The 72,089-nt window shown below is 37.4% G+C and overlaps 2 protein-coding genes across 4 annotated transcripts; both read right to left on the reverse strand.

Moving 5' to 3' along the window:
* Window positions 1-768: 768 nt before the first annotated feature.
* slc26a4.2 (solute carrier family 26 member 4 gene 2) lies at window positions 769-12,010 on the reverse strand. The gene is made up of 12 exons (XM_031899015.1): window positions 11,878-12,010; window positions 10,974-11,051; window positions 10,777-10,872; window positions 9,345-9,451; window positions 7,933-8,002; window positions 7,562-7,654; window positions 6,997-7,092; window positions 6,024-6,263; window positions 3,751-3,805; window positions 3,457-3,596; window positions 1,660-1,743; window positions 769-1,359 (listed from the first exon to the last, which is right to left on the reverse strand). The coding sequence occupies exons 1-12, from the start codon at window positions 11,962-11,964 to the stop codon at window positions 1,336-1,338; spliced, it is 1,170 nt and encodes a 389-aa protein (XP_031754875.1). The 5' UTR covers window positions 11,965-12,010; the 3' UTR covers window positions 769-1,335.
* Window positions 12,011-43,629: 31,619 nt separating this feature from the next.
* bcap29 (B cell receptor-associated protein 29) lies at window positions 43,630-60,237 on the reverse strand. 3 transcript variants are annotated; one of them, XM_012958718.3, is made up of 8 exons: window positions 59,974-60,152; window positions 59,711-59,819; window positions 55,591-55,691; window positions 53,478-53,628; window positions 51,673-51,808; window positions 49,530-49,641; window positions 47,880-47,980; window positions 43,630-46,799 (listed from the first exon to the last, which is right to left on the reverse strand). In XM_012958718.3, the coding sequence occupies exons 2-8, from the start codon at window positions 59,800-59,802 to the stop codon at window positions 46,761-46,763; spliced, it is 732 nt and encodes a 243-aa protein (XP_012814172.1). In that variant the 5' UTR covers window positions 59,803-59,819; window positions 59,974-60,152; the 3' UTR covers window positions 43,630-46,760.
* Between the last annotated feature and the right edge of the window lie 11,852 nt (window positions 60,238-72,089).

Below are 72,089 nucleotides of genomic sequence, written 5' to 3' on the forward strand. Positions count from 1 at the left end.
TCTCAGCAAGCCAAAAAATGCTTGCCAAGAATACGCCACACTACTGTAAATTTGGTCTCAAAAAGAAAGATTGCCAGCACTTAGTTTGCCTTTAAAAATAATTTTTACAAAAAATTAGGTGTTAGTACCACAATTTGGCCAAAATATGTAAGCTCACATGCCACGTCAAGGCCCCTCATTGTACGTGAGTCCTACACTGCCCATTAACATTGAGTCTGTGATGTAAATTTGGTCTACCTTGTGTCTGCACCCGAATGAATGGAATACACTCGAATACAGGCACATGTAGCCGATATCCACCAAAAAACATGAGACTTCGCATTTTCGACAGATATCGGCTACATGTGCCTGCACACGAGCATGTTCAAATCATTTGGGTGCAGGCACAGGTAAGGGCATTTTTAAGCGTATGGAGCGTATTTTCGGCTTGCTGAGAATACGCTCCATGTGGCATTAGCCTTGAGGTATGGTGATCCAAATTACAGAAAGACCCTGTATCCAGAAAGCTCAAGGTCCCAAGCATTCTGGATAATAGGTCACAGGACATCACATATTTATGGGAATGCTATGTACATAATATTTGAGATTATAAGAAACTATAAAAGAAGAAATATAGCTTTAAGGTAGAACAGCAATAGTTAGGAGCAGATTTATCAAATTGTGGAGTTTGCCATAAAAAAAATTCTTAGAAGCATAAAAGAGTTCACCATTTGGTAAATACACTTCTAAAAATCCCATAGGAATAAATGGGAAGTGGGTGATTTTTTCTATGTTGAGCTCTAATCACACATTTTGCCCCTAGATGTTAAGTATATAAACAATATTGTGAGACTTTTGCGGTACTTGCATATTGATTACAATTAATACTAATTAATGCTAATTAATTCATAATATAAGATGAAACCAAGAAGACCTCTGAGTTGCAGAAGCGAGGTCCAGTCTGCCACATTTTGTCTGTTGTTCATAAATGTCAAAAAATACTTTGGGTTTCCTGTGACAAAATTGGTTTCAAGCCATATTTTCATAAAAATAACAGTAATAAAATAATAATTTTTCTACATGATGAAAAATGTTGGCCATCTGTTTCATATCTTGAAGAATGTCTTTAGTGTCTTAGTGATGTAAAACAAGAGAAAAACAAATGCTGCTTGCTGTCACTTGTCCATACTCACAGGGCTGTCACACGTAGCATGGAAGCTCCCAGAAACATGGAAGTGGAGACTGCACAATCAATCAGATTAAGAAATGAATAGATAGAAAGGAGAATTCTGTGTTGCTGCTTTGAAAGAAGACAATCTTTGCTATTAAATATTGTCCATTCCATTCAGGTGTTCGTTATGATGCTAGTGACCTGAAAGCCTGTTTGGGAGAAATAATAAAGATATGTAACAATATATCACCAAATCTTTTCAGAAGAAAATGGTGGAGCACATTTGGCTATTTGCTTGCAAGAATTAAAATATATATATTTTTTGCTGCCGTCATGATGCTCATAATTAATATTAACAAATATTTTATCAAACTCTGCTCTGGAAGATAAAAATATTAGTGTATATTTTTTAATTCAGATTTTGTTGCAGACTGAAATGTCATATTCTCTTCATTCTACAGTTTGTTTGTGGATCAGGGAACAGATTTTTAAGAAAATGTATTTCTCACCTGATCTTGGGTATCCAATTCTTCATATCCTTGATCATCTTCTGTGACATCAGTAGATTCTTTTGCTTCTTGCAGAAGTGAAATCTAATTTAAATGATTATATTTTGATAAGAAAAATTGTTTTTCTTATTTACATAGCAGAAAAAAACAAGAACAAAAGCTTTGCTGAATATAGGTGGAGTGAATATTGGTGCAGAGACCTATACATTCTGTTGACCTTTGCCAATGTGGCAGGAATTTGCAAAAGAAAAACTTTTCCAGTTTGAATGGTTTAAAAAACTATTTTTTTTCAGGCAAAAGTTTCCCATGGTGCTAATAGTGCGAAATATTAAAAACGCTGCGTATTTCGGCAAGGTCTGGCAGCTGCCTTTGTGTATACATAGGAATAGGTTGCTGTGCAAATAACGGCGTATTTCGGCAAACGCATGAAAAGTCCGTAGTAACGCATTTTCTAGCGTATTTACGCATAGTGTGTTTTCCATCGAGACTGTTTAAGTTATTTCTACGGATGATTATATTGTGCGTTTTTCAGCCGCCGAGAGAATTAGAAAATACGCAGCGTAAAAACGCCTCGTCTGGCATTAGCCTTAAACACAGGAAAAATAAGGCTGATGGAACTGATTTTAAAAAGTAGTCCATTGGCCTTATTTAGCAATAGATCTATTGCAAGAGACTTTTTTAATATATCTTCTTTTTCTGTTTGTATATGATTTCTGTTCTACCTCTACTTGCATGTAACTATGACTGACCCCAACAACCAAAAAAGCAGATCAACTTTGGGATTTCACTCTAATTAATTATTGTTATTTAAAAAAAAATAACTAGTTATATGCTGCACTCCTAGCACTGCAATTCTATGTTCAGTTGGACAATACTCACATGAAGAACACAAAACATGCCTGTGTTGTACTGTAATGTACTTACAGTGAAATCTCATTTTTTAATGATCCCACCATTATATAACACACAATACATTCCCCTGATTTTACCTTTTCACGGTTTTTCACCATTTTTTCTGGTCTTCTGAAAAGCGTAAAATGGAGGCTCTACTGTATTAGTTTAAAGGCATGGCAAGATGCACATCAGTCTGCTTAGTAAAGCTGAGAGGTAATCTGCTTTGCCAGCAGCAGTGATATTTTTCAGCCTCCTTGTCATCACTTTTTTCTTAAATTTACCTTTAACCCCAAACAGCTTGTGCCTCAATTTTTAATATATGACAGTAATACTGTAACTTGGAAATTCCCAATAGAATTCCTTTTTTCAGGTAAGTCGTTACATTTTTATTGGTGACTGCTGCAGAAGACTATAGGGGTAATTTACAATTCTCCTGGTGGCAGTGGCTAACAGCATTCCTAACCCCCTTAGGAGTTACTTCCACTAGCAAGTAGCCCTTTTGCAAAATGGAGTTTGGCAGTACAAATGTAACTCTGTAAACACAAAAATTGTTTGCTAAAGAAGTAAATTCTATTAGACAAACTGTAATACCTGTATGTAACTAAAAAATTATTTTAGTTCCCACAACATTAGGTTATGTGATGACAAAATTATCCTTGTATTCATAGGGTTTTATTTCGTACTGGCAGTATATTTTTTGTGACTATGAAATTATTTTTGTGCTCAGTAATGTCTATTTCCTGCTTTGGAATGCATGTTGTTCTTAAAAAGGAAATGTTGTCATCAGAAAATAATTCCATGAGCACAAAAAAAAGACATGCATGAAAAAGACTGAAATATAATTTTTATGAAATCATAAGGGTAAACAGATCAAACTGTGCCTATTCCACATTGGCTTATTACCTTTTCCAACAAAGGATCATGTCCATCACTGAATTTGCTCTGAATATACAGCACAGCATCATGAACAGTCATGAAACAGATTTCTGGTTTGATTGTGTCATCAAAGAAATTACCTCTTTCCATCTGTGCAAGCACATTGTCTGAGAAAGATCAACACAAATAATAATTGCTTTAATCTTAAAATACTGCTATCACAATGGTAATTATTCTAATTCTTAATTATCTACTTAAAACAATAACACTCTTCTGCATGCAAAAAGTATTTTATATAATATGCAATTATACACAATTTACCATCACATGCTGCAATGTAAGGGAGTACATCAATTCTTCTGAATTCATTAATGATCTGCAAAATCAAAAGGTAAACTGAGAACAATTTAAACCAAATCCTTCCCTAGAAAAGTATTACTGTATTGTGGCATTTAGCCTGGAGCCACATGCATTTTTGAGTTTTGTAAATATAGTTAAAAAGTCTCACTGGACCCCTAGGGGCACATTTACTAATCCACGAATCCGAATAGGAAAAATACGGATTGGAAACGAACATTTTGCGACTTTTTCGTATTTTTTGCGATTTTTTTCGTCGCTGTTACGACTTTTTAGTAAATTGTCACGACTTTTTCATAGCCGTTACAACTTGCGCGAATTGTCGAGACTTTTTCGTAGTCGTTACGATTTGCTCGTATATTGTCGCAACTTTTTCGTATTGAGTGCTCGTAAACGGCGGGCAAAACTTTCAGACTTTGCATGATTTTGGAAGCCTCCCATAGGACTCAATGGCATTCTGCAGCTCCAACCTGGCCCAAGGAAAGTCACGATACTGAAGCTTGAATGAATCCGAAACTTTCGTACTTGGCGCAACGGCTACGAAAAAGTCGCGACAATTCGCGCAAGTCGTAACGCTACGAAAAAGTTGCGTCAATTTCCGAAAAAGTCTTTACGGCTACGAAAAAGTCGCGACAATTTACAAAAAAATCGCAAAATAACGATCATTACGAAAAAAACGCATTCGGACACTTTACGGACGTTCGTGGATTAGTAAATGTGCCCCATAGTGTTGCAGACAATTAGCACAGTGTCAGATGAATGCTGGGAAATATGTTGAGTGTTTAATCTCTGTTGTCAGTCTTTGGTTAGTACCAGTGAGTGGATAGAGTGTGCCACCTAGTTTAGATGCCACCTATTACAATGAATCTAGCCATAATTCAGGATGTGATATTACAGAAATTTTTCTGACAGATCCTGGTCCACCACAGGGAGAGTATTGAGCTCTCCCTGTTATGAAGTTTGCTTTTCATCACTCTAAGCTACAGTATACGAGACATGACCACATGATCAGGGAATAAAACTGATAGTAAAAATCCATAAAAGGATAGCAATATTTAAAATAGGTTATAAAACAGGCACTCACGTATTACAGGGTAAAGCATATGCAACTATCATGCCACTGATGTACATACTACAATAATACGTATCATTATTTTTAAAAACTTTATATACAATATTTTTAATGAAATAGGGAAAAAAACATACTAGGAAGCAGACCCTCAAGCTGGAGGTCGTTCTATTTGCTAAGTGGGCTAAGTTGTATAAAATTGCATTGTGCTTATTTACTAAGCCAGACGGTAAGTTTAAAGTGCAAAAAATGGGTGCTCTGTTTATTGCACTTTGAACATGTACCACTTCTTATGCCTAAGGGAAAGCACTTTGCAGAGCACATCTCTGTGGATGTGGCACTGTCTGCTTTTGGGCATAGAGGATGGGTCCATGATTCAGACACAGAAATTGTGGAGTGCCAGGAGATTCCAGGCACAGGACAGCACTATACTTATTACCTATGGCACATGTTCAGTATAAGACCCTAAACCCCAAAAAAGTGTGCTTTGTACCTTGCAAGGAGGTGAATGCAGCTAGCATGGCCAATCCCAAGTTTTTCATGTGCCAACTTACAGGGCACCTATCACCTTCACCATCATTGTTTCCCTACTAAAGGTGTGGGCTAATAGAGTCTGCACTTTAGTTGGAGGAAGCAATTGTGTTTTCTAAGAAAAGGCCTTTATCGAGTGTTTTAGCCCCTGCACAGGGGGGGGCTCCCGGTGCAAATGGACACTTACATGCGCATAATGAGCAAGTACCCCAGCTTGCTTATTGTATGCATGCATGTGGTGTAGATCCCCTTCTGATCCTACATCACACACATGCACATAACTAGCTGGGGTAACATGGCCCTAACTTAGCCCCCAACATCAGGAGCTTCTGGTGCAGGGGCCAGAGCACTCAACAGGGGGATTTTATCATCTGGAGTGTGGGCTCTGTTAGCCTGCATCTCTGGTGGGTAATTTTTAGGTGATGGATACCCTTTAATCAAATGCAATTCATTCCTTATAAAAATAACTGTGAGTTTTTAACCCTGATATCCTATGTAATCATAACATACACATATTTTTGGATGTGCTATTTTAGATCTATCAAGTTATTGCATGGAAGTTCCTCAGTATTAAGTACCTCTCTTTATTAGTAAAACAAAATATATAATGGTGGCTCTTGCTACTCGCTATACCTACCGATTTCAGTGATTTCATTGCAACAGAATCAAGAAAAAGTATTTGCCCAAAATCAAAAATGATGCTGTGAATGGAGACTTTTGGAACAGACACTTTTACAGGTAGTTCTGAATTCCAGTCTACTTGGATTTCTACTTCTTTTGTTTGAACCTCTGGACTATCTACTTTTTCTTGGTCCTCGGGATCATCATCACGCTCAAAAGCTTCATTATCAGTACCTGTGTTGTTAATGGTGCCATTCTGTAAAGGTACAAACTTTAAATTAGACCTTTTGATATCTTATAAAAAACAGGACAAATGCATTAGGTTCAACATGGTGCAGCAGGACACATTGAAAGGTATTTGCAAAGTGAGACCCAAATCAGCTTTTTTCTCCCCCACAATGCCGCGTTTTTTCGTGAGCTCTCTGTTTCACTATGGGGTTACATTAACTGCACCTAATCTGATATTCTCCAATTAGCATTTCCAAGGGATTTTTTTTAGCAAATCAGCTTCCTTTTTTCATTCATATTAAAAAACCTAATATCAGAGGTGTTCCTAGGGTTGCCTAAGTTCTGCTTAACATATGTCCAATCTTTTTATTATGAAACTCTTGTTAATACTGTAATTCCATTCTCTTGTCCAAGATTAACTATGCCCACTTACAACATCAGAATAGTCGAGCGTCAAAATTTCAACCCTGGCTAAACTCACAAATATGATTCCTATGCTCCTGTGAACAATGTGGCAGAAGCCCAGTGCACAAGCCAACATTTTTACTATACATTTTTTCTGTCATGACATCATTCTGCTCTTTCACAGGCAAAGCAAGACAATAATAATTCCAATCCACATCTAATGTCAGTCTATATCCCTCACCAACAATATCACTCAGCCATCACTGTCACCCATGACAGTGATGCATATTAAAAGCAACCATTAAATACAGAGCTTTGCATTCTGAAGATGGTACAGCTTTTAGAATATAATTCACCTGCAATGATGAAATTTCTCCTTTCTTAATAAGCTTCTTAATCTTCCGTAGTGCTTTGTTTCTCTTGTTAAATACCCTGACCGCATCAAATCCTACCTGTGGCAATTCAGAATACGTTAAAGTGTTTAATGTTAAACAGCCAAAATACAATGTATAGTGATGAGCGAATCTGTCCCGTTTTGCGTCGCCGAAAAATTTGCAAATCTTTCAAAAGAAAAATGTTGTGCGTCAAAAAAATCGTCACGCATGACAATACGTTTGATGCACGACAATTCTTTTGATGAGAGACAATTTTTTTTGACGCAAGAGACAATTCTTTTGATGAGAGAGACATTTCTTTTTGGCGGAAGACATTTGTTTTGATGCGCAACAATTCTTTTGATGAGCGAGACAATTCTTTTTTGACACTCGTGACAACAATTCTTTGCCGCTGGCGACAATTTTTGGACTCACGTTGAATTTTGCCACCGTTTTGTGGAAATGCGGAAATTCACAGCAAATTTTTTTGCTTGCCAAATTTTTTCTCCCATCACTAACAATGTAACCATATTAAAAAAAAACTTACAATTGATTTAATGCCATTTTTTAGTCCTTCAACATTCCCATAGAAAATAGCACTTGAAAAGCGAACAATTTTCATTCCAGCAGGCTCAGAAATCTGAAAAGAAAATAAAAGTGATAGGTGATTGCTGTGGTATTTGCCATCTTTAGTCAACAGAAACTCCAAAATATGTGATTGGACTGGTAAAGCTGCACCCCACAGAAGAAAATATTTTTTAGGAGATACTATAACTTCGATTTTATTTTTCCTTTGTATTTTTCTTAAATGGATGTTAAGAACCGAATGTATAATAATTTCTCTCCTGCACTGTTTCTCCCAGAGGTGTTACATATTACATAAATACATATTGAAACATTCTTAGAATGAATACTTACATGTTTGTATATCTTGACATTCTTGTAAATATCTGTGCCTTGGACATTTCCAAGAGAACTGCATGAGGGGCTGAAGGAGAGTTAAATATTCAGAATATTTCATTTGTGGAAATGATACTAAGGGGCAGATTTATGAAAATGTGAGTTTAGAGCATAATACATAAAAACTCACCTGCTTTCTATTCATTCCTGTGGGATTTTTTGAAGTGTATTTATAAATGGGTGAAGTTTAAACTCACCATTTGATAAATACACTTCTAAAAATCCCATGTATTATGCTCTAAACTCACATTTTAATAAATCTGCCCCTAAATGTCTATATAGATCAGTCAATGGTGAGAGGATTTAGTAGTAATAATATGTAATGTTTTTGAAAAATGATAACTAATTATAAATTATTTGCCTGTCCTTTATATTCAGCCTTTGTCTGGTGTGTGTCAACATTAATACCCATGTAAGTCAGAAACATAGGGAAGAAGAGATCCCTAAACACAAAGACTTCACCAGACAATTCACCTTTAGGGTGAAGACACACAGAGCTACTACTGTAGTAGCAGCTACTCGTCGTGGCTACTAAAATAGAAAATGCTGATCATTTACTGATAACAGACTCTATTCTCAGTATTGTCTATGGCAGGGTATTTTCTAGAGTTTAGTAGCCATGGAAAAGTAGCTGCTACTAGTAGCTCTGTGTGTCTTTACCCTAAAGGAAAACTATACCACCAGAATGAAAATTTAACCAACAGATGCATAATAGGCCACTTAACATAATAAAAAAGAATTTCGCCAAACTGGAATATATATATATATATATCAGTAAATATTGCCCTTCTACATCCTTTGCCTTCATCAACCATTTAGTGATGGGCTCCCTCAGAGATCACCTGACAGGAAATAATGCAGCTCTAACTGTAACAGGAAGTAGTGGGAAAAAAAGAAAAAAAGCAGAAATCTGCACATTAATTGGCTGATGGTGCCTAGCATGTATGTGTGCCTTGGCAAGTTTGTGTGCACTGTGAATCCTATGATCCAAGGGGGCGGCCACTAATTCTTAAAATGGTAATTTTCTATTTAGGTGTACCCTATAGCACATACTAATAAAAAAATATATTTTTTATGAAAATGGTTTATTTAGATGAAGCAGGGTTTAACATATGAGCTTGTTTGGGAGTATAGTTTTCCTTTAATAGTGTACACAAAACACCTTTATTCAATCTATCAGTATCAAAATGTTAAAACCCACAGGCTTGTATCACCAAGGCACCTAAATAAGTACAATTTATGCAAAAATGTGTGATAAACTGTAATGCAGCACAAAGAAAATTCATATACATATAATACTATACACCATGCCTTGCCTGGTCACATACATGTATTACAGGTCCATTGTATGTTGAAATAAATGTACTTACAACTGAACACGAATCATGACAGTCAATAATCCAAAGAGTAAACCAACCAATAATCCAATATCAAGTCCCAGGATAATAGCTGCAATACATGAAACAACCCAGGAAACCTGCAACCAAAATTCACTGACATTAAGTAGTTATATTTTTGGCCATGTGGATTATGTAGGTAATTTTCATATAATTATTTAAAAGTTTTATTGCATTACTACTGGGAAATTCTAAAATGTATAAAAGCATAATACAGGCTTGGGACATGTTATCCAGAATGCTTGGGACCTGGGGGTTTCTGGATAAGAGGTCTTTCCATAAGTTGGCTCTTCATACCTTAAGTCTACCAAGAGATCACGTAAACATTAAATAAACCCAATAGGATTGTTTTTACTCCAAAAAGGATTAATCATATCTCAGGTACAAGGTACTGTTTTATTTTTACAGAGAAAAAGAAAATCATTTTTTTTAAATTTGAACAATTTGATTATAATGGAATCTATGGGAGATGACCATTAAACACTATCTGCCGTGGGCCCCAAAAACGGGAGCAGACTTGACTTTGCATGTGCTAGTGCAATACTTGCTTTGTTGTGCTGATTTTAGAATTTTACAATTTTGAACTATTCATGTTTAAATGTAGAGACCCAAACAAACTCCTGCTATTCCTTATTATTAGGGGCACATTTACTAACCCACGAACGGGCCGAATGCGTCCGATTGCGTTTGTTTTGTAATGATCGGTAATTTTGCGATTTTTTTCGGCGTCTTTACGATTTTTGCGTAAAAACGCGAGTTTTTCGGCGTCTTTACGATTTTTGCATAAAAACGCGAGTTTTTCGGCGCCTTTACGATTTTTGCGTAAAAACGTGAGTTTTTCGTAGCCATTACAAAAGTTGTGCAAAGTCGCGATTTTTTCGTAGCGTTAAAACTTGCGCGAAACGTCGCGCCTTTTAAGTTTTAACGCTACGAAAAAGGCGCGACTTTGCGCGCAAGTGTTAACGCTACGAAAAAATCGCGACTTTGCGCAACTTTCGTAATGGCTACGAAAAACTCGCGTTTTTACGCAAAAATCGTAAAGACGCCGAAAAACTCGCGTTTTTACGCAAAAATCGTAAAGACGCCGAAAAAATCGCAAAAAATACGAAAAAGTCGCAAAATGTTCGTTTCCAATCGGAATTTTTCCAATTCGGATTCGAAATCGTGTCTTAGTAAATCAGCCCCTTAGTGTGTAAAAATTACCTCTTTGTTGGCTGGAAAATATTTTAAAAGTGTAAACCCACTTGCAGTCACTCGTAGGACTGGCATAAACTATACACTGTTTGGAGCCATTGAAGTGGAACATTTTGACATCAGCTTTATACAAGAGTTTCTCTCACTTTTTTAGATTCTTTATTCATTTCTTATCCTTAGAATCATACGGTAAGTATCAAAACCAACTTACCGAGTCCCATCTGCTTTCTTTCCATAACCGAGGTACATCTTTTATCAGCCAGAACATCCCTTTTAAATTGACTATGACAATGGCAGACAGCACAGACTGGAATCCAAATGCACACAGAGTTATTAGAAACCATAGTTGTGAATGTATTTCATCCACCATGATAGCAAGTACAATCACAAAGAAATATTGATACATACTTTTTGCAGGGGTTCGAGGAGCTTGCCAAGTGCCAAAATTGCAATTAACAAAATACCAGCTGAGACAGCACTAGCAATCTGCAAGTATATGAAACTTTGGAGTTTATTTTTCAATGTCAGATAATACAGACCCTACTTAGTTACAATAATTAGCAATTGTGATATCATATACGCAACAGATGGCATTAAAAGACAATGAAGCAGCTAACAATACTAATGGGTTATAAAATGGGCAAAATTGCTATAGGTCTAGTCACCATTAGCAGGAAGCATTTACTGGTTACCTGTTTAAAAGCAATGATCTTATTTTTAGCTATGGGTTACTGCATCAGGGCAAACGTTGTGCCTTTAATTACATTTGGGGACTTATGGTCTAAGGGGCACAATAATCTCATAGTGTTGCTCATGTAGCGACACAGCAACCTTGGACATTTTCCATCTCTAGGCTAATGATCATTTTCACTAAGGAGTTGGTGAATGTGCACAAACAAATATATCATTTATAAACACCCAGATTTTACTGTTGTTTTATTTTTTATTATCCACACTGCCCAGCCTCCAGCGGGGCAGCTCTGAAACAGATAATTTCCCTTCTGGGCCCTGTATGGGTTCTATTATGCAAACACTCATTATCCTGATTACTAGAAAATATAAAGTAGTAATGCAGTTTTTTGTTCTAAAAACAAGATAATATTTTGGGGCTGTTTTTCTCTTTTTCCCTGTAAAAATACAGGCCTCTTACCTAGAAATCCTAGACCCGAATAATTCCGTCTTATAAACCCCATGCCTTTTACTACACTTTAAAAAAAATGTACCTCAACATGTATTCATTAAGGCAAACAAACTAAATTAACTGAAAAACATTCTGTAGAACAAAATCCAAGCAACAGGTGCTAGTACTCACCTGAGTCTTCCCTCCTATGCTTTCCTGGATAGCAGTACGGGACAGTGCAGTTGAAGCACAAAAACATGAAAAGGCGCCACCAAACATATTGCTAACTCCAAATGCAATAAATTCCTAAGTGGGAGTAAAAAAATGTATCCTAAATAAACATCACAAAGGCCTTTGCCAACTCAAAAATGCAATGCAAAAATGTAAATTTTTAATCTACCTATCTTAAGGAAAATGGCCTTTATGTTTTAACAGGTGATAGCATTGTAATCATAGTCAGCATGCTCATTTTTATTAGATGTTGTGAAATGTTTTTCACATTTTCCACTCATTTGTAGCCTAATTAATACCCAATTTCAAAAGAGTTTGATCACCTAATATTGCTTGTGTTTTCTTGCTGTTTTTTTTATTTTAAACCTCAATTTAAAAAAAAAAGAAAAAAAAAGCTCCCCAGGGTTTTAGATGATCAACTTTCAATTTTGAAAATACCCAATTGTGGATTGAAAAAAAATTGCACAAATAAAAGCAATGTATGCAGGATCTCTCTTGCATTTTCTTACCTAATACATGGGGCAAATTTTAGACCTTGCCACCTTGCAATGCCTGAAACATTCAGCACTTTTGTTTGATTTTTGACAATTATCAGTAAATGATCAGCATTGTCTATTTTAGTAGCCACAACAAGTAGCTGCTACTAGTAGATTGGTGTGTCATCAAGTACTGTTTTCAGGTGTTACCCATTAACTTAAATAGGAAAAGAAGGGGGGAAATTTGGCCTTTTTAGACATCCAAGAAGTGCACTATGCTCCATCAGCCTTAGAAACCAACAACTTTAAATTAGGACCATCTGAGAGGCATTTGGGAACACTATCAATGGTGATAGCAAGAAACATATTGTTTACAGCTTGCTAACTGGGATCCTTATAATTGGATTGTGCATTTTATTAGGTTTATTGTAATGTATTTTTATGATCAAGCATATACATTGCGCACACCGCACATTTTCTGATGTTAAATAAGATAACTAGTACTTACTTGATTACCAATAATTGGGTAGCTGTGCTTTGCGCCATAAACTTTTCCCACAGACACAGCTACAGCATAAGCTACTATACCGATGGAAAATGCTGAGCCAATGAGATCCGTAAAAATACTCACTTTCGGAGTCATGGGAGGTAAAAATCTGCCATTAAAAATACATGTGAGAAAATGTAAAGTATATGATCTATATAGATGGAATATTAGAAATACATTAGATTTGTACATGTGGAATCCTTACTTACTATGCTGTTAAAGTGTAGCTATGATATATTTTTGGCAAGTTTCTTAACATTCTGTAAAGAATATATCTTAACTGTAAGAGGATCACAGACAGTAATGAAAACTCTATTATGTCATTGCTTTAAACTGATACATAGCCTTAAACACAAAAGCTATTGTGTTGCAGTGACATTATTATAATAAATTTTTCATTTTGATTTTGCTATATAACCCGCTTTGGAAACTCTGGTATTACCACCACATTTAGGCTTTCAATAATTCCAGGGTTCCCTAGGATCCAAGTGTATATTTGCATGCTATTTATCAGAACAGGCTGGATGGTCAAATTGCCACCCCACCCCCACAGTAGCAACAAGTTGTCCACTCACTTTTGCATCCAAATTCGCACTTTGCTGTTGTGTTTATAAATGAGGCGTTATATGTTTTAGAAATAAAACATACAAATATAAGTTAGGCAAATATGGTAATTTATAGTACTTTAAAAGCATAAACTTTTTTGTGGTTAAAACTACTGCATTCATATTTTATATAATACAAATGATAAGCAGATACATATCTGTTAACTTTTGATAATGATACCTGTACCAAGAGTATTTTTTATTTAGCAACAAAGGAATATAGAGTTCAACCTTTTTGTCTGAATGAGACCTGCCTAGTTGCTAGTGGATCCAGAGGATCAGCTATGAATGTTTTACCTTGATTTAAAAAGTAGTAATGATTAGCTTAATGTCTGAAAATTTTTAGTTAATAATGGACCCATAAACAATGACAGTTATCTTCTTTTTCGGGCCAAGAATTTTAAACAGACATCCCCATTTTTTCCACAATTTAGTAGAAAGATACCACCTTGCAATATTTTTAAAAACATCTTAGGAAATTAATAAATTCAGTTAAGGAGTGATAGTAATTTAAGATGTAGAATGTGAAAACTCTTGTGAAGATCTGAATAAGTTTTTCCATTGTAAGTTCCAGAATTCAGATAATGGAGTTTTTAGTGTTATATAAAGAAGGGAAGTAGAAAGTCATGTTGTAGCCAAACAGAATAAACAATTAATTGGATTATCAATATCTTGTGGTACCCAAACAAGGAAAGGCTTAGTACTTATTCAAAAATTGTGGGTTGTCCAAGAAGGATGAAATGGGTAAAAATGAAACCAAGACAGATATTGATGCTTGCCACACGGCAGGTTCTAATTGTAGTTCATAAATAAAGCTGTATTTAACTACTAATGGAAGTTGTCTCTCGTTAGAATGTAAAAGAAAATCAAATGAAAAATGTAATTTAAGAGCCTAATAGAGGTAACACATAAAATTCCCTGTTGTTAACCCAGTCTGCTGCATAACTAAGATTTGAGCCAACCAAAGGTGTCGCTGTGGGAATGGCTTTAAGCGGATTGATCATAATTAGCAATATATCATCTGTGAGAGCATGTCATTTGAAATTATGGGTGTCAATTTGTATTCCTTGTAAACATGGAAAAGTTAATAATTTACATAAAAATGAATCAAGTGCTAAATTAAATAAGGGGAATGTAGGCTTCTATCTAATGCTTTTTGGAATTGAAAATGGAGGGGAAAAAAGTCCACTAACATATAGTTTGGCTAAAGCCCTGTTTTTGAAAATATGTGCACTTATAGTTAATACAATTACTAATGAAACAGGGGAACAGGAAATGTGCATTGATCAAACCCCTCTCTTTTATATTTTGTAGCAAATATGCACTTCCATAGTACTTGTATAGTCTACTTAACCCTGCAGTACTCCCAAAACCCCCCTTTTTGTGTATTTCTGCACTTTAGCAGAATAACTTTGCAGGGAGAATAGCCAAACTTCCATGTGGTTTTATGCTTTTAAAAGATTGATTTTGGTCTGCGCAATCTCTCTCTTATAAAAGCCTTATAACAATGTTTTAGTCTTGCCAATCTCTCTTCTATAAGATGTAATGGAGTGGGGAGTATCAAGCCAATCAGTGAAACCAATGCCCAGGTCAGGAGACATTTATCCCAATAATGCTACCATGCAGGGAGGAGTCAGCCTATTTATATCACATTTATATGATTGAAGCATCTTTTAAAGCCCCAACTAATTTAAAAAAAAAACATTGGAAATTGGACAAAACATAGAAGTAAATAAAATGGTATATATAATTATATACAGTATATATAGGATATGTTCTTACCCCCTCGGAATATTCTTTATGATTCCAGCATTATATACTTTCTCCAGATTTGCTCCATATGAAATCCCTGTAGCTACAATTGTCTATGGTTAAAAGAAACAGCATTAACTGCACACTAAAGAATAATAAACATATTATTAATATCCAAGTTAGCAATAATAACTTACCACAATAATTTCTATAGGAATTGGTATTCGAAGGATATGTTTGTATCGCTCATTGACTTCTTTCACAACAGCACACACAATAAAAGCTAAAATTCCAGCAATCAGATCAGCTATATTGGTTTTGCCAATGTTAGAAAAGATATCTCTAATTGTCTAAAAAAATAAAATAAGAAAAAGTAAGTGTCGGATGAAGCTGACCTGTGCTTTTTACTTCACATAAAGGTTAACATTCATAGGTACATGAATGATTTGAGATTTATATTCATGTGGCTTTTTTCAGTCCATACTAACCAATGCCAATATGCTACATGTATAAACATTATTCTAAAAACTCCAGTACTACAAGAGATGCTGCTTGTTTGAAGATGCTGCCTTATATTTCATAAAAATTCAGTGACTGCTAACAGGTCCCTTCTGTCCCTTGCCCCATGATAATATTTAAAACTCTTGGAATAGAAGAGCCAATAAAGCCATTTCTGTCAAAGTCTTTCTGTTCCAGATCTTACAAGTCTACTAATCTTACCAATAATGTCCTCCTCTAAAAATTCTGTTTTAGACTGGTATGGAATGGGGCACAATAGCCAGAAAGCTCTGAACTACAGGAAGGCCATATCCCATATACTTCATTTTAAAGAAGATGTAAAGTCATTTTTTTCTAACTGCTTTTCCTGCTGTCCGGTTCTTAAGTGATTTATGGGCTGCCCCTCTGATGCTTAACTGCTGATAACTACTAACAGCAGAAGAAAAAATATTTCACATTCCCTTTAAGTAAATAATTCTATTATTTTATTTATACCATTTATCTCTCTAATATAATAAAACAGTACCATGTACTTGACGCTTATCAAGCTGCATAAATTCATAGTGGTGGCAAAAAAAATTATTGGGTTTATTTCATGTTTAAATGATTTTAAGCAGACTTAAGGTATGGAGATCAAAATTATGGAAAGATCCTTCATCCAGATGCATGCTGGATAATAGATTCCATACCGATACTTATTCTGGTATTCTACACAGTCATATTACATGCTATTTATAACAGAATGTCTTATATATTTTATATGGGTTAAAAGGTACTTACATATATTATTGAGAATACACCAATGTAGTTCTTTGCAGGTACGTTCAGCCATTGTTTTACCTGTGTAACTAGTACTTGGAAGGCAGCTGCCCAGGTAAACCCACCGACTATTGGAGATCCCAAAAACCTAACAATGAAGCCAATCTGAAACACCCCTAATAGAAGCTGCAAATTAGAAAACAGATTATTTTTGAAAGGCACAACTCCATTTTATATAACTCAAACTTGCTAGAAAAAGAAGAGGTTTTACTGAAACGTTACTGTTATCCAGAAATCCATTATGCAGAAAGATCAGAATTATGGGAAGGCCATAGACTCCATTTTAATCAAATGATTCACATTTTTAAAAATGATTTCCTTTTTCTCTGTAATAATAAAACATTAACCTGTACTTGATCCTAAGATATAATTAATCCTTATTGGAGGCAAAACAATCATATTGGGGTTATTTAATCATTTTTAGTAGCCTTAAGGTGAAGATCCCTTATCTGGGATAAAGCTCAGGTCCCAAGCATTCTACATAACAGGTCCCATACCTGTATTCTAATTTTAAATTAGCTACTTTTTTCACTGCTTTTCAGTTTTGAAAATGGCAAGTTGGGATTAATTACATATTATCGCAAGATATCATATAATGCTAAAAGATGACCCCAGTTAAGTGCCCCTGTTGCCTCCCACTCATCTGAATAGGTACTATGCCTGACACCATGACTACTGGTGTTCTTGGCCTCAAAATGCTGAAGTGACTATGACACCAGCCTAAAATTGAACTCCCATTTACAGTCAAGGACATAATGGAAAACAATGTTGTTAATTTCATACTCATATTGTATATTAAATTTCCTAAGCTATGCAGCAGTTTCATCACCAGGACCAGATGCCATGGAGAGCTACAACACCACTCTAATACATTCTGATCAGTTAAAGAATAATGGCAAACAACCTGACTTCAGGGCTGTATGTTCAGACTGCCATAGTTCTAAAAATACAGTGATTTTGATACAACAATTGGCTAGCTTCAGGCCGTAAGGTGAGATGACAATGTTGCTCAGTGGTTAACACTGCTGCATTGGAGTCCTGAGTCCAAGTCAGACCTGAAATGTATTTGCATGGAGTTTGCATGTTCTTGAGTCTGTGCATTATTCCTTTCACACATTCTTTAAAACATACAGGCAGGTTACTTGGCTCCTGAAGAAATTGACCCTAGTGTAAAGTTTTTTTTTATTTTATAGATGTGTAGATAAACAAGAATGATATTTGACCCCTATTCATCATCACTAAATTACTAAAACCTGCCTTTTAATTACATAACTGACTTAAACTGTAAGTTCTGATGTGTTTCTCACCACATGAAACTTAAGGGTTGATTCACTAAAGGTCGATAAGCGTTATCGCATGCTTTTTTGCGTTAAAATTGATGCGAAAAAATGCGCCATTCGCTAAAGTATTAACGCATGTGTTAAGTCGCTTATCGCGTGCGTTAAATAGTGCGCAACCAAATGCGTTAATTTTAACGCATTGCGTTAATTAGCGCGCAGAAATATTGGGATGTATGATTCACAAACACTCAGATGTGCTAAATATCGCTTTAGTCTATGCGAAAATTAACACCTACTTGGGACAGGCGGTAATTATAAAAAAGTACAGTTCATGAGATTTTGGCAACACAATAAGGACTTTGCAGTGTGATTTATTCAAGTATGTGTTGGCCCTAGAGTGATGTAGCCTCCAGTTTGCAGGGAAATGGTCATTTTCAGAACAGTAGTTTTACAAAGTAATGGCATGTATGGCTAATATGGCGTGCGTTTTTTCGCACGCGGTAACAATTTGTGCGCGCGTTGCATCAAATACCGCACAAAAATAGTCTTCACGACTTAAATAATTCAAACAGCATTGCGTCGAAATTAACGCAAGTATCCTTTTAGTGAATCATGTGTTAAGACTTGAAAAATAAGACGCAATAAAATTTTTAACACATGCTATAAATAGCGCTTGTTTTAACGCACCTTAGTGAATCAGCCCTTTAACCTCTGTATACATTATTGCATTTATTGTGCTTGTCTTCCCTGTGTGTGATTTTTTACAAGGTACAATACTATACAAATACAATTAAAATTGCTTAAATACTGCATTTATTGGGGTGTTTTGGTGACACGTAGGGGGCAGATTTATCAAACTGTAAAATTAGAGCTCACCACAGTAAAATTCATCCACTCTCTATTCATTCCTATGGGATTTTTAAATGCATTTTTATCAGGTGTAAGTTAGAGTTCACCATTTAAATACACTTCAAGGGGTATATTTATCATGCTGTGTAAAAAGTGGAGTAAAACATCACCGGTGATGTTGTTTATAGCAGCCAATCAGATGCTTTGATTTGATTTTCTAACTGTTTAAATCTAATTGCTGATTGGTTGCCCTGGGCAACATCACCGGTAATGCTTTACTCCACTTTTTACACAGCATGATAGATAGAACCCTAAGAGTGGGTGCTTTTTCTCTGTGGTGAGCTCTAATTTCACACTTTGAAAAATCTGCCCCTTAGTTTATCCCAGCCTCCAGGGCAGTCCTCCAGTCTCCTCAAGTATTACATAAGACATTTCCTAAAAACGCATTTCTACAGGTTTCTCTTCTGCCTTTTGATGTTACTGTTTTCATATGGTTTCACTACATAACAACCGCTTAGCTCTATGCTCCACACTCTGTAAAACCGGTTACTTTTGCTTTTAAAGTGATACCGACACCAAAAAACTGCACTTCAAAATTTTACTGTACATTCAAAGTTACCTATAGCTCATGTTGTTAATTTTTAACTGATAGCTCTGCTTTTGTAAGTAATTGTTACTTGAAGTTCCTAAACCTGACTGTTTTGCCAACCTGACTGTCCCTTCCCAACCTGTCAGTTATAGCTTCTAATGCTAACAGACTCCTACTGCACAAATATGGCAGCCCCCTCATAGAGGAACATAAGGGGATCAGATAGGAAATGTAAAAACATCGGGCAAATACTTTTAAGGCAAAATTATAAATAGCATGCAAAGACAATGTTATGATAGATGTAAAAAAAGGTTTCATTTTTGGTGTCAGTAAGGAAGTTAAAGGAGACATATTATGTGAAAAACAAGAATGTGCCATTGCATTATACTCCTCTAAATATAGAAGGAATGTGCTTTAAAAAGTTGTGTTTCAGACAGATTTATTGAGAAATTCCCCCAAAAACCTATTGGTCATCTATGCCACTTCCTGCTGCCTCCTTTCCCAGGCTGTGCAGGGGAGCCAGTGGCATTTTCATTTTCTCGAAATAAGCCGCAAATCCATGCCTGGAGAAATATTTTGCTCATCACTAGAACTGAAGCCTGTCTTTGATTGTGTGACTGCAGGGCTGTGATTGGCTATCCCCCTCCTACTGTGCTTCTGGCATGGATTGTAAAACACAAACAGAGACCAGAGAGGATCTATAGGGAGCTCCAATAAAGAGTTAATGTTTACAGATAGTATACACAGATATATTTTATACTGGATTACATAGAATCACAGAAGCTACAGAATGAATGAATGCCAGGAATGCCAAAGCATGCTAAACCAAATGTTCACCAGCAGGTGGCGCCATTGCTTAAAACTATTTTAAAGATAACCCATTCCTTGATAAAACCCATGCATAGTTTGGGATTTGCTAAAGCTACGGGCCGGTCTCCTGGCTTTGTGTGTTGTAGGTATTATTGTATTCAAAACTTAAAAAGGTTACATTCCACTCTCGATTGCAACAGTTTAAAAATAAACTCAGAAGATTCACCACACACTCTTAGCACAGGTTATTTATAACTGCACTCAAACCTAACTCTGTATCACTATCAGTATATACTAAGATATGTGAATTAAAATCATTAAAATTACTTGAGTTCCATGTGTTGAAACATTCAGTGTATCCTATACAGCCTCCACCTCATGGCTCTGTTCTTGGACCCCTCTGGACCCCTTCTATTTTCAATCTACATGACTGGCCTTGGTCAACTGATCAGCCCATTTGGGTTTCAGTATCATTTATATGCAGATGATGTTCAAATCTACCTCTCTTCCTCCCATCAATGAATGAAGTGTGGCCATATCCCCTTCATTGTAATGCAATCGTTTGGCCCAAGGGACAATATAACCCTAGTTCTGCAAGTTTGCTGCCTAGAAGTCATATTTGACTGAAACGCTCACTAAATAATGCCATTTTCACCTTAGGAACATCTCTCACATTTGAGCCTTCCTCATATAAGAGACTATTAAAATTCTCATCCATGCCCTTATCATATCCTGTTTAGACTACTGCAACTTAATGCTCTCCAGCCTCATTTATGTCTAAACTTACCCCACTTCAATCCATCATGAACACGGCTGCCATCAGCCCCCCTGTTCCAGTCCCTGCACTGGATACCTGTCATATACAGAATTCAATTAAAAACTTTTGTACTTGTACACAAAGCACTCCTCAGTACCGCACCATTACATAGTTACATAATTTGTTATTAGTTCCCCAATAGTCCTTTGACCTTGCTGTCTTTAACCCTGCCTTACCAGCTTCTTTCTTGCACTTGATCCAAAAAAGATCTGGCACTTAGTATCTGGTTTGGTTGCTAAGTGTTTCTGCCTCTGAATGCTGAGAAACCTCTTCTCAACAAAAGTCTTCAGTGAGTTGGTCTTCCCCAGTAAGCATCTTCAATAGCACCAACATGTTATGAAACACTTTACAGAGTATGTAGTATTCACACCAGCCCCTGCCCCAGTAGTCTAAAGTGCCTAGCACATTCATTCACAGTACGGTCAATTTGTCAGGTGCCAGTTAAAATTCCTGTATGTGAAAGAAAACAGAAGTACCTAGATGAAATCCACAAAGAAACATGCAAACTTCTTGGAGCTAGTTCATAGGTCTAGGTGCACTTAGGACCCCAGTGGTGCAAGGCAGCAGTGTTACAATGCACTTTTGTTTTTTTAACACTGTACATAAGCATGGAACACTTTTAGGACTGAATATGTTTGTACTTTTAAAACTGAAACAAATAATTCTAATTTAACATCTACGTTTAACAAACTGAAAATAACTGACAAAATGCATCCATGCCCCATGTATTGCACTCATGTTAAACAAAAGTGTATATTGGTGTATGCTGTCTCTTTTTTAATGATACCAACAAAAATTTGATTGAAACTTGCTGGACAGATATATATTTGTGATCTATAAATCTGTTTAAATTGGTTTCTTATTCTGCTGTTACTGGGATGTTAAGCATTGCATAATTATTAATGGTGAAATCAATCAGATATATGGCACTACAAAATAGAAGTATACCAGTTTTATATCAGTATTAGGAAAATTCACTCAAACCATGTATAGTAAAGGAGTTTCAGATTCCATTAGATTATTATTATTATTATTATTATTTATATAGCGCCATCAATTTATGCAGCACTTTACAGAATAGAGGGGTACAAAAGACAGAACAGTTAACATGTACATATAAACAATTCACAAAAAATTAGCAAAGTAACTGAAAAAGGAATGGTGCAAAGAATCACATAAGTTATTACCTGTATAATTCCAATAAGGAAGCAGAGAGAGCCTGTAATTTCAACTCTAGCTGCATCCCTGGCTGCTGTGTTTATCACTGTATTGTTCGTTCCTGTGGAGTTGCTTGATATTATAAACATTTCATCTGGAGCCATGGATTGAACGACAATTCCTGACATCAAACTCACCACTGGAAATGGTCCTATTAGAATCAGAGACATGGATAATAATAACTGATGTTGTGAAAGCTGAAGTTATAATTTCTCGCTTTTTTCTTATACCACATAAGGCAAAATGTAAAAAGGGAGCAAACATGTACCCAAACAAGCTTTGAGCAATGTAGAGAAAAGTTACTATTGCAAGGTTAGCTCTCTAATAACAAGGTGAAGTAAATGTTCACATACATGGATGGTATAATTTGCAAAGACCCTCAGTCAGCTCTCTTCTTTGTCCTAATAAATTATTTTACTTTACACTACTATGACAATTCTTGATGGTCTTTTTTGTATTTGAACTATTTAACTTGGTAGCTTATGCATAAAGCTCTGCCTGAGGAAGACACGTGTGAAACTTGTGTTAATCTTTGTACTTACTCCTGCACACTGTGCACTTCTGTTCTACCCCTCTGTATTTTTCTACCAATATCTAACTTATAGCTTTAACAAGGCTGTCGTCAATATGTTATTTCAAACACGGGTTAGAAATCTATACATTTAATAGCATATAAGCTGCAAAATCTTTATCATAATCATTAGGGATGCACCGAATCCAGGATTCGGTTTGTTATTTGGCCAAGATTCGGCCTTTTTCAGCAGGATTCGGCCGAATCCACAGTCCTGGCCAAACCGAATCCGAATCCTAAAAATCACATGACTTTTTGGCATGTTAACACGGAAGTGGAAAATTTTTCCCTTCAAAATCCTTATTAGCATAAGCTAATAAGGATTCGGATTCGGTTCGGTATTTGGCCGAATCTGAAAAACTGTATTCAGTGCATCCATAATAATCATTGGGTCATATTTATTTATAGCACAGGGTAGATTAAAATAAGGTAAGCATGCTGATGACAGTGAGCTCTGGCAGAACTAGTTTTTATAGATGCAGCAAAAATCATACCTACGGAAAGGTGCTTAGATGTACCCAGGAACATGTAGGTTAGAACAGGAAAGAAGGAAGAATAAAGACCGTATCCAGCAGGGACTGCTGCAAGCAATGCAAATGCCAAGCCTGGAAACACAGGCAAATAAAACAATTAGTAATATTCAGCACCAAATACAAGATTAATAAAAGATAAATAAAATATTAAAATTATTTTTATATATACAGTATATATATATAATTATGTTTTCACATTACCATTACAAATGTAAGTATTTTAATATTACACTACTTTATTTAAATATTTTTAACTTATTTAATATTTTAAAATGTGAATATTTTATTTAAAACCAATAAACAAACCTTGCAAGGTGCTAATCAGACCGACAGTGACTCCTGCGACAAAGTCACCTATAATCCATTCTTTCCATCTGTATTGGGGTAGCCAGTCTGCTATAGGAAGAACAGACTTAATAAAAAGAAGAGCCTTTCTAGATGTACAGCTGCAAGAAAAAAAGAAAAAAGACAAATATTAGTATAAACTGCACTTCTTAAAGATAGATCGCACCTTGTGCAATACGTTGCGCTATAAAACAGAGTATATGCTTGCATTGAAAAACTGAGAATAACAGCTGTTTTGGGGGTTCTTGGCAAACAGGACCTTCTACATTATGTTTGCAATAGATGTACTCTCTTTTAGAGCCTGCATAACTGAGCTAAAAGCAACAATACAAGTGTCGGAGGTAAGTATACATTTGTACAATAACTCCACAATAGCCCAGCTTCTATTGTCATTTTGCACTACATAACCCATTTAAAGGTTTCAATAGCAAAAAAACAATTTTAATCTTTTAAATGAATAAGAGACACACTGCCAAAATAGTTTTTATTCCTAGGTATCTAATTCTCTGAAATAATCATAACCTAAATAAATATACATATATAAATATACATATGTATCTTAATAAAGGTCTGTGGTTAGACAGAAGCATGATCTCACATTAAAGCTGGTTATTCTGTGCATCTTTCTCAGTGGTTTTATATGTAGATAGATAGATAGATTTCATAAAATGAAATGTACAACCTGCAGTTGCCTTTTATCCTGGTTTGGAAAGATTTTTTAACAATCTCTCTCTTCTCATTTTCCTCCTGGAAATTTTGCTCCGTGTAGACTGATCTGCGAACCAAATACTGGTTGTTTCCTGAAGACATCTCCAGCACCTGAATAAAAAACTATATCTATAACATTGATTATGCATTGCAATAAAATATAATTCATCTATATCCATCACAAATGCTTTTGATTTAGCTCCCACTGGATAAAATCCTACACACAAGTTTCTATAAAATACATTTCAACCTGTGATTGCCACATTTTCATTGAAATTCATTACCCTATAGAATAACTAATGGTAGAAGCTAGGAGCCACAGTTCATCAGCTGCAGGAAGTCCTTTGTGGATGTTTTATATCAAGAATACCTAAGTTTAGTCTTTCATGCTATTTCAATTTACCTTCGATACATCAAAGTCTAGGCGAGTTTGGTGCTGCACAAATGCTGATTATATTTATATATGCTCTGCTGCCAGGGACGTTTTTTTAAGGTGACAAGTCTGAGTAAGAGTAAACTTGCATGCCAACACGCACACACATCATAATGTTAGTATTTTCACTTTTCTCAATTGGCCAAAACAAAGATGAACCTTTCTCCTGCATAGTGACACAAATATTGATACACAGTAGCATGAGATTACCTTTCATACCCTTATACTCTTCTGTCTTATACAAAGATTGGGTGAGTCCTTGGCATTAGCATAGCTTAATTTAATCATTTCCAAATAGAATGATTCATACAGTATTTCCTTTTCTTTCTACAAATGACAAGAACATAAAATGCTGCTTATCCTTTGGTATAATAAATTAAATGGATAACTAGGACTGATTTTACAGTGTGTGCTGTTTGTGACATTCACTATGGCACAGGCATTCAAAACAATTTTGTGGTGATATACCTTACTGGCAGACTTACACATTTCTTAACACTAATTGATATTGTGTGATGCCATCGGTGGTACCAAGTGTTGAAATGGGTTACCGGGGTTCACCAAAGACGATTGACCTCATGATGTGAAATGTATTGTAAAAACAGCATGCAAAAAAATTCTGAGGTGACTGCCAGTATTTGCAGGAATAAATGTGAATGGCACACAGGATGACTGAGGGTTGCTGATTCTAAGGGCTTGAGGTTCTGGCAGCAGGCCATCTCAGGTCTCACCAGGATCAGGTCCCACAGGGTTTTCTCTGGTATCCCTGTAGGCCAGTCTTGACCCTGGAGTGTGCAAAAATGTCCAGATGTCATAAACAGATTAATATAGTATTTATGTAAAAGGTTTTTAGGTCATATTTCTTGAAGGACAGTTGAGTGTCTGTATTACAACTACTGAATATATTTATGTATGTATATTTTTATTTATATAGCGCTACTAATGTACGCAGCGCTGTACAGCAGAACAATAAATCTACAAACAAGTGGGACCATTACAATAATAAATAATTACAGAGTACAGTAATGAATATAAACAAATAAAAAGTACAGTTGCATTAAATATAGCTATGTGACAAGAGACAAGAGGTCCTTGCCCCATAGAGCTTACAATCTTAGTAGCTAGGTTACTTACAGACACAAATAGGAGGATATTTAGTGCTGCAGGTTACAGTGGGTGACACTGCAATATAAGTGTCAGTTCCCAGTTCAGGTACTAGGTGAGTCCTTCAAGAGGTAGTCTTTAAGTTTAGTTCTGAAGAGTCTAAGGGAGGCCAGTTAGCAGCAAGTTGCATTAGTCTAGTCGGGATAGGATTAGAGTATGCATGAGTGTCTTAGCGGTTTCAGGTGAAAAGGAGGGGTGTTAATATGGTCAAAGAAGGAGAGAGAAGCATCAAAGATCACCCCAGACAACCTGCTGAGTTGACAGGCTTAATGTGCGTGCCATCAATAGAGATAGTAAAGGGGGAATAGGACCAGGGCCAGAACTAGGGGTAGGCAGAAGAGGCAGCTGCCGAGGGCGCAACGATTGGGGGGCGCCAGGCAGGAGCCTCTCCTGCCTACTCCTAGTCCGCTCACTTTAGTCATTGCTCCCGCCGCTTGTGGGGGCAATGATCCATCGCGAACCCAAACCCCCACCCCCGACTGCGCATACGCGCCAAAGCACACGTGCGGGGGGGGGGGGCGAAGTGGCCCTCCCCTGAATAGGACTGGGCTTATGTGGAAAGATGATCAGTTCTGTTGCTAGGTTCAGTTTGAGGTTACATTGGTTGATCTAGTTGTAGATTGCTAAGAGGCAGTTAGACATCTGGGTCTCAGTTTCAACTTTTAATGAAGGGGCTGAAAAGTATATTTGGATATCATCAGCAAACAGATGATATTTAAAGCCAAATGAGAGGATGGGATCTCCCAAAGAGTGTGTAGAGGAAGAATAACAATGGGCCAAGTACAGAGCCTTGCGGTAACCCTACATTAAGTGGAACTGGAGATGAAGCTTTGATATAGTGAGACAGTGAAGGATCGGTTAGAAATGTAAGAAGAGATCCAGAATGTAGCCTGATTACGGATACCAATTGAATGCAGAATTAACATCAGCAGGGAATGGTCAACCATATCAAAGGCGGCCAATAGGTCATGGAGGAATAGTATAGAGAAGTGACTTTTGGCTTTGGCTACCTGAAGATCATTTGTTACTCTGCACAATGCAGCCTCAGTAGAGTGCTCAGGCCGGAAACCAGATTGCAGCAGGTCCAACAGATTATGGGTGTTAAGAAAGTTAGTAATACGGGAGAACACAATACATTCTAGGATTGTAGAAGCAAGAAGTAGAAGTAATACAGGCCGGTAATTAGAGAGACAAGAATATACTTTTTATAAAGATGTGTTAAAAAAAATAAAACCTGTATTCTGTTTTAAAATTTAGCGAGCTTTGTCAGAACTTCTTCACCATTTGAGACTGTCCCATTAACTTTACTTGGGTGCACCGGGCCTGAGGTAGTATAGAATAATGGCTTGATTTTATGGTTGGTATGAAATCATAAATTCAAGCCATTTTGTGGGGTTTTTTTGTAGCGGATCAGTTTTTACACTTACAGTGCATGGCATTAACTAACAGATAGGGACTATGCTTTATAAACACACCATATATTTACAGTAAAATATTTTGGCTTTATACTTAAGTTCCAAATTCTACAAATGCAAAGAATTCAAGAACATCAAAATGTTTGGCGTTCCTTAATAAAGGACTGTATTATGAGCATCTTTGTCTGCCTAACAAAATATTGCCCTTTTCTATATGGTTCCTTCAGAGTGCTAAAGGGCACTGACTTCCCTCTCAAAACAACATTTCTTCTAAAAAAAATATTCTTTTTTAATGTACAACAGATGCATAATCATTTGATGGGGAATTTTTGAAGGTGTTGAAGGTGTATGAAGTTTGAAATGTAAGTTAGCATATGGAAAAAACAGATTAACAGGATGAGATCTTCCAAAGACAGAGTGTAGAGGGAGAATAACAATGGACGAACTACAGAGCCTTGTGGTACCCCTAACATTAAGTGGAATTGGAGATGAAGTTTTGATAGCATAAGAGACAGTGAAGGATATGTTAGAAAGGTAAGAAGAGATCCAGGATGCAGCCTGATTATAGATACCATTTGAATGCAGAATTTGCATCAGCAGGGGGTGGTCAACCATATCAAAAGTAGCCAATAGGTCAAGGAGGAATAGTACAGAGAAGTGACTTTTGGCTTTGGCAACCTAAAGATCATTTGTTACTCTGCACAATGCAGTCTCAGTAGAGTCCAACAGATTATGGGTGTTAAGAAAGTTAGTAATATGGGAGAACACAATACATTCTAGTATTGTAGAAGTATGAAGTCGGAACAAAATAGGCCGGTAATTAGAGAGACAAGAATATACTGTTTATAAAGATGTGTTAAAAAACTGTATTCTGTTTTAAAATTTAGCAAGCATTAACACTTCAACTCCAAATTATACTGTATAAAATCACCTTTATAAAGCTGTGTAAAGATTGTGTGACTATGGACCAAAATGTAAAATTCTGGTTCTTCACCATTTGAGACTGTCCCATTAACTTTACTTGATTGTACCAGGTCTGAGTAGTATAGTATAATGGCTTGATTTTATCTTTGGTATGAAATCATAAATTCAAGCCATTTTGTGGGGGGTTTTTTGTAGCGGATCAGTTTTTACACTTACACGTACAGTGCATGGCATTAACTAACAGATAGGGACTACCCTTTATAAACACACCATGTATTTACAGTAAAATATTTTGGCTTTATTCTTATGTTCCAAAATGTTTGTCGTTCCTTTATAAAGGACTGTATGATGAGCATCTTTTTCTGCCTCACAAAATATTGCCCTTTTCTATCTTCAGAGTGCGAAAGGGCACTGACTTCCCTCTCAAAACATAACTTTTTTCTAAAAGAATATTCTTTTTGTAATGTACAACAGATGCATAACCATTTGATGGGGAATTTTCGGAGGTGCTGTTTGAAGTTTGAAATTTAAGTTAGCATATGGAAAAACAGACCCAAACCAGTGCAGTGTCAGTAACTGTCCACAACTTATTCTTCAGCTTAAATGTTAAATTATTAAAGCATCAGGAGCTGAGCTGCTTTCTTTTCATGCTGTCTAATGTTTTCCAGTATTTCTTTTAATCTCACAACAAAAAATATTATTTTTTTAAATTGCCAAAGGATTCTAATAATGTGTACTCTCTTTCCTCATTAACTTAACACTGAGCTGTTTCCTCTGTGAAGCTTTTTGGGTATAACAATTTCAATAAGATCTTAAACATATAAGATGTCTATTTATTTATCTTGATAAAGGGTTTCTATTGAAAAGCAAAAAAACATTGATGGCAAAAAATTTATCTGATGCATATCAACTTTTACATGTCACTCTCCTTCTCTAACCATATTAATAACACTGCCAAAACCTGCCGCTTTTTCCTCCGCAATATTGCCAAGATACGCCCCTTTCTTTCACAAGCAACAGCTAAAACACTAATCTATGCCCTTATCCTTTCCCGCTTAGATTACTGCAATCTCCTACTAACCGGCCTTCCAGACTCCCACCTCTCTCCCCTGCAATCAATCTTAAACTCTGCTGCCAGGATCCTCCTGCTCTCTCCTAAGAGGGATCCTGCTCAGCCTCAATTAAGCTCACTAGCATGGCTGCCTGTCAAGCAAAGGATAGTTTACAAAATCCTTCTGCTGACATTCAAAGCCCTTCACTCCTCTGCTCCTCACTACATTTCTTCACTGATCTCCCTACATGTTCCTGGTCGTCTCCTCCGCTCCTCTCAGAGCCTTCGTCTCTTTACACCATCCACACCCACTGCGCTCTCTCGTCTTAAACCTTTCTATCTCGCTGCTCCTTACCTCTGGAACTCTATCCCTGAATCCCTCCGTAGGGAAAACTCACCCACTCTCTTTAAGAAAAAACTCAGCTGTTACCTTCTGGAGCACTAAGACATTATTTTGCCCAGTCCTGCGCTTAAGGGCAAATGCCCATACCTGATGCACTCTTACCTTCCAGTTTGTGCCTGTATGTTACCCAACCACTCAGATTGTAAGCTCTACGGGGCAGGGACCTCCTTCCTACTGTGTCTCATACCACATGGCACTTATATATATATATATACATATATGTATTTATTGTATTTATTTATTATATCACTCGTCCTCCCTGTGTGTAATTTTGTATTCTGTAAGACTGTACAGCGCTGCGTACCCTTGTGGCACTTTATAAATAAAGTTATACATACATACATACATACATGTAAATTAATTTCTTTTTAAAATTCCCTAGAATCTGGACTGAAGCATTGTCATAATGTGCAAGAAACTGATGTGATAAATGTCCATTGTTATGGATTTGCTATAAATATGTATCAGTGTATCTCTATCTCACTCAGTTCAGCATTGAAAGTAGGGAGGAGGGATTTAGTAATCTGGATTTTGGATCTACTTTACCCAATTTCATGTGGGTGCACTCCCCAGGTGTTTAGAATCCCCCCCCCCATATACTGACTTTTTACTCCATTAGGGGTAGGGACTGATATTATTGAAGAACAATCTCTGTAAAGTAATGTGTAAATAGGTGCTGTTTGGTCACAACAACATAGCAAAATCCCAATCGAAATATACTGTAAATATGCCTACTTCTGATGTTACTACAGTTGCAAACAGCCTCCTGCCACTGTGAAGGAGCAGAGGGAGTCGCGACCAGATGGATGAGTGCTGAGCAAGGCTTAATGTAAAGCCTGAGTGTTCCAGAGTGTGGAGAGCCCTGAAGAAGGGACAAATCACATCCAGGAACTGAACTGTTGATGTGATCCTTTAAGCTGTATGTGGGGAAGAATTACTGGCAGTCAGCATGTCACAATATATAAATAAATTTTATATATATATATATATATATATATATATATTCTGCAGAAAGCTTTAACATACCTGAGTAAAGAGCCCTAGAAGCTTTCACTGTTTGTTTAAGATTGCAGCTGCCATTTTAGCTTGGGCTTCATAGCTTCCTGCTTGCAGCTAAGCTGTTATAGCTCAGATCGCACATTCCTAAGGTTGGGGCGAGTGAGTTTTATGAATTCTTATGTCAGGGGGGAGCAGGAGAGGGGAGAGAGGAGAGAACTGCCCAGACTCTGGCCCAGGAAATGAAGGGTTTTTTTCTGAGAGAGGAATCAGATACCCTAAGAACATTTTTACAAAAAAGGAGACAAGAAATCCTGTGTTTCATTTGATAGAGGACTCCATTCAGCTTTTCTGTGAGTGCTTATGGGTGTATTTACATAGATTTTCCTGATAAAGCTTAGTTTTTACCTTTCCCTCTCCTTTAATAGACAATAATGTATTTCATCTCAAATACCTATTAGCAACAAATGCAGCACTGTAAACCTATATACTGAAATATATATACTTTCAAATTAAACATTTTCAACTAACCCCACAGTGAAACTTTCAGGCTCTAAATGAATTAGTAAAAACAAACTGATATGTTAAAACTTTAATTATAGCAATGTAGTAGCAATGTGTTTATACATTTAAATCAGCAATGATTTTAATGAATAACTTGATATCACAAAATATCAAAATAACCTTTATTTATTTTTACACAGAAATGTTGCCATTATAAAATAGTTTACAAAACATTTTTGAATCCATGATTCATGTGCCTTGAAGGACATTGTTGCAGAATGGAGATACAGGTGCACTTTAAATGGATGGGTATCTATATATGGAGTCCAATATAGCCCCTGACTGGACAACCTTCTAAGGGTTAAACATCAGTATAAAAAGCACTATCTGCAGAAATAGAATTCCTAGCCACTCCTCTACAGGGCTGTTTCCCCATCCTATTATCTTCTAACAATCTATTGTTTGGATTACTGTTTTTTAATCACCCTTAAAGGTAAAGGGTATTTTCAATATCAAAATGAATTTATAGTTTTGCCCTCAACCCATATGCTCCTGGTATGCAGAATAATGTGGGCACAAATAGTCTCCACTTCCCAACAACCCTATACTACCTCCTTACCCACAGGTGTGATGGAAAAAAAAGCTTTACTCCAAAGGTACAGGTATAGGATCCCTTATCCAGAAAGCTCCCAATTACAGGAAAGCCAGCTCACATTCCATTTCCATTAAATAATTCACATCTTAAAAAAGTATTTCCTTTTTCTCAGTAACAATTAAACAGTAGTTTGTACTTGATCCCAACTGATATATAATTAATCCTTATTGGTAACAGGACAATACTATTGGGTTTATTTAATGTTTAAATTATTTTTTTAGTGAACATAAGGTAAGCAGATCCAAATTATGGTAAGAACCCTTATTTGGAAAACCCCAAATCCCAGGCATTCTGGATAATAGGTCCCATACCTGTATTTTAGGATATACTGAATTACTATTATTTTTTTGTTTCCTGGCTAAATATATATGTGTTTACTTCATAACTATAGCAGCTTGCCTTTTACATTTTGCGTATATAAGGTATAAAATATATCCTTTAATCTCTGAATGAATTTGAAAAGTGAAAATGTACATTACTGCTAAGCAATTCAACCAGAAGAATTTTTTTTTTAAATATTCAGCCTGTGAATGTGACTAAACCCATCTAATCTCTCGCTTTAGTTTACATCTTTGTTTTGGCACCAGTAAGAAGATCGTTGAGAATGATATTGCATTATTTTGACTCAAACAGTTTTTGTATCAAGTGACATGAAACACTTTCTTGTTAGTTTTGTGAATGTTTTAAGTGCAGACGTGGCTTTGGGTACTTTTTGCTTTCACATGAGGTACCGAGAAATGCCTGTGGCAAGCTGCACAAGAGTTCACTGGGTTTTCACGTATAGACCAGGGAATATTATTTCACATGGAATCCACAAAAAACTGTTATTAAACATACTTGTTATTTATCTTACGTCTCAAAAACAATCTTTGGCAATAGTTAAGAGTACAATTATTTAGGCTTATTGCAGCAAATTTAACCTCCAAACATTAATATGTGAAAGTTCACATGCCTCGGTCAATCTCCATATAACCTGAATTTGTGATTGTATACTTTTTATTAGAATATATTGTTACAAATCTTTTCAGTTTGCATTAACATTGTAACAAGTGGTTTGGATAAAAAAAAAACAGTTAGCACAGGGTTTGAACTTTGCACCAGAGATGTAACAAATCAAAATGTTTATTTATTGTTCTAAATGCTGTAATCAGACCTACAGTAATTTCAGATTCTTTGTGTTACTGCACTCTGTTTGTGTTATATCCTAAGTATTTCTACTGGTTGCTCTGGCATAATGAATACTTAAGGCTCAGAAAATGGTAAATATCAATCATGTGAATCTTGCCAGGGATTAAACTGAACTTGTAGAATGTAAAATAAAAGAATACAAAAAACTATATACACAGATCCAGTGTAGGTATCTCAAACAAAACTTTTCTACAAAAAAACAGATATAAACAGCATAAAATTTCATAGAACTTTTCAAGAGAACTACATTCTAAATGATATGTTTGTATTTTTTAACACAGAATAACAGAGTACTAAAGGAAGATATACTGGAACCTGTTCTGCTGTATTGTAATGTAATGCATTGCAATATACTGCAATTGTATAGTTATTTTGTGAGCAAAATAATGGCACTTGGGTATATATATTGCTTGGAAAAGCTAGTCACACATGCTCAGGACATTTGAAACCTGTTTTTTTTTCTCAAAAGAAAGTAATGCAACATATGCACATATGCTTCAGCAGTGCACCCCTTGCCAATTTGGCAAACAGAGCACTTTTAGTGACATGTTTAAGTAGCCCAAAATGCAGCACCAAAGAGCTTTCATTGACTTTTACAACAATATATACATAAATATATATATATATATATATATATATATATATATATACAACGTGTATATATATATATATATATATATATATATATATATATATATACCTATGCACCTATAGTCACAATTGGAAACCATAAGTCCACAAGCTACTTAGCTGGGAGTGGTTATTAATCCACAGCCCACCCAGCACCCTAGGAGAGGTCCCTAAAGGTGCCCCAATTTAAAAGAAAAAAAGTTTGATGATTACTGCTTTTACATATGTATACAATATTTAATCAGCCTTGATTCCTGGGGCGTTCTGTCCAAGACAAGGGTCAAATTATCACATTTTTAGATCTTGTGCAGTCAGACTGGCCAAACAAATGTATGGTATCCTGGTATTATCTTAAAAAAAATAGGTGAAAATAGCAATCAACATGTCACACAAGTCACACTGCCCATACAAAAAACAACATACCTGTACACAGGCAACAATTTAAAAACAGAGCTGTTCTATATAATGAGAAAATATATGCTATTTTTGTCAACGTCCAACATTTCTAGTACTAAATAGCAGAAAAGAAGAGACAGATTCATTACTAGAACCAAATGCACCACACTTTATAAGAAACAAACACACAAAATGTCCCTTTGTTTGCAGCTTTACAAAAATATATATGTTAGTAAGCATTGCTAATTAGGATAATGATGTAGGTGGCAGTTTAGAGTGTTGTTATTACCAAAAATGCCTTAGGCTGCCAGTAGCAAGAAGACAAACATGTTTATGTCCCATAATTAACACCAAGAAAAGTTAGTAATACGGGAGAACACAATACATTCTAGGATTGTAGAAGCAAGAAGTAGAAGTAAAACAGGCCGGTAATCATGGGCGTCCACAGAAGGGGGCAAGAGGGGGCACTTGCCCCCCCCTGGAAAAGTAGCAAAAAAAACAAAAACCTTACTCCGTTTCTGCACTTTCCCCTCAAGCCCGTTTTTGCTGTGCTCCGATTGGATCTTTCTTCTTGTGGATTCACCAATCAGAGCACAGCTTCCTTGACAGACAGTAAAATTGACCAATCAGAGCACAGATGCACACAGGGATCGGGAGATTTTGCAAACTGGAAACAGAAATAAAGACTGAAAAGATGAATCTGCAGCTGTAACTTTACCTGAGAACCAACTCTCAACTTTTGCTGCAGTTTTCATCCCACAGGTACTATACAGTTCTAAAGAATCACTAGCTGACATTAAATTGTTTAATTTATAATCTATCCCCTACCCTAACACATGGAGGGTAAGTTAACTCTTTCCCTCTGAAAAAGCTCATTGTGTGTTTATATATGTGTTGTTGTTTTTTGCACTTACTATTTTTTTTTTTTTTTTGTCATTGTTTTGTTCATTTATAGTAAGTTACAGTGGGGCCAATGTTGTGTATCAGTGCCAGTGTTATAGTGCCAGGGCCTGAATATCTGCCATCAGTACCCACTGCTCCTCATGGCATATAATGTGCTGGGTTTGTAAATACGGACTGCATCTCACTGTATATAATGGGGAGTCAGTACCCACTGCCTTTCTTGCTATAAAACTAACATAAACACATCTAAAGGGGTGGTTCTCTTTTGAGTTAACCTTTAGTATGTTATAAAATGGCCTATTCCTAGCAACTTTGCAATTGGTCTTCCTAATTAATTTTTTTGAATAATTTGCCTTTCTCTTCTGCCTCTATACAGATTTCAAATGGGGGCCAAAAAATATTGCTCTGCGAGGCTACAATTTTATTATTATTATAATTTTGTATTACTTATTTTTCCAAGTAGGCCCCTTAACTATTCATATTCCCATCTCTTGTTTAAATCACTACCTGGTTGCTAGGGTAAATAAGACCCTAGCAACCAGATAGCTGCTGAAATACCAAATGGAGAGCTGCTGAACAAAAAGCTAAATAACTGAAAAACCATTAAAAATAAAAGTGAATTCGAATGCGAACTACCCCTTTAAGCTAACTGATCCCAAACACAAATGTTTGCAGATCCCCTAACAGAAGTGCGCGTATGAATACTTTTACTACTAATACTAAACATTTTAGGGTAAAAAAAAAAAGCACCCCCACCCACACTTTTGTACAGTATCCCTGGGAGTCAGTGGGAACGGCAAGAGGTAGTTGGGAGGTTAACTTTTTACGTCAGCAGTGAATCCACTAAGTGTCACATTAGCCGTAGGTCAGTCTGTGTATGGGCCATATTTAGCCTCCCCTAGTATCATCCTGCAAAAAAAAAAAAAATATATATATATTTATCTGTTGCAGGATGATGCTAGCTTACTTGCCCCCCCTTGGAAAATTTTCTGCGGACGCCCATGCCGGTAATTAGAGAGACAAGAATATACTGTTTATAAAGATGTATTAAAAAAAATAAAACCTGTATTCTGTTTTAAAATTTAGCGAGCTTTGTCAGAACTTCTTCACCATTTGAGACTGTCCCATTAACTTTACTTGGGTGCACCGAGCCTGAGGTAGTATAGAATAATGGCTTGATTTTATGGTTGGTATGAAATCATAAATTCAAGCCATTTTGTGGGGGGTTTTTTGTAGCGGATCAGTTTTTACACTTACAGTGCATGGCATTAACTAACAGATAGGGACTATGCTTTATACACACACCATATATTTACAGTAAAATATTTTGGCTTTATACTTAAGTTCCAAATTCTACATATGCAAAGAATTCAAGAACATCAAAATGTTTGGCGTTCCTTTATAAAGGACTGTATTATGAGCATCTTTGTCTGCCTAACAAAATATTGCCCTTTTCTATATGGTTCCTTCAGAGTGCTAAAGGGCACTGACTTCCCTCTCAAAACAACATTTCTTCTAAAAAAATATTCTTTTTGTAATGTACAACAGATGCATAATCATTTGATGGGGAATTTTTGAAGGTGTTGTATGAAGTTTGAAATGTAAGTTAGCATATGGAAAAAACAGATTAACAGGATGAGATCTTCCAAAGACAGAGTGTAGAGGGAGAATAACAATGGACGAACTACAGAGCCTTGTGGTACCCCTAACATTAAGTGGAATTGGAGATGAAGCTTTGATAGCATAAGAGACAGTGAAGGATATGTTAGAAAGGTAAGAAGAGATCCAAGATGCAGCCTGATTACAGATACCATTTGAATGCAGAATTTGCATCAGCAGGGGGTGGTCAACCATATCAAAAGTAGCCAATAGGTCAAGGAGGAATAGTACAGAGAAGTGACTTTTGGCTTTGGCAACCTAAAGATCATTTGTTACTCTGCACAATGCAGTCTCAGTAGAGTCCAACCGATTATGGGTGTTAAGAAAGTTAGTAATATGGGAGAACACAATACATTCTAGTATTGTAGAAGTATGAAGTCGGAGCAAAATAGGCCGGTAATTAGAGAGACAAGAATATACTGTTTATAAAGATGTGTTAAAAAACTGTATTCTGTTTTAAAATTTAGCAAGCATTAACACTTCAACTCCAAATTATACTGTATAAAATCACCTTTATAAAGCTGTGTAAAGATTGTGTGACTATGGACCAAAATGTAAAATTCTGGTTCTTCACCATTTGAGACTGTCCCATTAACTTTACTTGATTGTACCAGGTCTGAGTAGTATAGTATAATGGCTTGATTTTATCTTTGGTATGAAATCATAAATTCAAGCCATTTTGTGGGGGGGGTTTTGTAGCGGATCAGTTTTTACACTTACACGTACAGTGCATGGCATTAACTAACAGATAGGGACTACCCTTTATAAACACACCATGTATTTACAGTAAAATATTTTGGCTTTATTCTTATGTTCCAAAATGTTTGTCGTTCCTTTATAAAGGACTGTATGATGAGCATCTTTTTCTGCCTCACAAAATATTGCCCTTTTCTATCTTCAGAGTGCGAAAGGGCACTGACTTCCCTCTCAAAACATAACTTTTTTCTAAAAGAATATTCTTTTTGTAATGTACAACAGATGCATAACCATTTGATGGGGAATTTTTGGAGGTGTTGTTTGAAATTTAAGTTAGCATATGGAAAAACAGACCCAAACCAGTGCAGTGTCAGTAACTGTCCACAACTTATTCTTCAGCTTAAATGTTAAATTATTAAAGCATCAGGAGCTGAGCTGCTTTCTTTTCATGCTGTCTAATGTTTTCCAGTATTTCTTTTAATCTCACAACAAAAAATATTCTTTTTTTAAATTGCCAAAGGATTCTAATAATGTGTACTCTCTTTCCTCATTAACTTAACACTGAGCTGTTTCCTCTGTGAAGCTTTTTGGGTATAACAATTTCACCAGAGATCTTAAACATATAAGATGTCTATTTATTTATCTTGATAAAGGGTTTCTATTGAAAAGCAAAAAAACATTGATGGCAAAAAATTTATCTGATGCATATCAACTTTTACATGTCACTCTCCTTCTCTAACCATATTAATAACACTGCCAAAACCTGCCGCTTTTTCCTCCGCAATATTGCCAAGATACGCCCCTTTCTTTCACAAGCAACAGCTAAAACACTAATTTATGCCCTTATCCTTTCCCACTTAGATTACTGCAATCTCCTACTAACCGGCCTCCCAGACTCCCACCTCTCTCCCCTGCAATCAATCTTAAACTCTGCTGCCAGGATCCTCCTGCTCTCTCCTAAGAGGGATCCTGCTCAGCCTCAATTAAGCTCACTAGCATGGCTGCCTGTCAAGCAAAGGATAGCTTACAAAATCCTTCTGCTGACATTCAAAGCCCTTCACTCCTCTGCTCCTCACTACATTTCTTCACTGGTCTCCCTACATGTTCCTGGTCGTCTCCTCCGCTCCTCTCAGAGCCTCCGTCTCTTTACACCATCCACACCCACTGCGCTCTCTCGTCTTAAACCTTTCTATCTCGCTGCTCCTTACCTCTGGAACTCTATCCCTGAATCCCTCCGTAGGGAAAACTCACCCACTCTCTTTAAGAAAAAACTCAGCTGCTACCTTCTGGAGCACTAAGACATTATTTTGCCCAGTCCTGCACTTAAGGGCAAATGCCCATACCTGATGCACTCTTACCTTCCAGTTTGTGCCTGTATGTTACCCAACCACTCAGATTGTAAGCTCTACGGGGCAGGGACCTCCTTCTTACTGTGTCTCATACCACATGGCACTTATATATATATATACATATATGTATTTATTGTATTTATTTATTATATCACTCGTCCTCCCTGTGTGTAATTTTGTATTCTGTAAGACTGTACAGCGCTGCGTACCCTTGTGGCACTTTATAAATAAAGTTATACATACATACATACATACATGTAAATTAATTTCTTTTTAAAATTCCCTAGAATCTGGACTGAAGCATTGTCATAATGTGCAAGAAACTGATGTGATAAATGTCCATTGTTATGGATTTGCTATAAATATGTATCAGTGTATCTCTATCTCACTCAGTTCAGCATTGAAAGGAGGGAGGAGGGATTTAGTAATCTGGATTTTGGATCTACTTTACCCAATTTCATGTGGGTGCACTCCCCAGGTGTTTAAAATACCCCCCATATACTGACTTTTTACTCCATTAGGGGTAGGGACTGATATTATTAAAGAACAATCTCTATAAAGTAATGTGTAAATAGGTGCTGTTTGGTCACAACAACATAGCAAAATCCCAATCGAAATATACTGTAAATATGCCTACTTCTGATTTTACTACAGTTGCAAACAGCCTCCTGCCACTGTGAAGGAGCAGAGGGAGTCGCGACCAGATGGATGAGTGCTGAGCAAGGCTTAATGTAAAGCCTGAGTGTTCCAGAGTGTGGAGAGCCCTGAAGAAGGGACAAATCACATCCATGAACTGAACTGTTGATGTGATCCTTTAAGCTGTATGTGGGGAAGAATTACAGGCAGTCAGCATGTCACAATATATAAATAAATTTTATATATATATATAACGGAACGTTCCGACGATCGGTAGATCAAATCCCGAGTTCTGCAAAAAGTGGATCGGGGTGCTAAACCGCTGCTCATTTGACCTCTTGATTTTAGTGATTGAGGAGGTGGTGAACGAACTAGCGAAGGTACGTAAATCTTTGGCGGTACATGAACTCGAGAATGCCTCTACCTTTAAAGGGAATGATATGGGAGATTTAATGGCTCGGGCTCGGATTCAAGTGGAGACCTATAAACAGGATTTATTACGCTTCAAAAGGGAAAAGTTAAAGCGTGTCAATGAGGACTATGTAAATTTTAAAGTATATAGATGGTTAAGTGGTGAAAGAGAACCTATGTATACTCAAAAGCGCCCTAGACGCCAGCTCCGACGGAGGCTTGTTAAGCCCTTTAACACGGTAGACACGAGTTCAGGAGACTCTGAGGGGGGTGATGTGGCAGTTGGGAATTTGCAGAGTGTTATAACCTCTGCAGATGTTGGCGATGTAGCCTCTAGTTCCCCTTCGCCTTTTTTGGAACATTCCCCGAATATGAACACCAGACCTCCTTCGGGAAGGTTAAACGCAAGAGGTACCCAACGAGGAGTGGCCAAAAGGGGTCGCGGGCGCAAAACCTAGACATCCCAATCTTTAACTTGTCTAGTCATACGCTCTCCTCTGGAGAGATTAGTGTGTTACAGAAAGGTTTGTCTTTTGTTCCATCTTACCGCTTTAATTCCTTTAATTGGGAGATTGAGTTTTTCAAATTATGTCGCAACATTAATCTTAAACATCACTTTATGCACTCGGACAATAAGCAGTCTGACCCTAAAACATTGAAATTAAAAAGCCTGTTTACACCACCGGTCACGAATCCCGCTATTAAGCTGTTTAAACAAGCGGTGGAAAGAGAAGTCTTAAATGACGTGAAACCTGGCTACCGCAACAATTTGTCACCTATTGAACGAACAGCCTTAAAAACATTAATAGATGCTAAAGACATTGTAATACGTCCTGCTGACAAGGGTGGGGGGATTGTGTTGATGAACTATTGCGACTATCGCACCGAGATCCTAGGACAACTGTCGGATGTTTCCGTGTATAAACGGTTGCCTGGTGACCCTGTTACTTTATTTAAGGCTAAGGTCTCTAGTGTTCTGGACGAGGCTATTGATAATGGGGTGGTGAATAAACAACTGGGCGAGTTTCTAAGGTTGGAGCACCCGGTTTGCCCAGTACTATATACGTTACCAAAAGTTCACAAGAGCCTTACACAACCCCCAGGTCGCCCGATTGTGTCCGGACGGAACTCTCTACTGCATCCTATTTGCATCTATTTAGACACTATACTACAGCCGGCGGTCCAGAGGACGCCGACCTATCTGAAAGACACTCCACATTTATTGGATTGTATTAAACAATTGCATATCCCTAGTGGTACACGTTTTTTTCTAGCAAGTCTGGACGTGGTCAGCCTATACACCTGTATACCACATAATGAGGGTTTGTTGGCTACACGTTCTGCCTTAGAGTCAATGGATGACTACCAGGGGCCTCCAATTTCATTTGTAGTGCAACTTTTACATTTAGCACTTACCTTGAACTATTTTCGTTTTGAATATGATTTTTTTCTCCAGGTTTCAGGGACGGCGATGGGTGCTGCCATGGCTCCGTCGTATGCCAATTTATTTATGCACTGCTTTGAACAATTGTACATTTTGCCTAAATATGGTAATAACCTTTTGTTTTTTCGGTGCTACATAGATGATATCCTTATGCTCTGGAGTGGAACCAAGGATGAATTCCATAAGATGGTGGCAAACCTAAATGCTCTTGACAGTCCGGTAAAGTTTACATCGGAGATTCAGCAGGAGCGGCTACATTTCTTGGACGTTGAGCTGTGGATCAGTGATGACCATTTGGGGTATTCGCTGTTCCGCAAGCCCACCGACAAGAATGTGCTTCTCCATTTCTCTAGTAGCCACCCACCAGCCCTTAAAAAGGCTCTCCCTATATCACAATTTTGTAGGGTTTTGAGGAATAACTCCGATGAGCACATAGCGGAAACCCAAATCCATGAGATGTGGGGGCGCTTTGAAGCGAGGGGTTACCCAGTCTCTGTCCTTAGGCAGGCCCTATCTAAGGCTCGTTCACGTTGTAGCATTACCGATAGGGTACCTAAGCCACACCCTGGGGTGGTTTTTAGTACCACCTTTAATTCTAGTTCTGGTCTTATTAGAAACTCCATCAGTAAAAACTGGAATATTCTTCAGGCTGACCGTGAGTTCAAGAAAGTTTTGCCAGATGTCCCACTGGTAAGTTACAGAAGGGGAACAAACTTACGTGATCTATTAGTACAGAGTGACCCAGTTGCTTGTTACCAGAAGAAGTTGAGTTCGTGGTTGCGGAACAACAAACCTGGATGTTTTAAATGCCCTAATTGCACCTCCTGTTGGTTTATGGTTCCAGGAGCGACTTTTTTACATCCCCAAATTTGTAAGCGTCTTATTATAAGACACCATATCACTTGCACTACATCTTTTGTCATTTACATGATCACCTGCCCCTGCGGGTTGTCTTATATAGGCAAGACAGATCAAACCTTGAGGTTGCGTATGGATGGCCACCGTTCCGCTATCAGTACAGCGTTCCGTGATGGGGCGACTACCAAACATTTTTTAGATCAGGGACATAGATTACCTACGTTTCGGTATACTGCAATTGATCACGTCCCTCCACTCAGGAGGGGGGGAGACCGTTCCCGGTTGCTTCTTCAAAGGGAAGCATTCTGGATAAAAACCTTAAACACTTTGTCTCCTTTTGGCCTCAATGAATATTGTTCTCTTTCATGCTTTTTAGATCAAAGGTAGCAACGTATTAGGTTTAGACTTTAATTGTTTGGTTCGCCTTAGATTACACCTTACGTGTTGGGCTGCCTAGTTAGTTATTTATTTGTATTTATGGCTATTAGCATGCTCGTTCTGCAGTGTTCTTGGTGTTTGTAGTTATTTTCTCCTTGGTACAGGGTTTGTTCTGGGGTTTTAATTAGACACATGACTAGAATGACTTGTGCCATTGGTGGAGGGGTTGCGTTTTTATCTATTTATACTGGGGATGGTTTATACATGTTTAAGGTCTTGATAAAGGCCCGAGATGGGAGCCGAAACGTTGACCTATTTTGCCATGTACTAAGTTTTATATTTTTCAATAAAAGCTAATTTTTAAAGGATTCCCAGTGTGCGCCGGTATATCCATGGACTCTGTTGAAATTGCTCAAATCGGTAGTACCTGGGTCAGATGGATTTTTGCTAAGGAGTGCTGAACTACCTGGGGTTTGTATATATATATATATATATATATATATATATATATATTTATATATTTATTCTGCAGAAAGCTTTAACATACCTGAGTAAAGAGCCCTAGAAGCTTTCACTGTTTGTTTAAGATTGCAGCTGCCATTTTAGCTTGGGCTTCATAGCTTCCTGCTTGCAGCTAAGCTGTTATAGCTCAGATCGCACATTCCTAAGGTTGGGGGGAGTGAGTTTTATGAATTCTTATGTCAGGAGTGAGTTTTATGAATTCTTATGTCAGGGGGGAGCAGGAGAGGGGAGAGAGGAGAGAACTGCCCAGACTCTGGCCCAGGAAATTAAGGGTTTTTTTCTGAGAGAGGAATCAGATACCCTAAGAACATTTTTACAAAAAAGGAGACAAGAAATCCTGTGTTTCATTTGATAGAGGACTCCATTCAGCTTTTCTGTGAGTGCTTATGGGTGTATTTACATAGATTTTCCTGATAAAGCTTAGTTTTTACCTTTCCCTCTCCTTCAATAGACAATAATGTATTTCATCTCAAATACCTATTAGCAACAAATGCAGCAACCTATATACTGAAATATATATACTTTCAAATTAAACATTTTCAACTAACCCCACAGTGAAACTTTCAGGCTCTAAATGAATTAGTAAAAACAAACTGATATGTTAAAACTTTAATTATAGCAATGTAGTAGCAATGTGTTTATACATTTAAATCAGCAATGATTTTAATGAATAACTTGATATCACAAAATATCAAAATAACCTTTATTTATTTTTACACAGAAATGTTGCCATTATAAAATAGTTTACAAAACATTTTTGAATCCATGATTCATGTGCCTTGAAGGACATTGTTGCAGAATGGAGATACAGGTGCACTTTAAATGGATGGGTATCTATATATGGAGTCCAATATAGCCCCTGACTGGACAACCTTCTAAGGGTTAAACATCAGTATAAAAAGCACTATCTGCAGAAATAGAATTCCTAGCCACTCCTCTACAGGGCTGTTTCCCCATCCTATTATCTTCTAACAATCTATTGTTTGGATTACTGTTTTTTAATCACCCTTAAAGGTAAAGGGTATTTTCAATATCAAAATGAATTTATAGTTTTGCCCTCAACCCATATGCTCCTGGTATGCAGAATAATGTGGGCACAAATAGTCTCCACTTCCCAACAACCCTATACTACCTCCTTACCCACAGGTGTGATGGAAAAAAAAGCTTTACTCCAAAGGTACAGGTATAGGATCCATTATCCAGAAAGCTCCCAATTACAGGAAAGCCAGCTCACATTCCATTTCCATTAAATAATTCACATTTTAAAAAAGTATTTCCTTTTTCTCAGTAACAATTAAACAGTAGTTTGTACTTGATCCCAACTGATATATAATTAATCCTTATTGGTAACAGGACAATACTATTGGGTTTATTTAATGTTTAAATTATTTTTTTAGTGAAAATAAGGTAAGCAGATCCAAATTATGGTAAGAACCCTTATTTGGAAAACCCCAAATCCCAGGCATTCTGGATAATAGGTCCCATACCTGTATTTTAGGATATACTGAATTACTATTATTTTTTTGTTTCCTGGCTAAATATATATGTGTTTACTTCATAACTATAGCAGCTTGCCTTTTACATTTTGCATATATAAGGTATAAAATATATCCTTTAATCTCTGAATGAATTTGAAAAGTGAAAATGTACATTACTGCTAAGCAATTCAACCAGAAGAATTTTTTTTTTAAATATTCAGCCTGTGAATGTGACTAAACCCATCTAATCTCTTGCTTTAGTTTACATCTTTGTTTTGCCTTACAGGCACCAGTAAGAAGATCGTTGAGAATGATATTGCATTATTTTGACTCAAACAGTTTTTGTATCAAGTGACATGAAACACTTTCTTGTTAGTTTTGTGAATGTTTTAAGTGCAGACGTGGCTTTGGGTACTTTTTGCTTTCACATGAGGTACCGAGAAATGCCTGTGGCAAGCTGCACAAGAGTTCACTGGGTTTTCACTTATAGACCAGGGAATATTATTTCACATGGAATCCACAAAAAACTGTTATTAAACATACTTGTTATTTATCTTACGTCTCAAAAACAATCTTTGGCAATAGTTAAGAGTACAATTATTTAGGCTTATTGCAGAAAATTTAACCTCCAAACATTAATATGTGAAAGTTCACATGCCTCGGTCAATCTCCATATAACCTGAATTTGTGATTGTATACTTTTTATTAGAATATATTGTTACAAATCTTTTCAGTTTGCATTAACATTGTAACAAGTGGTTTGGATAAAAAAAAAACAGTTAGCACAGGGTTTGAACTTTGCACCAGAGAAGTAACAAATCAAAATGTTTATTTATTGTTCTAAATGCTGTAATCAGACCTACAGTAATTTCAGATTCTTTGTGTTACTGCACTCTGTTTGTGTTATATCCTAAGTATTTCTACTGGTTGCTCTGGCATAATGAATACTTAAGGCTCAGAAAATGGTAAATATCAATCATGTGAATCTTGCCAGGGATTAAACTGAACTTGTAGAATGTAAAATAAAAGAATACAAAAAACTATATACACAGATCCAGTGTAGGTATCTCAAACAAAACTGTTCTACAAAAAAACAGATATGAACAGCATAAAATTTCATAGAACTTTTCAAGAGAACTACATTCTAAATGATATGTTTGTATTTTTTAACACAGAATAACAGAGTACTAAAGGAAGATATACTGGAAACTGTTCTGCTGTATTGTAATGTAATGCATTGCAATATACTGCAATTGCATAGTTATTTTGTGAGCAAAATAATGGCACTTGGGTATATATATTGCTTGGAAAAGCTAGTCACACATGCTCAGGACATTTGAAACCTGTTTTTTTTTCTCAAAAGAAAGTAATGCTACATATGCGCATATGCTTCAGCAGTGCACCCCTTGCCAATTTGGCAAACAGAGCACTTTTAGTGACATGTTTAAGTAGCCCAAAATGCAGCACCAAAGAGCTTTCATTGACTTTAAGACAATATATACCTATATATATATATATATATATATATATATATATATATATATACACAACGTATATATATATATATATACCTATGCACCTATAGTCACAATTGGAAACCATAAGTCCACAAGCTACTTAGCTGGGAGTGGTTATTAATCCACAGCCCACCCAGCACCCTAGGAGAGGTCCCTAAAGGTGCCCCAATTTAAAAGAAAAAAAGTTTGATGATTACTGCTTTTACATATGTATACAATATTTAATCAGCCTTGATTCCTGGGGCGTTCTGTCCAAGACAAGGGTCAAATTATCACATTTTTAGATCTTGTGCAGTCAGACTGGCCAAACAAATGTATGGTATTCTGGTATTATCTTAAAAAATAAGTGAAAATAGCAATAAACATGTCACACAAGGCACACTGCCCATACAAAAAACAACATACCTGTACACAGGCAACAATTTAAAAACAGAGCTGTTCTATATAATGAGAAAATATATGCTATTTTTGTCAACGTCCAACATTTCTAGTACTAAATAGCAGAAAAGAAGAGACAGATTCATTACTAGAACCAAATGCACCACACTTTATAAGAAACAAACACACAAAATGTCCCTTTGTTTGCAGCTTTACAAAAATATATATGTTAGTAAGCATTGCTAATTAGGATAATGATGTAGGTGGCAGTTTAGAGTGTTGTTATTACCAAAAATGCCTTAGGCTGCCAGTAGCAAGAAGACAAACATGTTTATGTCCCATAATTAACACCAAGAAACTCTTTAGTGCCCCACTGCCAGAACTCTGACAGCAGCTTGTTACTGGTTACATCCGAAGAGCAATATATTCCTTACATCAATTACTCCTCTTTCTTATTTTGTATTCCCTCTGTTGCATTCTAAAATAAAATACAAAGATCAATTAATTATACATGATGACAGATATCACATTTGTGAACATAAATTACAGGGTTAGTAATAATTCATTAGCGTCAATATCCTTAGGACTAATTGCGTATTGTTTTAGATGGCAATTGCTTGGATCCATTGGTGCAAAAGTGGGTCAGGCATTTGTCAGGTGTCTTGGAAATAAGACAAGTCAAAGCAATAGCTACTAAAACAAGTTGATTCTGCTCATTTTGTCACCCATCAACAAAGCTATTAAAAGCCTGGGCACGTGGAGCATATTTTCCAATTCACTTAGCCTGCATTTTTCCTTCAGCCTGAGAGAAGCGGATCCGCTTCCCTAAACTGCTCTTTTTGCCTGCACTGAACACTACAGTTTCTGCCTAAGTGCAGGTATGCAGAGCAGAGCATAGGTCAGCCTGAAAACCCTCCATGTGCCCAGGCCCTAAGGTGGCAAAATGCCTAGACTCGTGACCACTTAACTCCACAATGTCAATAATTCTGATAAGTATATTGTACCCACAGCCAGGGCCAGAAGGACACTGGGAAAAACCTCAGTGGCCTAAAACCCTGGGCACTCTCCCCTGACCTTCTCCCCAATCATGGCTGCAAAGGAGAATTTAAGGTATGTGAGGGGGATGGGGGGTTGCTGTGTTAGGTGGACCTCATGACTGGGGGGGTGGGGGCAGTCCTGTTGGGCCTCAGACCAACCAGAAATGCATTTTTAAGAACCAGCATTTATTAAAGCGTTTACTTATTTATTATTACTTATTATATCACCACAGGGAATGCCACTACTATTATAAGTATATTGTACCTGTAGTGATAATATTCCTATTATTGTATGTGTCACAGTTCAGTATAGGGAATGCAACAATATTATATGTGAAGTATATCAGTGCACAGACTGTTTTGCAAATATTGTATATTTAACATTTCAATATAGGATATGCTGACATAAACTGTATCTATAATTTATCAGCATAGGGAATGCAACATTTATGTATAAAATCAGCTGATTATTTGTACCTTTGTACACCACAGTATAAGTCCTACAGGGAAACTACACATACCTGCAGCTTTTCATGCTCTTTTAGAAGATGATCAAATTCTCTAGTTAGGCCATCACACTGTTTCTTTATGGCACTTGAATCTTTTTGAGATTTAGAGAGGGCTGTAAGTGACAAGGAACATTACTTTAGCCTCGATCATATTAGACTGAATAAAGTAGGAAAAAAAACATTCTGCTTAAAAATTGCTTCTATATTTTTTAATGTTGTTACAATTACATTACAGGGTACAGTTTTTGTACAGTTTTGGTTTGCAAACATAACACAAGTGCAAGACAAAAAAGAGTTATTAAGAATAATAAGATTGTCGGAAGGCATCATAGCAACAACGCTTCCTAGCCTGGATAACCAAGACAGGTGCAAAAACAGAGAAGCACATATAATTAGGGACTTGTGCCATCCAGAACTCACATTATTCCGGTGGCAAAACTCACAATATAGCTGAAATTGAACTTGAGCTATACCTTGGGTAGCTTTCCATGAATCTATATTTAGATGGAAACTATTTAGGCAACAGAGCATTTTCTCATGTTATTGCAAATATTTTTCTTTTCAAGAAATAGAGAGAAACAAAGAAGAAACTCTGTCTTACATTATAATAATATTTATGACATTTGATGACCCTGGCTTGTTTTAACTTCACTAGACACATTCACTTTCTAAAGTTTTACTGGTTTTACTTTATTATTTGTTTATGTATTCATATGATCACATGCTCACAATTTACTGTTATACAATGACTAGCCTAAATGTTACTTGTTATGTGTTACTTGTTATGCGGTAAATTAACAACTTATGCACAACATCAAAGTCTTTGAAAAGGTGAAGGAAACTTCTTTTTAAGTGGCACACATGGCATTTGTCTATTACTGAAAATGAGTGGTTAAAGAGCAGTGACCATTACTGTCTGTCTGTCTAATACTACTAAAAGCAAGCACTATCAAATTCACAGAGTGGTGACATGTAGCCTAAGTGCCAATATGCTCATCTGTCACTGTTCCATGTTCATCCAGTAGAGCACCTTAAAGTCTAGGGTATGAGCAGGAATATTCAGACAGGGACATTTTAACCACTGCTGTGGCATTATTCTTTGGCCTTGATGAGACTAGCAAGTCTGAACACAGTCAGATTGACTTTTCAATTAGTTTGATACATTAGCGATCACAATCAGTTACTTTTATTAAAGTTAGATACACTTTTTCAGTGCATATGGAGCATGCTCCACTTAGCACACTGCCTTCTATTGGTCCTGAATTGTCAGAGATCTCTGTGCTCCATTTCTGATCTTCAGCTGCCTCTGGTGAATACAGTAGTGCCTCTTTTCCATAATTTGCACATAATTCTATGCCAGGCAACAAGGTCTGGCCCGTGCACCCTGACACTGCAGTCTGCACCTCACACCTGATTTTTTAATCTGGCTCAAGGTGCAGATCAATCTTTTTCACCCCTACTGAATTACAGATTTAAAATATTTACATTTTAAATTAAAAGAAAATAAATAATTATTGTGAAAATGTATTTATTTGGATTAGGGCAAATTTAGAAGTGATCCTTGCCTTGAGTGTACTAATGTAATCAACATTTGTCTGATACTTTGTGTTTTTGTGCACTTTACAAACCCAATTTACAGTCATAATAAAAACCAGTCCTTACCTTCTGTCATTCTTTTTAACTCCTCTTTAAGGCTTTCAACTTCAGTCTTTAATTTCTCATTTTCTGCTTTCAGTGCCCACTTGCCTTCATCCATTTTAGCACTATTTATTGTCTGTACAAAAAGAAGGCAGATATAAATTAGGCCTGTAGAAGGGCTATGTGCTAATTATATGGGGAAAAATAGTGGCTATGCATACTAATTTATTATCATGAACAGGTAATGTGTCTCTTTGTGTCTCTTCATAAATCCATGCTAAAGGAAAACAACCCTTCTTTTGTATTTATTATTTTTTACACTATTTTTGGAGCCCAGGGGGTGTTTAAATTAGAGAAAAATCCAGGTCCAAAACAGCCAGATAAAAGATCCCACACCTGTATATATATAATTTGCTTTTATGATCCAAAAATCTCCATGCTACAAGAGAGAGTAAGGGCTTACATTATATAGCTGCAGTGCTCATTACCAGACCATTTTTCACTATATACATTCTCACATATCCCTCTCACTAATCACCTGCACTACACACCAATACATCTTAATTTTCTGTCCTGGCCCTATTTCATGGAAAATAACAGTGAAGGTGGAAATCTCCTTGAAGGGAAAAACTATTTTTGCTTGTCAACATTATCATCACGAGGATCTGCCTTATCATCACGAAGAGGTGTGTGTATACATATACACAATGTTTCTCCCTGACCTTCTTTAGCTGATTCATGTTGTTAGTTCCTGTTTTCCTAATTTCAGCGCAAACCAAGAACTTTTCAGCAATACCAAATATAATTGAGCCAGACCTACCATTTAGGAGAGGATAGGGATGAGGGACATGTCTGTTACCCCACTCCTTGATATCTTTAAAATTCAACATAACATTCATAATGCACATATTGTGAAGATAATATATAGCAAACACACATTTATATTAAAAAAAAAACTGGTCTCTTCATAAATACATGCTAAAGGAAAACAACCCTACTTTCGTATTTATTATTTTTTACACTATTACATTATATAGCTGCAGTGCTCATTAGCAGACCATTTTTCACTATATACATTCTCACATATCCTCTCACTAATCACCTGCACTACACATCAATACATCTTAATTTTCTGTCCTGGCCCTATTTCATGGAAAATAACAGTGAAGGTGGAAACCTCCTTGAAGGGAAAAACTATTTTTGCTTGTCAACATTATCATCACAAGGATCTGCCTTATCATCACGAAGAGGTGTGTGTATACATATACATATTCACAGTACAGTAAAAATAGTAATTTTAACAAAAAAGTTGGCTTTTTGACTGCAATTTTGTTTCTTTAAATATTTTTATTTCAAGGCACTAAACTGTAAATTACGGATGCAGGCAGCATCTCCAGATAATATTTTGCATAATTTACTCTGTCTGGTTGGCCAGAATAGCAATTTTAAGTTGCTGTGGCAAAGTCATTATATTAGCAGAATATATAAATAAATAAATTATAATATATTAAAAATGAGAAAAAGTAAACATTAAAAGAATACTGCCATAGAAAAACATGTTTTTATCAAAACACAACCGTTTATAGAGCTTGTCCAGCAGAATGGTCAATGGTCATTTCAGGGAAAAAGATCACCTCCAATGCAAAGTGTGGCTTCTCAATAGGTTCAAACATTTTTGTTTAAAGGCCTAAAAACTATGAAGATCTGAAGGCTGTAACCTACTACCCACTTTTTTATTTTATATTTTATATAGCAAATGTAATTGGTCAAAAAGCGGACATCTCTAATTTTACAAAAATTGCCAAAAAGACATATAACTATGATATTATGCCTTGTCAAGCAAACTCTAAATTATGTATTCTGAAATACCATGCTGACAGAAATCTCTGTGTGCACTGCTAATCTTCATGCCGCTGCAGGCAGACAGACAGGTCACATGGCAAATGTAACTAAAATATTCCCATGTGCACCCTAAAAATAGTATCCATGGATTTGAATTCAATTTTTTAGCATTTGCATCCAAAGTGATTGAGCCAAATTGATCACTACATGCAATAACAGTTAATGCATGTATTTCATAGCACGCTGTGAATGTGGGCCAAGGTTTACTGCATATAAAGTTATTACTTTAAATTTTCACTTCATACCTTTTGACTTCAAGACATACCTTTTTTAAATGCTCGTTGTCTTCCATGTATTTTTTGGCAGCTTCATTGGCATTTTCTACTTGGGTTTGCATAGCGCCGTTACTTTCAATCTCTGATGCCAGCTGCATTATTAGGGACACCACCCTACGTAACACACTGTAAAAGAGAGACAGCAAAGTGCATTTTAAAATCCATATTAATAAATCATGAAAGCAATACAAATCTTGCCTTCTGTTTCACTATGCAATATGCTCACAAGATTTATTTTTGTGGACAAAGCATGTAAAACTAAATATTAAAGTCACTGTTGACATAAATGCCTTTCTCGGGTACACTTTGAAAATGGTTTGATGCACTCACCAGCTTTACAGTATATTGTGGCACATACACCAAGGGATTTCCATAAATAATTACATTACCAATGCACAGATAAGCACTGATAAGATATATCAATTATGTAAGGGAATAATCTGTGCACTAGTAATGTAATTATCTACCTTGCAAGAACCAAATATCAGCTTCCCTGTTTAGCTTAGGAAATAACAAAAACCCTAGATTTTTCATGATTGAAACAACAGGCAAAAGTTATGTTCAACACAAATCCTATTAACAGAACTCATATTGAACAAGGGGCTATACTGCTACTTTAATTTGAATTTAGTTGCTGGCTGCAGTAACAGTTTCTACCTTTTTGGGAAGGTTTCCACTAGATACTAAAGACTTTCACTAGCTGCTTTCATTCAGCTACAAGAGCATTAGTAAGGCTGGCTACCAATGTTCCCACAGGTGTTCATTTGAGTTGAGGTCAGGGCTTTTGCAGGTTGGTCAAGTTATTCCTATTCCATCTCAGCAAACAAATTCTGTACAGATCTCTCTTAATTCTCAAGAATGTAATTACACACTAGCCCAACTTATCAAATAGTGCCAGACTAGGCTCTTCCACCACACTTTACAGTCTGCAATATGCCAAGATTAGCTTGGTATTCCATATTGTTATGCTAGTTTAGTGTACAGCTGCTTGGCTGTAAAAACAACTATGCTTCAAGGAACAGTTTGGCACTGTTCCCAATGGAGGCATATTTTAGACTCTGCATAATTTTAGCCATACAGTCTAAGCTTAGCAAACAATTCAGGTGGTTCAATATAAATAGCCACCTATATGAATCATTTTGCTTATTTGTAAATATCTGGTATATGTAAATGAAATAATCTTATTGGCTTGCATGTTTTGCTATCATAGCCTATGATTAAGTGCATTTTTTAGAGCGCCTGTCCAGATTTTGATAACATGGTTTATCTGCTCCATTTACCTGTTGGTTTGGGGCAAGGCACCCAAACCAAATGTTTCAACTGGTGAGTTTGTACCAATTGCACTTTTATGGGATTATTTTCATATTACAACATAAAACATGCCATTCCAGGCTGATTCTATACTCTACTTTTGATTTCACAAGCCTGGTTTTAAGATTACCTTAAAAGTGCCTGTTCTTCTAAATCACCAAATAGGTAGTGTAAGCATGGAAGAACTGTGTCATGGTGAGAAGAACGAAAATAAGGAAGGTAATGGGTAAGAGTAAGATTGTATGTGTAAGGAATAAAGGACATGGAAGGGCAAAAATAATATTATATGCATACTAAACTTGATAGGAGATGGAAATGAACATGGAGGGGTGAAGGACTGAATTAGGCAAAAGAAAGACTGAGCATGCAAAAAGTGAGTAGTGCAATGAGTGCTTGTTCTGCCACTGTAAAGGTTATTTGCTCACAATACCATAATGTAGAACCTATACATGAGAAATGTTGGCACAATGTCAGGTTCACTTACAGCCACAAAAATAAAGAGAATCCGGAGATGTAAAGATTCCTTTGAGATCTAAAAAGTTTCATGTGGATGTGATCATAGGAACTTGGATACAGCTTTGCATTTTTATCAGTCAGATGATTTGCAGAATACTTCTTCACTTCTCTTGCAGCATCTGTAAAATAGTAATGTGTTAGTCTTAATGAACATTAAATGTAAAAGCAATTCTAACAGTCATCATAAATATCACTGAGCAGATAACAAATTCCCAAGTGCCACATTAGGTAAATTCTTAGAAAAAGCTGGTTCCATAATATAACCACTACATAAATGCAAGCTGAACCTGTTTTAGGAAGGACCAAGGTGCTAAGGTTGCAATTTTCTTTGCTCAACTCGGTCACCTTTTAAAATATAAATCCAAACAAAATGTTGACCTTTCTCTAGGAAGAAGGTAAATCCAAAAACTATTCACGTAATTTTGAAAACTGATACTCATCCTGTCTCTTCCATGCATCTCTGCTTAGCCATCACACTCGACTCAACAGCCCTATGCAGCTACCATGTCCCTTCCCAGTCCAAATGGGTATATTTCTGTGTTTTCCCAGTTTTAAATGTCTGTTATATTCTGTCATAGTACCACACAGTCTGTGAAGTGCGTTACAAGTTGCAGGGCTTACTTTTAATGTAACAATTCCATTAGTTAAACCTAGAATTTCTTCCATGGCAGCATATTCTTTTGACCTTACTCTTTGGCCTAATTTTATGTCAAATGAAATATTCCAGAAAGACAAAAATGAAAGGTAGTGGTAAAAGCAAAAAAAAAAAAACATGGGCTACATTGGTAGCAATAGGTGAAAGAGAAGAAAGAAGAGGAAAGGGTCAAGGTTACAGAAAAACACAGAACAAATGTAAAAGAAAGTTCAGTAAAAAGAAACAAAAACAAAATAAAGAGAGAGACTTAGCATTGAAGTTTCCTAGTGTTTACTGTTAATATAATATTGATACATAACAAGGAACTTACAATGTATTCAAGCAAAATCATGTATTATAGCATAGACTACATCACTACTATATTGTCTAAATAGACCTCAGGGATGGGTGGCCTCCCTGATTACTGATATAAACAAATATGTCACCAGGGATCAGCATCACAATCCATAACTGCAGTAATAATAGCTTGATTCCTTGAAGTAACCCATTGTAGTATACTCCATATTTGCACCATAGACCTTTATACCAATGAGCTAGTTATATAACTTATTCAAGTTCTAGTAAAAACACTGCACTCTGCCCAGTAGGAGTTAATGCAGTTTGGTGTTTGGTTTGCAAATAACATTACAGCTTGGGGACCAAGGTCATTGTCTACTGAACTAAACTTTTGGCTATCCAACGAAAAGGTTGGATGTGGCCCTGTAAGGGAATTTGTGGCCCTTGTTAAGCCCAAGGGCTACATACACTTTTGTATATAACATCATCATTTAAGGACAATTTTACAGAGATTGGTTTAGGGTTCCAATGTTGTTAAATGGAGATACTGACAGTTATAATTCTCTAAACCATTTCTCCAGAATCCCACATGACTCCATCATAATATGGAACCCAATGCAGATTCGGCTTTTATTAAGACAAAGAACCTTTCTTTTTAGGAGACTATTTTTTCATCTATTTTTTTTTTTATATATTTATTTATACAGGTATAAGATCCCTTATCCAGAAACCTGTTATCCAGAAAGCTCCGAATTAAGGAAAGGCCATCTCCCATAGACCCATTATAAGCAAGTAATTATAATTTTCTAAAATGATTTCCTTTTTTCTTTGTAATAATAAAACAGTACCTTGTACTTGATCCCACCTAAGATATAATTAATCCTTAATGAAGGCAAAACAATCCTATTGGGGTTATTCAATAATTTTAGCAGACTTAAGTTATGGAGATCCAAATTACGGAAAGATCCCTTATCCGGAAAACACCAGGTCCCGAGCATTCTGGATAACAGGTCCCATACCTGTATGTGATTTAGCTTGCAATTTTAAGTCTTGCATAGATTCCACTATCTAGGCAACCATCTTAGAATCCTTCTTAAAAATTATATTCATCTTACAAAGAACCTAGGAACACATGCAAAATGTGACTTACCCAGAAACAAAACAATCAGTACAACTATAATTGAAAGAAAAGCTTTGTTCCAGTAGGGTGATACTTTACTCCACAGCTGAAATCTGAATATCTTTTTCCATCTAGAAAGATATGTATAAGAAAATGTATATATCAAGGTATTGTCACAACACAAAATAAAGTAGACATTACTAATAACACCATAGAAAAGCTATACATTTCAGACTGTGCAATTTTTTATAAGATCATGTAAACGTAATAAGAAGAAAAAATGATTTGTTAAACAATAATAAATAATGTCTGTAAAATAAGATCACTATAAAAAAAACCTAAGACTTAGGTACATGTGTCATGGTGACCACCCCAAAACACTGGCTTACTGGAAGTCTGAACTAATTCTTCCTGTCAGACCTGTATGTCATGTTTCATTGAGCAATAAGAAGACTACAAAGTAAAAAGAAGCATTGGTTATACTGAATGATGAACAATGTTTCAATATACATAGGACCCATTATCCAGAATGCTCGGGACCAAGGGTATTCCGGATAAGGGGTCTTTCCGTAATTTGGATCTTAACACCTTAAGTCTACTAAAAAATCAATAAAACATTAATTAAACCCAATAGGATTGTTTTGAATCCAATAAGGATTATTTATATCTTAGTTGGGATCAATTCCAAGGTACCGTTTTATTTCTACATGGAAAAAGGAAATTGGTTTTACAATTCTGAATTATTTGATTATAATGGAGTCTATGGGAGACGGGCTTTCCGTAATTCGGAGCTTTCTGGATAATGGGTTTCCGGATAAGGGGTCCGATACCTGTACTTTGTTTTACTTTTGCGTGCCATTTTTTAAAAAACGGGGCACAAATGAGAAGCAACCTGCAGTGCAAATACATTTTACACATTAGTTTCCACGCGGCAGCTGAGCTTTGCACTTGAACTTTACACAGTGCCATGCAACTGCCTAATTCTAATACACAGCTTTATGAATAAGCCATATTTTACACAGTGATGCCTGGAGTTCAGATGGCTATATATGGTGTATTTGATTGCCTTATTTTTAACCAACTTGATAAATAGGCCCCAGTGTGTCGCTCGGGGCTGCTGGTTGCTGGTACATGTTTTCTAATCCAGGCAAGGGCATGATATCAACAATTATAACTCTCTTTAAGATACAACATGCAAAAGTGACTACATGTGTCACTGGCAGCAGTGAAACAAAATATCTTGGGCAACACGTTATTCCATCTGCTCAGATGCAGTTACTGTACAGCTGTCTTTGAAAATATCAGTTTCCAACAAGTTATCAAGTTATTCTTAGATTTTAACAAAACACACATACATGCATATATTATGCAAATAACCTCCCCAAGTGAAAATGGCACAAATAATGCTGTAGTTTTCATGGTAAACAGTTTTTAAAAAAATGGGGCAAAATTAAGTCACAATAAACATAAACAACTGGGAGTCATTTCTAAACACTGGGCATATTTGCACCTGGGCAGTAACCCATGGCAACCAATCAGAAATTTGCTTTTATTGTTCTACCTGCAGCTGGCTAGAAAAAACGAATTACAGATTTGTTGCTATGGGTTACTGCCCAGGTACAAATTTGCCCAGTGTTTAGAAATGAGTCCCAGTGCTGTTAAATAGCCAGTGACACTTTAACTTTAACTCTATCTAAGAATTAAAATGTTACATTTCGTATCATTAAGGAATAAACTTAAATGTGTAATGTGATAACATAGCTGAGAAGCCTCAGATAATGGTCAGTCCATTCAGAGAACTTTAAGGGCACATATAAATATGTTCCCTGAGTTGGCAAATGCCTCACGCACCCAAAAGATGTGGTGGGCCATAGAAACCATACCTCAGGTGCAGACCCATGTTGATCATAGTACAAGGCACTCTATGACAAGCACCTTACAACCAAAGGTAAGCACAGTTAAAGCCAGCAAAATAAAAAAAGAAATAGTTATTGTGATATACTAGTTTAATAGGTTACAGTATGAAATTCTGCCATCCCCAGGTAGGGAACTAGAGTGTCAGAACTCAAGGTCTTAGTACCAGACTTTAGCCCAAATATGCAAACGTGGCTTGTCATGTACTGCACATGTGCCTTTGTTTTAAACCAACACTTCCAATAGAAATTACATGACAGCTAGTACTTAGTTATAACACATTGCAATTAGTGCATATCATATTAGTGTTATGATTCCAATAAGTTTCTCAGTAACACTGTATATTAATGTTTATTGTGACAGATACTTTATATTTTATTTTACATATTTAACATAGTTTCAGTGGCAACCACTGTTTTCACTGGGGAAGTTAATTAGGTTGTTTGTTGTTTCTTCAGTTCAGGTTGTTTGACCAAAACTTTGGGACTCTTTACAATAAGCGTATTTTTATTACCTGCTGGGTGCAATGTTTCTGTACATTATGTTGGAAAGTAAAGCTGGCCATACACACACCAACAGCATTGTGCGAAACCTAGTTTTATGGTGTATGGTGGATTGACAATACGGGCAATATCGCTAAAGCTTTGGATATCGGTCATCTCATTGATCGGGTGCCTTTGAAGGCACCAGAGCAAAATCTGCGTTTAGGGCTGAATTGTCAGGTGGAGGTAGAATCCCTATTGTTTCACAAACGTCAATGGAGGGAACGAACGATTGGTTGCAGGAAAGATCATTATTGGAATGTGTATGGCCACCTTAAGGGAGGGGAATTTGTATTTATTGGTGAGACCTAAAAGTCTGTACCATGCATCTGCTCTGTCAGTGTTAACCTACTGCTGAGGTAAATATACACTATACAGGTGACACCGGCACTCCAACATTTGTTCTAAAGCCTATGTACATGGGGAATTTTGTCCGCTAACTAAGACATCTGTGGAAAGGTGTCCTTGTCAGCCTTTTGCCACTATTCAAGCTACCAAATCCCATGTGCCCAGGGGAATACACACAGAGCAGGAACAGGAACAGTGGGGCCTTAGTAATAAACTCCCAACATTTGCTAACATTAGGTTTGGTGACAGGCTGACAAGTGTGTTTTGCCAACCACTGTTTTCTTCCAGAAGGCAGAGGTGGGCAAAATACTCTGTGCAGCTGGCCTAAAATGTTATATTGGAATGCACTGTTAAAAAATCAGTATAATGTTTGAAGATCCTGTATTTTTGTCAGATACCTTTTTTTGTAAAGAAACATTTTTTAAAATGTGATATGAATGTTTTGACAATAATTTTATAAAAACTAATTTTGAAACGCTTGTGCATTGGTGTAATCTGTACAGAGAGAGTGTACAGAGTAGTGATCCATCCCATTTCACTTTTCAAAAAATTATTTGTGGGTAGTACTATAACCAATATACACACACACACCACCAGGGGGTTGTGCTATGCATCGCACACTATATTAATCAGCTACATGCAGTAGCATGACATGACTTGACTTGCCTGGGCCCCCCTGCAAAAAATTTTTAAGGCCCACTCCATGATGTATCAATTTTAACCATCCTCCCTGCACCTGCAAAAACATGGTTGGACTGTGCAGTAGTGATGTGCAAGCCGGCCCAATACCATTGGGACCCGTGGGTCGGGTGGGTTCGGGCCAACCTTGGCACATCACCTGCGGGTTGCAGGCAGGTTCGGGTTGAGCGCTTCTGCTCACCCTCCCCGCTTGAGACTTAACACTGTCGGCTTTCCAGTTCTGGCTTGGGAATTTATAGGCGCATGACCAGCAGGCCTGCCCCTTTTGAGATGTAATTGCGCTGTTCTATAAATAAAGGAGAGAAGCCAGGTTGGGTAGGGTTGGGAGCGAGCGGGTTAGGGTAAGGTTAAAATTCGAAACACACATCACTACTGTGTGGGTACACATAGGAAGGAGGGTGCAAAAAGCATACACTGACCCTCCCAGGCCAATGGGCCTCCCTTCAGTTGCAATGTCTGCTGATTAATAGTTACTCCAATAGGCCTATTAAGTGGAAAGTTGGAATCGGAATGTGTGGTAAAGTTGGAATCGGAATGTGTGTTGTACTGTACAATGCACAACATAAAAAAGCACCAGGGGCAGTTAAAAATATGACTAGCCTCATTGCAGTTAATGAAACATAGATTATGCTTAAGTCACATCATACCTCAGGGGAGAAATAAATGGGATGCAGAGAATAAGAAGTACAGCTACTTCCCCATACAGAAAACTTGCAACGGCTGTCCACTGAAATGTCATGGTAAATCCTTTTTATCCTATTGAAAAAAAAAAGTTAGTATAGCATCTGTCAACAGCCAATGTAAAAATCAAGATTCATGTAATACTGACACCACTAAATGAAAGGAAGCATTTCATTCCACACAGTCACACAAAAGACATACACTGACTTTTGCTAAATTGTTTCTTTACCTCACCAGACCTGACACTTTGTTTCTTGTTTTTTTCTCACAGAGCTTTCCCCTGGCATTTCTAATCACAGTGCAGGTTTGGGATTCATTATCTGTAAACCTGTTATCCAGAAAGCTCCAAAATAGGAGACTGCCCTTTTCCCCATAGAGTTATTTAAAGAGGATATATTGTGTCATCTTCGCCTAGTTTTATATTCTCCTTCCTTAGGAAAATATCGCAGAGGGATTTAAATTGTGTAAATTGCATTTTACCTCTTGAAAAGTGTAATTATGTCAGAGCTGCAGAGCCATACTCTTTGCTCCGTGTCTAAGCAGAAATGAGAGCTGGGTGTGTACTTTCATTCTCCCACAGGAAGTGATCATAACTGTGACTGACAATCCACACTCTGCAGTAGCAGCCGAAGTCCCTCCCCAGCTGCTCTGCTCCCAGCCTGAATGTCACAAATTGTTTCTGCTTGTGGTGGCTGCTGCAGTTTTGCTATGTCCCCTTATAATTAATTAGATCTCATTACTAGCACTTTTATTTGTACTTCTGTATATAACAGCTTCATGGATTCAGTATGTTGTTGTTACAGAGCGGCCATCCTGCTGTCAGACAGGAATATGCTTTCTTGTTATTATCCAGTAGCAAATATCCAATTTGCTATGAACCTTGAAGTTCACAATTACAAGGGTGGTCACAGAAAATCCCTGCTCTATGCAAACAGTGGAACAGTCTTATGGGGTCAAATTAGCACTAAAAATCCTGCTGAGCTCCAGATGTTGTTAAACAACACTTTTCAGAACCTCACAACAACCTTTGGCAAGAACCAAGCAACTCAGGTGCTAACAACTGCAACGCACAATCAGGAGGTTGTAGAAACTGCAGTTCTACAACATAAAAAAAATGCACATATCCAGAAAGGCAACATTAAAAGATCAAGCAATTGATTTTATTTCTGTGTTTATTAGGATCCATGTGGAAACACAGCAACTAATAAACAGTGCAAAGACAAATCAAACACATTTCATGAGTCACCCAGTTCTAGACCCCCCCCCCATGTTATTGTACATCAATGTCCTAATTTCACACGGCAAAACCTGTGCCAACAAACATGCATGTGCAACAGAAACAGGACCCAGTTCAGGCAGCAATTACTGTTCATTTTATGCTGTCTGTTTTTAAGTGACATTTCAGCCATGTCAGTTCAGCCTCAGATTACAACACAGTTGTCTCAGTTGCAAGGAGACAGAGAATGCTGGAAGGAAGGGAAGGGAGGGGAGTAGTGAGCTGTGCTGTTTATAGGTGCCTGATAAGATCATTTACTCAGTGAGCTGCAGCTGGGTTTTCTAGAATACAGAGCTGGAGTGCAGGCATCTGGTTTTGGTCACACAGTTCTGAATCCCCCATACATGTACCCCTATAATAAAACCTTTATATATATTTTGCAACTTTTATTACATGATCCAGTAAGTGTCCCCAGAATTTATTTTCAAATGTTGGCACCAATACTGCTATGCTTAAATACGCCATCTAAAACTTGTCCAGATTATGTAGAAGCCAATGGCCAATGTCCCTTCTCTTCCCTGAAAAGGTCACGGTTTCCAGCATGTGCTTTTTCAGTTCAGATTTTTTGATGAATGTCTGACATTCGTGGAACTGAGTTTAAAGGAAAAAGAAAGGTAAAGTCACTTGGGGGTGCCAAAATGTTAGGCACCCCCAAGTGACTTTAACCGCCTACCTTTTACCCCGGGCTGGTGCCGCTGTCAGGAGAAAACAGCACCAGCCCGGGGTAGCTGCCGGCGCTTCCTCCTTCCGGCTTCGCTGCGCGCGCATGCGCAGTAGAGTGAAAAGCCGAACTTAAACATTTAAGTCGGCTTTTTCGCTCTACTGTGCATGCCCGGCCACCGGCAGTTTAGGAAGCTGAAGGCAGAAGGAAGAAGTGCTGCGCTCCAGGTACCCCGGGCTGGTGCTATTTTCTCCGAACAGGGGCACCAGCCCGGGGTACAAGGTAAGCGGTTAAAGTCACTTGGGGGTGCTTAACATTTTGGCACCCCCAAGTGACTTTGCCTTTCCTTCTCCTTTAATCAAGTTTTAGTGAATCTACCTCCACATGTTCTACTAAAGAATCTTACTACAATAACATATATATATCGAATCACAACTCAAATAACTTGAATCACAATTTTGTGATGGTCTGTGTGCTGCCTTATAAATCACCAGGGCAGGAACTAGGGGTAGGCACCTGGCTCCAGGCGGGTACCTCCTCTTTCACCTGCCACTATTTTCAGACCCTTTTCCCCCACTGCAGCAGCCCCAGTAACCCCGCTGCCCTGTGTGCATGCATCGTGTGCTCGTGTGCACACACGGGGGGCAAGCCGACTAGGTTACCTAGGGCACTTTGCCAGCTTAGCCCGTTACTGTAAATCACCTGAGATTATATGAAGGTTCTAACTTTAACTGGAAGAAGTGTGAGAGTAAAAGACAGAGCTCTGTTAACTGATGTGAATTTGCATATATGTGTGCCCTTGCTTTGTGTGTGAACCCAGTGCCAGTGGATTGACTTTAGTACTTAATTTTTTTTTTCTTAGATAATGCAGTGTCACATACCAACAGAGCTGCCTATTTTTCATGAAAAAGCTTTATTTATATAAACAGTGTTTTATATGTGCATTTCAATGTGATACAGGTTTAAAATGTACAATGTAGGTCTCTATAAAAATATATTGCATTAACAAGCTCATATGTAAAACCCTGCTTCATCTAAATAAACCATTTTCATAAAAATATACTTTAGAAGTATGTGGTATTGTGTAATCCTAAATAGAAAATTGCAATTTTAAGAATTAAGGGCCGCCTCTTGGATCATAGGATTCACGGTGCACACAAACAAGCCAAGGCACACATACATGCTAGGTTACATCGGCCAATTAATGGGCAGAGTTCTGTCTTTTGCATTTCACACAGACCATCACTAAATTGTGGATCAAGGAAAAGGATGTAAAAGGGCAAAATATACTGATGTATATATTCAAGTTTGATGAGATTCTTTAATAGGTCACTTAATATAATAAAAAAAAACTGTTGGTTAAGTACCGTATATACTCGAGTACAAGCCGAGTTTTTCAGCCCCAAAAATTTGCTGAAAAAGTCCCCCTCGGCTTATACTCAAGTATATAGATTTGAAGGATTTCAAGATGTACCTTAACTGGCTGCTGACATCCGTAGCGCATGCGTTCACTTTGCCAATTGCAGAGGTACCTACAGAAAACCCGCCCTCACCTTTGTGGGGTCAGACTGTACACCCTGTCCAGGTAGGACCCGCTGCCGCAGGTCGCTGACGATGCATTGCCGGGACACTTCCCGTGGGGTGTAGTACCGGGGCCGTATGGGACTCATGGCTGAAGCGCTCCGGCTGCTCTGTTGCTACGCCAACCAGACGCGCTGCGCCTTGACTTCCGCGTTTCACTGCCTGTGCGTCGGCCTTCAGCTGCTGCGAGTCATGTCTCACTTTGAACGTGCGGGGTGTGGCTAGTCTGTAGCGTTCTGCCCTATTGCTGAGACAGGCTGGCTGATGTCACCGGCCTCTGGTTTGTCATTGGCCAGCGGGTCTTAAAAGATGAGCAAGGAGCAATGGGAGTTGTAGTTTTATATCCGTTCCATGTGTGATCTGGACTACAAGTACCTGAAGACTGTGCGGACTGTTCTATGGCAGCTGTGCTGGAGGAGAATAGCTGTAGCAGGCAGAGCAGCCCCTGGGCTGGGGTAAGTGGCCTCTTTCTGCCCTAACTTGTGGCATATTGCTGTGTGGTGTCTGGTTCGGCTCCTTCTACTAATATCTACCTAAATGCTCACTTGCGTGCATTTTGTGTGGCCACATGGCGAGTGTTTCTGAGCACCCTGGCTTGGATAAGTGCATAAAGGCAATAATGATGTGAATAACAAGGGTCAAAGCTACTGTGGGTGTTACTCATGTAGAGCGCACACAGCAGGATGGCAAGTACTTGATACTTAGTATGGCAGCTTCCTTAGCCTTCCCAAACTTGCCTGACAGCTAAAAAAAAAACAACAACTTAGCAGTGGCGGCTGCATTTCCCACCCTAGGCTTATACTCGAGTCAATACGTTTTTTCAGTTTTCTTAGGTAAAATTAGGTACCTCGGCTTATATTCGGGTCGGCTTATACTCGAGTATATACGGTACTCATTCTGGGGGTATATTTTTCCTTTAAGAGAGCAAGTCAAAACCAGAGACAGAGAATGAACACTAATTTCCAGGAAACTACTTTATATCCCTGATTTTTAAAGCTGTGCAGTGCACAGCATCATTTAAAGGATATTATGGCCAGAAACCTGTTCTCAGGCCTCAGCCTCAAACAAACTTTTTATAGTAAGCAGCACCTTTGGTGTGTGTTGCAACCCACCTGCTGCAGAGTATACACGCTCTGTGCTATTCCAAGGTAATTTGTTGAACATTTTGTTTACTGCATCTAACATGTAACTTAAGAACCCATGGCTGACAAACTTCCATCACAAAAAAGATCTTGCGCCAGGTCATTAACTATAGATCCTTCATTCATAACAGCGCTTCACAAGGTAAGTTTATAGACCAAGTACTGGCAACCCTTAATAATAAAATTCTATGATTATCGTCATTTTTTTTTAAAAAATTTATATTGTTTATTGATTTTTCAAACTTACATTATCCATTTAACAAAACATTGCATAGGTAACAAATGATATAGAGTATTACATTTTTTCTCATTTCACAATGAAAATATGGAGCAATGAACATTTGTTCCTCCACAGTATATTTAAATATACAACCTGAGCATCCTCTCTTACTTGGCCATCCGCTGTGTAGATTAAAGCTCAAGTGATTTGCGGAGGAGGTTTCGGCTAACACATGCTAAAGAACTGTTTCCACTATCTAATGGTCCGACCAAGTTATATGATGTAATTTTGCTGACCTTTACCTGGACTATATTATAAATAATCAATTTGGGAATAAGAGTTGTGTACAGGAGAGAAATAAGTGAAATCCTGTTCAAGTGGGTGTTCTCCCTCCAGATATCAACCAAGGCAAGACATTTAAGCTGAGTTGCTAGTTGTCTCGTGTCACAGGAGACCTCTGGGGGGGAACCCGTGTCTCCAGAATATCCTTGGGCTTATCTAGGTTGTTATGTAATATGGTGTTAAAGTCCCCACCCACTATCACCCATCCTTGTACTTTTACTAGGTTGCTGAAAAATGGTTTAAAGAAGGAGGCCTTTCTGGAGTTAGGGACATACACTAAGGGGCACATTTACTAATCCACGAACGTCCAAAAAGCGTCCAAATGCGTTTTTTTCCTAATGATCAGTATTTTGCGATTTTTTTTGTAAATTGTCGCGACTTTTTCATAGCCGTTACGACTTTCAAGCTTCAGTATCGTGACTTTCCTTGGGCCAGGTTGGAGCTGCAGAGTGCCATTGAGTCCTTTGGGAGGCTTCCAAAATCATGCAAAGTCTGAAAGTTTTGCCCACCGTTTATGAGCACTCAATATGAAAAAGTCGCGACAATATACGAGCAAATCATAACTGCTACGAAAAAGTCGTAACGGCGACGAAAAAATCGCAAAAAATACGAAAAAGTCGCAAAATGTTCGTTTCCAATCCGAATTTTTCCCATTCGGATTCGTGGATTAGTAAATCAGCCCCTAAGGCTATGGTGGCTAGCTGGTTCTGAAGTATACCAGTGACTATTATATACCGACCATCGTGGTCCACATGCTTGTCTGATAGTTTTAACTTGACAGGCTTGTGGATCAGGATGGCAACTCCTTTAGATTTTGTGTCCACATTGGAGAAGTACAGGTAGAGTGCTTCTTTCCCATGTAGTTTGGGCATGAGGCTCATGAGAAGGGGTTTCCTGTAAAAGGACCGTGTCCGCACTTTCTTTAGCATCATTTGTAAAGGCCATTGTCCATTTCTTGGGACAGTTGAGCCCTTTGACATTGTGAGAGATCACTTTAAAGTAAAATGGGGTTGGGGGTAGGAAGTCTGGGGTGGATCAGGGGGTTGGGAGTCCATCTTTGTGGGATGTAGCTAATAGATAACCTTGAATGGGGAAAAAACTAAATAAGTAATCATGTTTTTTTTTCTAAAAAAATAGATGGGGGACCCTTGGATTGGGGTTTACCTGGGTTTCTTGGTTCTCGTTAAAGAGACAAGCATTTATGCTTGTCTTGGAGTATTGCCAGGAAAGGAGTGAGGCTATAAGCAATCATTTGGGTGGGCCGGTCCCTCGCCTACAGTTGAGATCCTATTACCTGAATACCACAACAAATGCATAAAAAATGTTACTAACACTGACATATTGCAGCAGTAATATATGGAAAACCTAATTTATGATGATTATCTTTGTTTGTTATACGCTAATGTATTGTCTTACATAAAATGAAAGGTGTAGTTAAACTTCCACACTCTTTTATCATTTTTATTGTTTTTAGATAGTACATTAGCAAACATATTTTAATTGTTCTTTATTTTTCCTTTTGACCACTTTTCCAATGCTAAATATGAAGTTTAATTTTTTACCCTCTCATGTCTTCCTGGTGCAGCTCTGATGGAAGAGAGGTCACTGACTCTGTAAACAGTTCTAATTTGATACATTAGTTTATATATTTCTTATCTTTTGCCCTGCTGAGCATAATTCCTGAGTTTCAATACAGGCAGCTGGTGTAATTGATACAATAATTGCTAACACTGCCACAGATGTATCAACTAATATAGCAAACTGTAACATTTCAGACCAAAGAGAGGAACATGACAATTGAACTTATAGAATAGAAAGTAGAAAGCAATTACAAAAAAATCTTAAAATGATAGACATCTGGCTAGGAAATAAAGATTCTGATAATGGACAAAATCTTACACAGATAGAATATTCTGCATACTTGGTACTATATCCCAGATAAATATTGGAGAAATTGTGGACACAGATCATAAATATGGCATGTGTGGCGGGCTCCACCTTACACGGTTCATGCTCTTTGATACAGGTATGGGATTCTTATCCGGAAACCCGTTATCCTGAAAGTTCTGAATTACGGAAAGGCTATCACCCATAGACTCCATTATAAGCAAATAATTCTAATTTTTAAAAATTATTTCCCTTTTCTCTGTAATAAAACAGTACCTTGTACTTGGTCCAAACTAAGATATAAATAATCCTTATTGGAGGCAAAACAAGCCTATTGGGTTTATTAAATACTTAAATACATTTTAGCAGACTTAAGTTATTGAGATCCAAATTATGGAAAGACCCCTTATCTGGAAAATCCCAGGTCCCAAGTGTAGCCAAGCTGGTTTCCTTGAAAGTAAGCCTATTTTCCTGCTTTATGTGGATTTTCACTGTTGATATAAGGACTGCAGCAGTATTTATAGTAATAAGAATGAAGGGACTACAGATCCCAGAAGGCCATGCTCTGGAGAGGATGTGCTCCAAAAAGGAAGAGGAAGAAGGGAGGAAGTGGATCTCAGCACCTGAGGGGTGGAGAGCTGCCAGAGATCTCTGCTAAAGGCCAGAGTATGTGTGTGATGCTGCATGGAAAACAGTGACAGAGATCCCCCCTGCGCAGTGTGGGAAGCTGAGTGAAATCCTGCCAGCACCATTCCTAGTCCCCAGGTCAGCACTGAAGGGAGACCTGCATGTCCCAAACAAGTTTCCTGTCTCACATCTCAGTAGTAAGTGTGCCACAGTACTGAGATACAGGTAACTAACATACAGTATATATCTAACTGGTGCAGCAGCAGTAACACTAGGGATATCCTGTACAATATAGTTCCCTCATACATACTTTACAGGAGGAACAATCTGTGTCAGTTGTCACAGGAGATACAGACTGCAATAAGCCACTGTGGGACTATTATTACTGACCAACACAAGTGGATTACAGTGAAAACACTACTTAGAATCACAGATAATTGTGACAGTATACATTTGAAGCTATAATAACAAAGTACAAGCATCCTGGATGTAAATTGTTGTTTAAAGTGGACCTGTCACCCAGACATAAAAAGCTGTAAAATAAAAGCCCTTTTCGAATTAAACATGAAACCCAAAATCATTTTTTTATTACCACATCCATATCCATTATAAAGGCAATTAAAAATCCCAGCTGTCAATCATATATTGCCTGTCCCGCCTCTATGCCTTAAGCATAGGGGTGGGGCAGAGAGTTACTTTCACTTTCAATTCAGGACTTCTTAGATGTTGCTGCCCTCCTCACATTCCCCCTCCCTCCTCACCATGTAATTGTGTAACCAGTGCATGGACATGGGCATCAGGTCCCCCCATACTGGCACAGAAACAAGATATTGGCAGGATGCAATGCCTGCTTTGATAACAGTGTCCACAAAATAGCCCCTGCCTGCTTGCTGCAATTGTGAATTCCAAGGCTGAAGAAAATAAGATTAAAATAATTTATATAGTGTAAGTAAAGTTTATTTTTCTTGACAAACACAATAGAAATCAATTTGGAATAATTTCTTAAGGTGACAGGTCCCCTTTAAGGGCCCCAACGCTGCCGGCTTATAGGACATTAGGGGAGCTCCCAAACGTTGTTGTTAGAACTTAACTGCTAGTGCAGTTTACATTGCACTGTTATTGCCATTTCTGCCTGTTCATACTTTCTGCATTTATCTGCATTTAATTTTTCTAACTCATTTTCAGCCCAGTTCCTGTGTAATAAATCTGGGGTTACTTCCTGTTTGTGTTGGTATTTACTGGGAATCTTTGGGGTGTCACCACAGTCACAACTACAGTACATCAAGCCATACCCTAGGGTGGGCTACACAAGCATTCTGGATAACAGGTCCCATACCTGTACGTATTTGCAAACATAAAACCATTGCATATTTAATAGTGAAAAAGGTTTGTCCCCTTTTAAATCTCTCATGGTAGTGTGGATTCATACTACATTTGAATAAGTACTAGAGGACAAGAAATGCATAAGGCACAGCACTTTGGTGTCTGTGTGTACTTTTTAAATTGTTCTGATCTGAACAATCTCAACTTTTTTGTTTTTATGGTTAGCTTTGAGTTGCAGGATATTCTTTGTTTTTTATGGTACCTCTTGGTTCTGGGGGTTGTATCTTGCCCCTTTCTGGAGCAATTTTTTTATGGAGCAAGTTATACTCCCTGTTTATAAATGTTTTTATAAATTGTTACATGTATAAATTCATTCTGGAATCAAGCATTTTAACTGATCTCTCAAAACACCAAAACAGACTACAAACCAAGATCACCAAGACAGACTGTAAACCAAATGCTGCATTAGCCCTACTTAACTTTGGCATAGAAGAAATCTGAATGAGGCAGAGAATTATTATTTTATATTTAACCAGCTCTTTTTAAAAAAAAAAAAAAAAAAACAAGTGATTCACTCAAAATCTTGCAGAATATAAATGCAGTATATATGTTAGCTTAAACTCTATCACCAAATCTAACCCTGGCAGCCACTATCACTGTATCTCAAAACCAGTACACCAGTGTAATAGAATACATCTTGAATATCTGAACAAGTTACAATTTTTAAAATGTTAGATTTGAAAATGCCTAGACACTTATTTTTGCCTCTCCTGTTATTCTTGTAATCTGAAACAATTATTGATGTGTACCAGTCAGGGGGGGATCCTTGCCCTGAGGCAGCTTTTGATGCCATCCCACTAACCCCCTGGTGCTTACCTTTCCAGTGCCGGAGTGTGTCTAGGGGGTGGCCACATTGCTAGTGCAGAGGGTGCAATTGCTCTCTGCACTAGAGTCCAATTTTCAGTTAATAACCAGAAATTCAGCTCTTAAAGTTACCAGGAGCAGCTTTTCGCTACCCCTGGTAACTTGTGGGGTGCTGCCACCTGAGACAAGATTCTCGGCTTGCATTACTGAAGGAGTGCCCCTCTATGCTACTGTTGTACTTTTTTTATACCTTAGTCCATATGGATGCATGTGTTATTCAATTTTTCTTTTGGTTTTTTTTTCTGTTCTGCTTTGTCTTATAAACTGCAAAAAAATATTGGGGGATTTAAGTAACACATTACAGTTTTACACTGGTTAATAGGAAGCAACATTTTTTTAAAGAAAAACAATAACTCCAGTTTATATCATATTAAGTAGCCTATTAAAGAATCTCTCTCAACTGGAATATATATATCAGTAAATATTGCCCTTTTACATCTTTTACTTTTTTTTTTGTAACTTACAATTTTTATTGAAAGATTTGGGGGGTACAGAAAGAAAGATGGAAAAGGATTAGCAGTTTAATTTCCACAAATGAACAGAGCACAGTAAAGCATGTTATATCCTTATTTATACATTTGTCGTCATGTATTGAGAAAAAAGAAAAAAGGACAATGGAAGGGAGATATATGGGGGAGGGGGGGGGAAAGTTGTTTGCCCATGGATTTAGGGGAGAGGGCCCCGGGGGGCTTTGTCCTATCTATATGGGAGTACACGGGTCTAAGTTTGTGTTGTATGAGTTTGGGCTGTATGAGTAGGTCCTAGGGTGACCATATTTTTACGCACAGTGGGGTTCTGTTTTGCAGCCGAGCCAGGTTATACTCGAATTGTTTGATGCAATTAACTTTTTGTTTTATTTTTGAGAGTGAGGGGATAGCGGTCGTCTTCCATTTGGCTGCGATGGAAGTGCGGGCCACCGAGAGTACCTGATTGACCAATTTCTGTGCGTGTTTTTGCAGTTGCTTATATGGCTTACCCAGGAGTAAGGTGGTAATGTCTTTTTCTAAAGGTGTGAGCGTAATCTGGCGTAGCAATGCCAAGAATTCGTCCCAGTATGGTTGTATCAAGGGGAAGTGCCAAAAGATGTGGGGTAAGTCTCCGGGTTGCCCGCATTCCCTCCAGCAATTTTGTGTTGTTTCCGGGAATAATGCATGGAGTTTGACTGGTGTATGATACCAAAACATAATTATTTTATAAATGTTCTCTTGCTGCCTTACACACGTAATACCTCGCTTCATGTTGTCCCATATGGATTCCCATTCAGTTTCCTCAATTTCTCTGCCTATTCAAGTCTCCCATTTACACATGTAGTTGTGTTTGTAATTCTCCTCTGTAAAGGGATTAACTAATAATTTGTAAATAGAGAAGATCAAGCCTCTTTGTGGGAGGCCATGGACCGCCAGGCGTTCAAAGGGTGTGAGGGGGTCCCTTCTGTCGGTTGATAGCATAGGCCTAAAGAAATGTTTTAGCTGAAGATACTCATACCATGCTAAAGTAAGGCCGGGGGCTTTGCCGTTCAAAGTCTCCCGCGGGAGAAACCCACCTCTCAAGCGATCTGTCATGTCTCTCAAGGCAAAAAAAGGAGTATCTATCCACCTCTGTGAGTATTGCAAGGATAGTGCTGGTTGGAACCCTGGATTACCCAAGTGGGAGAGTAGTGAGGATGTAGGTGATGCCAGCTTAAATTTAAATCTAAGTTTCCACCAGAGTTTTAAGGTATGCTCTGTTGATTTGAGCATTGCTATTTTTGGCTTTTCTTTCCCTAGTGTGGACCATATCCAGGCATTGGGGTGGTAGGGTTTTAACCGGTTTGTTTCAATGTTAGCCCATACCATATCCGAGGACCACCTTGACCATACCAGTATCTGGCGAATTTGGGCTGTTCTATAGTACTGCTGGAGGTCTGGGACACCTAGGCCACCTGATTTAGTTGGGGAAGTAAGTGTCTTTTTGTTTATTCTATGTCTCTTTTTCCCCCAAATGAAGGTATGGAGCATAGCTTGAGTAACCTTAAAGGTCGTAGGGGGGACACAGATAGGTAAAGTTTCAAAGAGATAAAGGAATTTCAGGAGAATGGACATTTTTATTGAGGCAATCTTGCCAAACCAAGATATTGGGTATTCTGCCCACTTTTGAAGCTTAGATTTAGGGGAGAAAATTATGGCTGTAGAGAGTTTCATATCTAGGGGTGATGCGTATTCCCAGATATGATATATATTCCTTCTTCCAGTTGTATTTAAAAGTAGATTGCAAGGCCTCTAGCGTTAGGGGAGGAATATGTAGTGGGAGTGCCTCTGTTTTGGTCACATTAATTTTGTAGCCAGAACGGGTGCTATATGTTTCCAACAGTTTGTGTAAGGAT

Source organism: Xenopus tropicalis, chromosome 3 (assembly GCF_000004195.4).
Source record: "Xenopus tropicalis strain Nigerian chromosome 3, UCB_Xtro_10.0, whole genome shotgun sequence".
NCBI lineage: Eukaryota > Metazoa > Chordata > Amphibia > Anura > Pipidae > Xenopus > Xenopus tropicalis.

Excerpts from the sequence above, each read along its gene's own strand:
- slc26a4.2 (XM_031899015.1), bottom strand. The coding sequence starts at position 11,964 with ATGTTTGGTGGCGCCTTTTCATGTTTTTGTGCTTCAACTGCACTGTCC. Across the intron at positions 9,452-10,776 it reads AAGAAAGCAGATGGGACTCG|GTTTCCTGGGTTGTTTCATG; the intron begins GTAAGTTGGTTT and ends TTTTGGTTGCAG. Across the intron at positions 1,360-1,659 it reads AATTGGATACCCAAGATCAG|GCTTTCAGGTCACTAGCATC; the intron begins GTGAGAAATACA and ends TCTCCCAAACAG.
- bcap29 (XM_012958718.3), bottom strand. The coding sequence starts at position 59,802 with ATGACATTTCAGTGGACAGCCGTTGCAAGTTTTCTGTATGGGGAAGTA. Across the intron at positions 55,692-59,710 it reads CCATTTATTTCTCCCCTGAG|ATGGAAAAAGATATTCAGAT; the intron begins GTATGATGTGAC and ends ATATCTTTCTAG. Across the intron at positions 46,800-47,879 it reads AAGAGCATGAAAAGCTGCAG|AATGCAACAGAGGGAATACA; the intron begins GTATGTGTAGTT and ends ATTTTATTTTAG.